This window comes from Carassius auratus, chromosome 42 (genome assembly GCF_003368295.1).
Source record: "Carassius auratus strain Wakin chromosome 42, ASM336829v1, whole genome shotgun sequence".
NCBI classification, from domain to species: Eukaryota; Metazoa; Chordata; class Actinopteri; order Cypriniformes; family Cyprinidae; genus Carassius; species Carassius auratus.
In genome coordinates, this window is record NC_039284.1 from 15,163,088 (window position 1) to 15,224,544 (window position 61,457).

General features: G+C 37.5%; 2 long non-coding RNA genes across 2 annotated transcripts; one reads left to right on the forward strand and one right to left on the reverse strand.

The window, feature by feature from the left end:
• Window positions 1-38,582: 38,582 nt before the first annotated feature.
• LOC113060351 (uncharacterized) lies at window positions 38,583-40,095 on the forward strand. Its single transcript, XR_003278234.1, has 4 exons — window positions 38,583-38,922; window positions 39,105-39,210; window positions 39,534-39,820; window positions 40,005-40,095. It is a non-coding gene; the product is annotated as an uncharacterized LOC113060351 (long non-coding RNA).
• A 3,378-nt stretch (window positions 40,096-43,473) lies between these two features.
• Window positions 43,474-48,610, reverse strand: LOC113060806 (uncharacterized). Its single transcript, XR_003278296.1, has 5 exons — window positions 48,546-48,610; window positions 45,447-45,683; window positions 44,956-45,088; window positions 44,478-44,597; window positions 43,474-43,917 (listed from the first exon to the last, which is right to left on the reverse strand). It is a non-coding gene; the product is annotated as an uncharacterized LOC113060806 (long non-coding RNA).
• Between the last annotated feature and the right edge of the window lie 12,847 nt (window positions 48,611-61,457).

Genomic DNA, 61,457 nt, shown 5'->3' on the forward strand with positions numbered 1-61,457 from the left:
CAATTGTGAGAAAAAAAATCTAAACTAAAGTCACTATTTTTAAAGTCCTATTTTTAACAAAAACAAATTGTGTGATGGAAAATCAGAATTGAGCGAGAAATGGTCAGAATTCTGAAAATTGCATTTCTGACTATTTTTCTCATATATCTATTTTTTTCTTGAAATTAATGGGTTTTATGTGTAATTAATAAAAACGTGTAATTGTGACTTCTTATCTCACATTTCTGACTTTTTCCTTGCAATTCTGAGTTTATATCACAATTCTGAGAAAAAAAAATTGTGATATAAACTTACAGAAATGTGAGGTTAAAAGTTGCACTTATAATGTTTAATTGCATGGTTAAAATAAAATGTGAGAGATGTGAAGTCAGCATTGTGAGAAAAAAGTCAGAATTTAGACTTTTTTCGCATAATTGCAAAAAATGTCTGAATCTGAGATAAACAGTCTCAATTACCTTTTTTTACCCCTTTTTTTAAACCCATGGAAAAAAAGCTTCCATTTAAATCTCAGCAGAGCAGCTCAAAACATATTATTTCGTCTCCTACAGGAGAAACTCCACTGAAGTTGAGTAAATGATGACAGAAGTGTTTTTTCCTTTAATTGGACAATAATATCATTTCAGGAACAAATTCTGATGAAGGATTGCATTACACGTTATTATACATTTATAGTGTTTTCAAAACCAAAATAAAAGGGAAAATCAAGAGTTTTTTCATGCCTCTTTATTCATGATTTTGGATTTGATGTCACATGTGAAGTACATTATCATGATAAGCTTTTATAATGACACATTGTAGAGATCAGCTGAGCTTTGCGAAGTAATCCAGTCCTGAAGCTAAAGATTTTACATTCAAAACTCTCTGATGTTACCCTGAACAAGCAGCTCATTTTCAATAAAAGATCTTTTTTCACTAGAGAAAGTTATGGCACATTAATTGCCCCGATAGCACACAAACATCACAGAGATGTCTATTTTGACATCTGAATTTACATCTGCAAGACATATTTTTTTAGAGTGTTTGCTCATCTGCAAAACATTTATAGGACGTTTCCTATCAGATAGATGTTCAGAAGATGTCTTTAAGATGTTTATGATTTAAAGCTGACGTCTAGATGTTTGTACGCTTCATCTGGAAAGCATCTGCTGTGTACAGACATCTGATAGACATCTTTAAGATGTCAGTTACATCTTAAAAAGTTAAAAAGTATAATTATTTTTTATTACTTTTTTAGAAAATGACAGCTTGTTTTGTTAGATAAGACCCTTATTCCTCGGTTGGGATCGTGTAGAATGCTGTGAAGCTGCACTGAAACTGTATTTTGGACCTTCAGCCCATTGATGCCATTGAAGTCCATTATATGCAGAAAAAACCTTCATTTATTTGACAGCAAGACATGAAGATGACATGGGGATGAGTAAATTGGAAGTGGATTAATTCTTTAATAAGGTTGTTGCACAAAAACATTTACACGCAATTTTTCTCAAATGTTTTAGTTTGAATAGTTTTTTTTTATTTTTATTAGAATTTCGAAATTCAGATTTTAACGGGAACATATTAGCTGGGATATATCTCTGACCTCTGATTTGCAATTTTCAGTTTTTTTAAGTTAGTCCTCAAAAAATGGCCACCACTGGCTAAACGTGTTCTATTAACAGATAATCACAGTAATGGTGATAATTCAGTTCTTCTGTGGACAAACTACAGCTTGACCTGGACTGAAGTCCCCCTTTGGGGGAAGTCGTGGCCTAATGGTTAGAGGGTTGGACTCCCAATCGAAGGGTTGTGAGTTCTAGTCTCGGGCCGGACGGAATTGTGGGTGGGGGTAGTGCATGAACAGCTCTCTCTCCACCTTCAATACCATGACTTAGGTGCCCTTGAGCAAGGCATCGAACCCCCAACTGCTCCCCGGGCGCCGCAGCATAAATGGCTGCCCACTGCTCTGGGTGTGTGCTCACAATGTGTGTGTGTGTGTTCACTGCTCTGTGTGTGTGCATCTCGAATGGGTTAAATGCAGAGCACAAATTCTGAGTATGGGTCACCATACTTGGCTGAATGTCACTTCACTTTTTTTTTTTTTTTTTTTTTGAAGCCGGAAACTTCTGTCTTCAGCAGAAATCCTGAATGAAGGAAAAGTCTCTGTGCTTCAGGGAAAGATTCTCTAGGGTTGTCTTGTCCAATCTTCCTTCTTTCACTCTCTCTCTCTTTCACTTTCTATCTCACTCTCACTCTCTCTCTCTCTTTCACTCTCTATCTCACTCTCTATCTCTCCCTCTCTCTCACGCACTCTCTCTCACTCTCTATCTCTCACTCTCTCTCACTCTCCTTCCCCCCTTCTCACTCTCTCTCTCTCACTCTCTCTCACTTTCTATCTCTCACTCTCTATCTCTCCCTCTCTCTCACTCTCTCTCTCTCACTCTTTCTCTCTCACTCTCTATCTCTCACTCTCTCTCACTCTCTATCTCTCTCTCACTCTCACTCTCACTCTCTCACTCTCTCTCACTCTCTATCTCTCTCTCTCACTCTCACTCTCTCTCACTCTCTCTCTCTCACTCTCTATCTCTCACTCTCTCTCATTTCCGGTGTGACTTGTGACTGCTGAGTGTGAGAGGAGCGTTTGCGTGTGAATTGGAGCTTGTGAGTGAATTCTTTTTCTTTCTTTCTTTCTTTCTTTTCTTTCTTTCTTGTATGGGTTATTGTTAAGAAGTGGTGGTGTATTTATTGGTTGGACATTGTCAGCCTCCAGAATGAACAGTGCCATTGTCATCTTTCTTAGCTCTGTTGAAAAGGCAAATGACTTAGTTGAGAATGGTATAGTGATTGAGAATCTTTTTACTCATGTTCTCCCACTTTCTATGCCATCAAAAAAAGTTTTGTTGTCGAACGTTCCGCCTTTCATTAGCGATGAAACTTTGGTAAGAATTTTATCACAATTTGGAAAATTGGTCTCACCTATTAAATGATGATCTCCTCTTTTGAAACATGTGGTTTCATTTAGGAGATTCGTTTACATGATCCTAAAAGGTGATGAGGATTTAGATCTTTCTCTGCATATAAAAGTGGACGAGTTTGATTATGTCTTTTATGTTACCACGGACAAGATGAAGTGCTTTAAATGCGGATTAGCAGGGCACTTGATCCGTGCATGTCCTGGTAAAAATACAGAAAACAGCGCAGCGGCTGATGACGTTAATGTTAGTGAGCCGGTCATTTGGTGATGGCATTGAAATGGAGACAGAGCAGATTGATTTCAAAGTTCCGTCGAAAAGGAAAACATCTGACGAGTTTCAGACGGTTAGAGCTAAGAAAGCTGACGTGGATGCTTGTTGTGGTGAAAGTGAAGGTGAATCTTCTGATTCTAGCGTCAGTCTCTCTCAGAGTGACTTCTCTAGTCGAGGTTGTGAAGTGGAAGACATTAAACTGTTTTTAAAAGCTACTAAAAACAAGAGAGGGGTCTGTATAGCTGATTATTTTTCTGACACAAAGCAGTTCGTTGATAAAACCAGGTTTTTTGTCGGAGAGTTTGTTTACAAACAAGGAGTTATATCGACTAAAAAAGATTGTGAGAAAACTCACTTCTGACAATGCCAATGATGGTAGTGAGAAAGTATAGCAGCCTGGCTAGTAATGTGGTGTGTGTGTATGGGGTGCTAATTTGTGTCTTAGTCGCTTTCATTTCTCCAAGCATGAGTGAAGTGAATATTGCGACTTTAAACACAAATGGAGTAAGAGAAATTAGAAAAAGAACAGCTATGTTTGAAGTAGTTAAACAAAAAAGAATAGATGTTCTTATGTTGCAAGAAACACAACGTGACTTGAGGAATGCTGCTGATTGGGCTGAGGAGTGGGACGGGGTCTGTGTGTTGAGCCACAACACCTCCGTCAGTGGAGGGGTGGCTATTCTTTTTTCTAAAGCTTTTAAACGCGTAGTATGGAATTTTTGGCCACCAGGGGTCACTCAATCAAAATAATAACATAAGACGTACTTTGATGACGTCGGGAAAGAGCGTAAGGCTCATGGGAGTTGTTGTTCATTGGAACACGCGCCATTTGTCGCTCCCTATCATTCCTCACTCATTCTAACTTAGTATTTTGACAATCATGTCTTTTCGAACGGATATAGACGGTTTCAACGGCAACAACATAAACAAACGTTACTGCGCATGAGCGCTTTTGTGGACCTAACTTAACTTCCACTAGACTCCAAATAAAATCAATAACAACAGCCAAGTCCCTCTAGAGTAGATATTTTTTGATAACAAACAAAATGTTTGCTGCGTGGATCAGGCGGACTTAATGAAAATGCAAATTCATTATTTGCCAACAGGAGATGTTTTAAAGCACAGACATAAAGCGCGAGAAATAGAGGTTTCCCCAGTAACAGCTGTAAACAAAGCAGAGCTGGTACGCTCACACGCTGCTATCAGGCATATAACATGCAAGTCTTCCTTCAGAAATACAGCGATATAAAAACACCTGTGCCTCGTTTTGATATTTAAACATAAATGTAAGGAATTATTATTATTAAACGTGCGGTACGCAACGTTACTCAATGAAGTCTTTTTGAAAAAAGATCAGTTTTAAAATTGTGGCGAGTCTCAAAAAATAAATAAATGTATGGGAAACAAATCCTGCAGCACATCCACCTGAGCACAACTTCAGTCTACTCATCACCTTGCCTTTAACTGCGTTTGTAGAATGCACCGCAGCCAGACCGATATACTTGACCGTGCGCCTGATGAAACCGTCTTTATGAATTATGAGACCCCTATCAAATCAATATTCCATCTAGCTAGTAGTAATATATGTTAAAAAACATGGCCGCCTTTCGTTAATAATTATAATTACGTTATACTATGATATCGAACAAGTTAGAGAACTGCATTTGAAGCTACTTTATTCAGCTAGATATAGAACAAATGTAGATTTACATGAGAGCTAGTGCGTCTGCGTTTTACACAAGACATCATCGTTTCACAAAATATACGGATATATACAGTTAGCTGAATGGATGCATACCTGTTTATCAGAATGCAAGCGAGTTCGACATCTCTCTGTAGTTTCAGCTTGTCACGAAGCTCTCTCTATCTTGTAATGCAACTCCAATATTTACCCGTGTCTTGTTGCTTCTCTTGTCCCAAAACCATCTCGGGTCATTTATTTCACCCGTGCGTTTGCGCTTCACAGAACGTGCAGGCAAAGCATAATCATGATCCATAAGTAAGTTATTGATTGAGGTTTAAATACGAATATAAATATAAAATATAATAGTCTCGATAAAGGCTACTACTTTTTCTTCTTCGTCTCGTCTTTGTTTCTGTCCACCTTTGTATTTGGCGGTTCCGCAGGAAGTTAGATAAACTATAGGGGTCAAAGTTTATATGACGTCATAGACGGGCGACAAAACGGAAATAAAGAAACGTGCCGTGTCTTCGAATTAAACTATAATTTTCTCCGGATTTGAAAGTTCGTGGAAACTGTCGGGATGATGTAAGTACACAACTAAAAAATATATATAACATAGATATAGTGATTTCTGCTATTTTTAAAGCAGAAAAATTACATATTGCGCCTTTAATCCAACTTCTTATCAGGTGGATGAAGTAGTTAAAGTAGTTTTAAAAGTAAGAACTATTTTTGAGAATTTTATTTTTGTTTTTATTTGCGTGTATATTCCAACCGCACCAATAGAAAGAATGCTATTTTTAAATACTTTGTGTTCGGTCTTACAAAAATGCTGTGTAGAAGAATATTTATTCGTGGGTGGTGACTTTAACTGTATACAGTCAAACTTGGACAGAAACCATATTGAACCTCACTTGCCGTCTCGTAATCGTTTGATCCAGTTTGTCAAAACCCATGAGCTATGTGATGTTTGGAGACAATTTAATGGGGCACAAAAACAGTATACTTGGACTCATGTTCGTGACAGTGTGATTTCGCTGGCAAGATTGGATCGGTTTTATGTTTTTAAGCATCACTGTAATATTGTAAAGAAATGTTTAATTACCCCAGTGAGTTTTTCTGATCACTGCTGTGTTCTGTGTTTCTAAACTCCATTAAACCAAGAAGTGCATACTGGCAGCTTAACACTACTTTGTTAAGTGACAGGTACTTTAAGAACATCTTTAATGGGATGAGTTCAGAACCACAAAGGGTTCTTTTAAGTCTCTACGACAGTGGTGGGATTTTGGGAAAGCCCAAATAAAACAATTTTGTTTGCAGTATACTCAAAACGTCACTAGAGAGACAAGTTTGATTATGAACACCTTGGAGACTGACATTTTAAAACTTCTAGAATTAGCTGAGTCAACTGATAGCTGGAGGTATTTAGATTCATTGGCAAAGAAAAGGACACAGTTGGCTGATTTATTGAACATCAAAACACAGGGGGCTCTGGTCAGGTCAAGGTTCCAGAGTGCGGACCAAATGGATGCTCCATCCAAGTCCTTTTTTAACCTGGAGAAAAAGAACGGTCAGAGCAGAGTCATCCATGCTCTGCGCTCTGAGTCTGGAGCAGGGCCATGGAGAGACCTTTGGAGGGGCAGGTGCTCAAAGTATAAAAAGGGCACATGGAACATGGCTTTAAATGGCGCTGTTCAAAATATCAATACAGAAATATATTGTGATGCATTCCTTGCTGATTCGCGTATAGATATGGATGGTTATGTATTGATAGAGCACCAAATGCTTTGATGCAGTTTTGAAAAAGAAACAATAGAGAAGACAATTTTAAGTTTAAAATAATAAAAGCTCTGGGATTAGAAACTGAAATGTCTTAAATTGTCCCTACCTGATGGCTTTTTCTTCTCTGTTCTACAGAATAATTAAGAACAGCTGTTATAGTAAAAACTATAGAAAACACTTGTGCCTCTACATTTTCCTCTTTCTCACTAGCCTCTGTCTTCTGGCTTGCTGTTCCCTGCTCTCTTTCTGTCACTTACATTTTCCTCTTTTCTTCCTCTATCTCCATCTCCTCATCTGATCTATTACTTTCCACTCTCTGTCCATCTAGGAACAAGGCTCAATTTACTATTTCAGCATTAATCTATTATTTTCACCATCACTACTACTCTTGCACCTATCAATAAGTCCACCTTAAATATTGATACAAAACATAAAAAACTGATACACTGGAATACAGTGATTCATATTATTATTACTGTTGTAGGTGTTGTTGCCTAAAATCGAACACCTTTGCAATGTAAACAAATGACAGGCTACATTTGTTATTCATATCCTACACACTGCACTTTGATATCAGGTATATTATGCATTTTTATATTGACATTGATATTTTTACATTTATTTCCAGAGAGATATTGAGTTTACAGGCTAAAGTGGTCTTGCTGTTGTAAACACCGTTGCTATTGTAGAAAAAAAAAAAAATATTTGCGTCACATTTAAAATATAATTATATTTTAATTCATTTCTGAATAGTTTTTATTTTTATAATGATAATTCAGAGAATGAGAAAATCTGAATAAGCCTTACAGTGTTGTGATAATTATTTTAAAGGCACTCTATGTGTTAAAAAATAAATAAGTACTGTAATATAATAATAATTTAGTCAAATAACATAAAAAAGACCAGACTTTTTATATTTATTCCGGATATATATATATATATGTATATAATCAGGAAGAGGGTGGGGGGTCAAATGGGGGGTCAAGGCGTTTTTTGGCAGGGTCTTGAGACCCCCCAGGACCCCCCCTTGCGCCGCCGGTGTTGTCGAATACAACCTTTTTTTTTGTCTCAAACAGTTCCTTGAACAATAATAAACTGACAATGAAGTAAATGTATAATAATTAGCACAGATGATTGATTTAGCGCTGTAAACGCGCGTGTGAGGGGCGGAGACGCGCCGCGGAGCGTCAGACGCGCGTGAGGACCAAACACAGCAGAACGGTAGGAAACTTCACTCCTCTTATTATTTCTCTTTTACTATAGCGATTTATTTTTAGATACGTGATCTGAGTCTTTCATAGAGTTGTTTTATAAACGCAGTAACTTTGAAATCAGCTCTGAAAGTTCCTGTCAAGTGTTTAAAAACTAATTATGATTTAATAACGTGTTGAATGAATTTGGTAAGAACGGTATTCTACATTTTTTTACATAGAGGTTATTAATATAGGCTGAAAAATAGTGTTTTGTTTATAGTATAAAGGTGATCTTATGGTGCATTGCTCGTTAAAAGTTAGGCTGTTAATATAATATAGAGGAAGATCAATTTTAATTATTTTTACTATATTAAAATGCATTTATTTTTTATATTCGTTAGTTAAAGTTTTCAGTTCGGGACTTCGGAGCCTGTTCTCGACTCGGTTGATTCAGATCGGGACTTCGGAGTCTGTTCGCTACTCAGTTGATTCAGATCGGCACTTATGAGTCTGTTCGCGACTCCGTTGATTCAGATCGGGACTTCGGAGCCTTTTCGCGACTCGGTTGATTCAGATCGGCACTTCGGAGCCTGTTCGCGACTCAGTTGATTCCAGGGCCGTGCACAGACATTTTGAGGGGCAGTGGCCTAAACCAAAAAAAGGGGCACCAAGGGGGTGGTTGCTTGTTAACACAAATTATCCAGTTATTACAAAATGTACAATTAAAAAAGAAGACAGTACACGCTCAAATACATTTCAGACTTTATTGTAGAAGTCTTGATAGAACATCACAATTACACATTACTGATACTTTTTTATATTTACTTGTTCCATTTACAGCAACACTTTTTTATTTGGTACTATGTCCTGAAAGATCTTGATAACTAAATTTTTTTATGATTCATAATTACACATTGGTGATAATAAACTATTTACCATCCGTTTTACATTCTGGTATTTACCTTTTCATTTTACAGCAAAACCTTTCTATTTGGTACCATGTCCTGAAAGATCTTAACCTCATCTTTTATGATTGGGATGTCTTTTTCAATGGCCAGAAGCAGAAGATCAGAGAGTCGTTCTTGTCCACACGCATTACGAAGTTTCGTTTTCACCAGCTTCAACTTCGAGAATGAGCGTTCAACAGTGGCTGTTGTAATATAATTACTCTTCCATTCAAATAATTTAATGTCTATCTTTCTTGTTATAAAACTCTAGCATATTCAGAATCCTTTATTGTCAGCCAGTTTAACAACACTTACCTGTAAGTGTCTGATTTGGCTGATGCTGAATGGGCTCTCCCTCACTCTCTGAGCCTGCCTCTGCCTCATCTTCAATGGAGTAATAAGTAATAGACATTTAATTTCATATTCGCATACAGCCTAAATCTATATATACAACTCATTTAGAGCCTATGATGTGTTAGTGTCAACTAAGACAAGTGATTATAATGGGAGATATACTTACAATAATTAAACAGACACACTGTCTGCTAACTGTTCTATATGATGATTTACCTGCTGGCTTGCTGGAGCTTTGAATCCATGTTTGCAATGTTGAACTGCCTTTAGCAGCCTCCCTTCTCTCTTTCTCTCTCTCTGTCTCTGTCTTCTTTTTTGTGAAGGCATCGTTTTTTTGTTGTTTTTTATGGTTGTCTTGTCTACAAAGTGTGCCAACAACAGAAAATGTAGTTATTTGTATTAGATCTGATCTGATCGAGAGTACAATTATAATTTGATTAGACAAGCAGCTTCTTAGAACGTGGATATGTTGTACAAGTTGTTAGCACTAGTAGAAGACCAAGAGCACAAAACATTACCGACATAAATACAAAAAAAAAAAAAGACTAATTTCGCAGATTCAACCACTGTCTTGCATAGCCTACCTGTTAATGTGACAGCTTTCGTGAACTGTGTTCACAAGCGCCGCAGACACATACTGTGAGTGATGCTGCGGAGTGCGGAGCGAGCGGGAAAACCTGGAGCGGATTCGCGGAATCAACGGAATGCTTTGAGCGGAGCGGTGGGGTCCGGGAAAAGGGGCACCTCAGTCGATGAGGGCAGAGGGGCAGTGGCTCTGGCCACCGGGCCACCCCCCTGTGCACGGCCCTGGTTGATTCAGATCGGCACTTCGGAGTCTGTTCGCGACTCGGTTGATTCAGATCGGCACTTCGGAGTCTGTTCGCGACTCGGTTGATTCAGATCGGCACTTCGGAGTCTGTTCGCGACTCGGTTGATTCAGATCGGCACTTCGGAGCCTGTTGGCGACTCCGTTGAATCAGATCGGCACTTCGGAGGCTGTTCGCGACTCCGTTGATTCAGATCGGCACTTCGGAGCCTGTTCGCGACTACGTTGATTCAGATCGGCACTTCGGAGCCTGTTCGCGACTCGGTTGATTCAGATCGGCACTTCGGAGCCTGTTCGCGACTCTGTTGATTCAGATCGAGACTCCGGAGACTGTTTGTAATTTTTTTTTAAAATTAAAATCTGGACATTGAAGCAGGACATTTTTGTCAAACAGTTCATTAGTGATAAATGAATATTTGGACCTGAGGCTTTTTTTAACCTGTCGATTTGATTTTTTTTTATGATTTCAATTACTTTTGGAAGTCAAGGCTTCTTGTACCTCAGTTGCATGTGTTGTGTTTTATGAATTGTGCATGGATTTATCAACTGAGAAATAAAGTAGAACAGAAATTATTATGAACTCTTAAAGATGATGATGAAAAGAAAAGGTAATATTGCATATAAAATTATAAGTAAGTATGAACTAACTTGCGCAATACAGTAAATATTCTTACTCTACCCTAAATAAGTGAAAATGTTTGGCTCAGTTTACAGAAAAGTGTACGTTACACATCCTTTCATTATGATGCAACATTGTTTCCTCCTTAGATGAGTATTTAACATCTTTATTATTATGGGGATTAGTGTGTAAGTGCTACACACACACACACACACACACAATCACACACACACACACACAAACTGGTCAGAGTTTTGGATCAGAATTATTTTCTATGTTTGTTTGTTTTTACATGAGTTTCTTTTACTCATCAAAAATACAAGATTGAAAAAAATATATTATTATGAAGTAAAAAAATATTTTTCTATTTTAAAATACATTAAAATCTATTTTATTTCTGTGATTTTCAGCATCATTACTCCATTACTGATTTATTATCACAGTTGTGCTGCTGAACTGTGATCCTTCTTTCAGGATTATTTGATGAATGAAATGTTAAAAAGAAGAGCATTTATTTAAAATAGAAGTCTTTTCTAACAATAAACACTAGAGTTCAAAAGTTTATAACTCTTTTAGAATGTATTAAATTGATAAGAAGTGAATCAAAGATTAATATTGTAAGAAGAGATTTATATTTTGAATAAACTCTGTTCTTTAAAAAAAAAATTATACATCGAAGAATCCTGAAAAAGGTATCGAAGATTACAAAATAATATTTGGCATCACAACTATTATTAATTCTAATAATAAATCTTCATATTTTAATGATTTCTGAAGATCATGTGACACTGAAGACTGGAGGAATGATGCTGAAAATACCGCTGCACATCACAGAAATAAATGATATTTTAAAGGATATTAAAATAGAAACTATTATTTTATATATTTTATTTTGATAAGTTTGAATTATTACTGATTTTTGACTGTAGCATCACTACCAATAGCCGCGTGTCGACAGCACTTGTATTGTCGAATACAACCTTTTTTTTGTTTCAACGACTCCGTTGATTCAGATCGGGACTTCGGAGCCTTTTCGCGACTCGGTTGATTCAGATCGGCACTTCGGAGCCTGTTCGCGACTCCGTTGATTCAGATCGGCACTTCGGAGTCTGGTCGCGACTCGGTTGATTCAGATCGGCACTTCGGAGCCTGTTCGCGACTCAGTTGATTCAGTTCGGCACTTCGGAGCCTGTTCGCGACTCCGTTGATTCAGTTCGGCACTTCGGAGTCTGTTCGCGACTCGGTTGATTCAGATCGGCACTTCGCAGTCTGTTCGCGACTCGGTTGAATCAGATCGGCACTTCGGAGCCTGTTCGCGACTACGTTGATTCAGATCGGCACTTCGGAGCCTGTTCGCGACTCGGTTGATTCAGATCGGCACTTCGGAGCCTGTTCGCGACTACGTTGATTCAGATCGGCACTTCGGAGCCTGTTCGCGACTCGGTTGATTCAGATCGGCACTTCGGAGCCTGTTCGCGACTCTGTTGATTCAGATCGAGACTCCGGAGACTGTTTGTAATTTTTTTTAAAAATTAAAATCTGGACATTGAAGCAGGACATTTTTGTCAAACAGTTCATTAGTGATAAATGAATATTTGGACCTGAGGCTTTTTTTAACCTGTCGATTTGATTTTTTTTTATGATTTCAATTACTTTTGGAAGTCAAGGCTTCTTGTACCTCAGTTGCATGTGTTGTGTTTTATGAATTGTGCATGGATTTATCAACTGAGAAATAAAGTTGAACAGAAATTATTATGAACTCTTAAAGATGATGATGAAAAGAAAAGGTAATATTGCATATAAAATTATAAGTAAGTATGAACTAACTTGCGCAATACAGTAAATATTCTTACTCTACCCTAAATAAGTGAAAATGTTTGGCTCAGTTTACAGAAAAGTGTACGTTACACATCCTTTCATTATGATGCAACATTGTTTCCTCCTTAGATGAGTATTTAACATCTTTATTATTATGGGGATTAGTGTGTAAGTGCTACACACACACACACACACACAAACACAATCACACACACACACACACACAAACTGGTCAGAGTTTTGGATCAGAATTATTTTCTATGTTTGTTTGTTTTTACATGAGTTTCTTTTACTCATCAAAAATACAAGATTTAAAAAAATATATTATTATGAAGTAAAAAAATATTTTTCTATTTTAAAATACATTAAAATCTATTTTATTTCTGTGATTTTCAGCATCATTACTCCATTACTGATTTATTATCACAGTTGTGCTGCTGAACTGTGATACTTCTTTCAGGATTATTTGATGAATGAAATGTTAAAAAGAAGAGCATTTATTTAAAATAGAAGTCTTTTCTAACAATAAACACTAGAGTTCAAAAGTTTATAACTCTTTTAGAATGTATTAAATTGATAAGAAGTGAATCAAAGATTAATATTGTAAGAAGAGATTTATATTTTGAATAAACTCTGTTCTTTAAAAAAAAAATTATACATCGAAGAATCCTGAAAAAGGTATCGAAGATTACAAAATAATATTTGGCATCACAACTATTATTAATTCTAATAATAAATCTTCATATTTTAATGATTTCTGAAGATCATGTGACACTGAAGACTGGAGGAATGATGCTGAAAATACCGCTGCACATCACAGAAATAAATGATATTTTAAAGGATATTAAAATAGAAACTATTATTTTATATATTTTATTTTGATAAGTTTGAATTATTACTGATTTTTGACTGTAGCATCACTACCAATAGCCGCGTGTCGACAGCACTTGTATTGTCGAATACAACCTTTTTTTTGTTTCAAACAGTTCATTGAACAATAATAAATGAAGTACCTGAAGCTGACAATGAAGTAAATGTATAATAATTAGCACAGATGATTGATTTAGCGCTGTAAACGCGCGTGTGAGGGGCGGAGACGCGCCGCGGAGCGTCAGACGCGCGTGAGGACCAAACACAGCAGAACGGTAGGAAACTTCACTCCTCTTATTATTTCTCTTTTACTATAGCGATTTATTTTTAGATACGTGATTTGAGTCTTTCATAGAGTTGTTTTATAAACGCAGTAACTTTGAAATCAGCTCTGAAAGTTCCTGTCAAGTGTTTAAAAACTAATTATGATTTAATAACGTGTTGAATGAATTTGGTAAGAACAGTATTGTACATTTTTTTACATAGAAGTTATTAATATAGGCTGAAATATAGTGTTTTGTTTATAGTATAAAGGTGATCTTATGGTGCATTGCTCGTTAATTGTTAGGCTGTTAATATAATATAGAGGAAGATCAATCTTAATTATTTTTACTATATTAAAATGCATTTATTTTTTACATTCCTTAGTCAAAGTTTTCAGATCGGGACTTTGGACCCTGTTCGCGACTTGGTTGATTCAGATCGAGACTTCTGAGTCTGTTCGCTACTCAGTTGATTCAGATCGGCACTTATGAGTCTGTTCGCGACTCCGTTGATTCAGATCGAGACTTCGGAGCCTTTTCGCGACTCGGTTGATTCAGATCGGCACTTCGGAGCCTGTTCGCGACTCCGTTGATTCAGATCGGCACTTCGGAGTCTGTTCGCGACTCGGTTGATTCAGATCGGCACTTCGGAGCCTGTTCGCGACTCAGTTGATTCAGTTCGGCACTTCGGAGCCTGTTCGCTACTCCGTTGATTCAGTTCGGCACTTCGGAGTCTGTTCGCGACTCGGTTGATTCAGATCGGCACTTCGGAGCCTGTTCGCGACTCTGTTGATTCAGATCGAGACTCCGGAGACTGTTTGTAATTTTTTTTTTAAATTAAAATCTGGACATTGAAGCAGGACATTTTTGTCAAACAGTTCATTAGTGATAAATGAATATTTGGACCTGAGGCTTTTTTTAACCTGTCGATTTGATTTTTTTTTTATGATTTCAATTACTTTTGGAAGTCAAGGCTTCTTGTACCTCAGTTGCATGTGTTGTGTTTTATGAATTGTGCATGGATTTATCAAGTGAGAAATAAAGTTGAACAGAAATTATTATGAACTCTTAAAGAGGATGATGAAAAGAAAAGGTAATATTGCATATAAAATTATAAGTAAGTATGAACTAACTTGCGCAATACAGTAAATATTCTTACTCTACCCTAAATAAGTGAAAATGTTTGGCTCAGTTTACAGAAAAGTGTACGTTACACATCCTTTCATTATGATGCAACATTGTTTCCTCCTTAGATGAGTATTTAACATCTTTATTATTATGGGGATTAGTGTGTAAGTGCTACACACACACACACACACACAAACACAATCACACACACACACACACAAACTGGTCAGAGTTTTGGATCAGAATTATTTTCTATGTTTGTTTGTTTTTACATGAGTTTCTTTTACTCATCAAAAATACAAGATTTAAAAAAATATATTATTATGAAGTAAAAAAATATTTTTCTATTTTAAAATACATTAAAATCTATTTTATTTCTGTGATTTTCAGCATCATTACTCCATTACTGATTTATTATCACAGTTGTGCTGCTGAACTGTGATACTTCTTTCAGGATTATTTGATGAATGAAATGTTAAAAAGAAGAGCATTTATTTAAAATAGAAGTCTTTTCTAACAATAAACACTAGAGTTCAAAAGTTTATAACTCTTTTAGAATGTATTAAATTGATAAGAAGTGAATCAAAGATTAATATTGTAAGAAGAGATTTATATTTTGAATAAACTCTGTTCTTTAAAAAAAAAATTATACATCGAAGAATCCTGAAAAAGGTATCGAAGATTACAAAATAATATTTGGCATCACAACTATTATTAATTCTAATAATAAATCTTCATATTTTAATGATTTCTGAAGATCATGTGACACTGAAGACTGGAGGAATGATGCTGAAAATACCGCTGCACATCACAGAAATAAATGATATTTTAAAGGATATTAAAATAGAAACTATTATTTTATATATTTTATTTTGATAAGTTTGAATTATTACTGATTTTTGACTGTAGCATCACTACCAATAGCCGCGTGTCGACAGCACTTGTATTGTCGAATACAACCTTTTTTTTGTTTCAACGACTCCGTTGATTCAGATCGGGACTTCGGAGCCTTTTCGCGACTCGGTTGATTCAGATCGGCACTTCGGAGCCTGTTCGCGACTCCGTTGATTCAGATCGGCACTTCGGAGTCTGTTCGCGACTCGGTTGATTCAGATCGGCACTTCGGAGCCTGTTCGCGACTCAGTTGATTCAGTTCGGCACTTCGGAGCCTGTTCGCGACTCCGTTGATTCAGTTCGGCACTTCGGAGTCTGTTCGCGACTCGGTTGATTCAGATCGGCACTTCGCAGTCTGTTCGCGACTACGTTGATTCAGATCGGCACTTCGGAGCCTGTTCGCGACTCGGTTGATTCAGATCGGCACTTCGGAGCCTGTTCGCGACTCTGTTGATTCAGATCGAGACTCCGGAGACTGTTTGTAATTTTTTTTTTTAATTAAAATCTGGACATTGAAGCAGGACATTTTTGTCAAACAGTTCATTAGTGATAAATGAATATTTGGACCTGAGGCTTTTTTTAACCTGTCGATTTGATTTTTTTTTATGATTTCAATTACTTTTGGAAGTCAAGGCTTCTTGTACCTCAGTTGCATGTGTTGTGTTTTATGAATTGTGCATGGATTTATCAACTGAGAAATAAAGTTGAACAGAAATTATTATGAACTCTTAAAGATGATGATGAAAAGAAAAGGTAATATTGCATATAAAATTATAAGTAAGTATGAACTAACTTGCGCAATACAGTAAATATTCTTACTCTACCCTAAATAAGTGAAAATGTTTGGCTCAGTTTACAGAAAAGTGTACGTTACACATCCTTTCATTATGATGCAACATTGTTTCCTCCTTAGATGAGTATTTAACATCTTTATTATTATGGGGATTAGTGTGTAAGTGCTACACACACACACACACACACACACACACACACACAATCACACACACACACACACAAACTGGTCAGAGTTTTGGATCAGAATTATTTTCTATGTTTGTTTGTTTTTACATGAGTTTCTTTTACTCATCAAAAATACAAGATTTAAAAAATATATTATTATGAAGTAAAAAAATATTTTTCTATTTTAAAATACATTAAAATCTATTTTATTTCTGTGATTTTCAGCATCATTACTCCATTACTGATTTATTATCACAGTTGTGCTGCTGAACTGTGATACTTCTTTCAGGATTATTTGATGAATGAAATGTTAAAAAGAAGAGCATTTATTTAAAATAGAAGTCTTTTCTAACAATAAACACTAGAGTTCAAAAGTTTATAACTCTTTTAGAATGTATTAAATTGATAAGAAGTGAATCAAAGATTAATATTGTAAGAAGAGATTTATATTTTGAATAAACTCTGTTCTTTAAAAAAAAAATTATACATCGAAGAATCCTGAAAAAGGTATCGAAGATTACAAAATAATATTTGGCATCACAACTATTATTAATTCTAATAATAAATCTTCATATTTTAATGATTTCTGAAGATCATGTGACAGTGAAGACTGGAGGAATGATGCTGAAAATACCGCTGCACATCACAGAAATAAATGATATTTTAAAGGATATTAAAATAGAAACTATTATTTTATATATTTTATTTTGATAAGTTTGAATTATTACTGATTTTTGACTGTAGCATCACTACCAATAGCCGCGTGTCGACAGCACTTGTATTGTCGAATACAACCTTTTTTTTGTTTCAAACAGTTCATTGAACAATAATAAATGAAGTACCTGAAGCTGACAATGAAGTAAATGTATAATAATTAGCACAGATGATTGATTTAGCGCTGTAAACGCGCGTGTGAGGGGCGGAGACGCGCCGCGGAGCGTCAGACGCGCGTGAGGACCAAACACAGCAGAACGGTAGGAAACTTCACTCCTCTTATTATTTCTCTTTTACTATAGCGATTTATTTTTAGATACGTGATTTGAGTCTTTCATAGAGTTGTTTTATAAACGCAGTAACTTTGAAATCAGCTCTGAAAGTTCCTGTCAAGTGTTTAAAAACTAATTATGATTTAATAACGTGTTGAATGAATTTGGTAAGAACAGTATTGTACATTTTTTTTACATAGAAGTTATTAATATAGGCTGAAATATAGTGTTTTGTTTATAGTATAAAGGTGATCTTATGGTGCATTGCTCGTTAATTGTTAGGCTGTTAATATAATATAGAGGAAGATCAATCTTAATTATTTTTACTATATTAAAATGCATTTATTTTTTACATTCCTTAGTCAAAGTTTTCAGATCGGGACTTTGGACCCTGTTCGCGACTTGGTTGATTCAGATCGAGACTTCTGAGTCTGTTCGCTACTCAGTTGATTCAGATCGGCACTTATGAGTCTGTTCGCGACTCCGTTGATTCAGATCGAGACTTCGGAGCCTTTTCGCGACTCGGTTGATTCAGATCGGCACTTCGGAGCCTGTTCGCGACTCCGTTGATTCAGATCGGCACTTCGGAGTCTGTTCGCGACTCGGTTGATTCAGATCGGCACTTCGGAGCCTGTTCGCGACTCAGTTGATTCAGTTCGGCACTTCGGAGCCTGTTCGCGACTCGGTTGAATCAGATCGGCACTTCGGAGCCTGTTCGTGACTCCGTTGATTCAGATCGGCACTTCGGAGCCTGTTCGCGACTCGGTTGATTCAGATCGGCACTTCGGAGCCTGTTCGCGACTCTGTTGATTCAGATCGAGACACCGGAGACTGTTTGTAATTTTTTTTTTAAATTAAAATCTGGACATTGAAGCAGGAAATGTTTGTCAAACAGTTCATTAGTGATAAATGAATATTTGGACCTGAGGCTTTTTTTAACCTGTCGATTTGATTTTTTTTATTATTTCAATTACTTTTGGAAGTCAAGGCTTCTTGTACCTCAGTTGCATGTGTTGTGTTTTATGAATTGTGCATGGATTTATCAACTGAGAAATAAAGTTGAACAGAAATTATGAACTCTTAAAGAGGATGATGAAAAGAAAAGGTACTATTGCATATAAAATTATAAGTGAGTATGAACTAACTTGCGCAATACAGTAAATATTCTTACTCTACCCTAAATAAGTGAAAATGTTTGGCTCAGTTTACAGAAAAGTGTACGTTACACATCCTTTCATTATGATGCAACATTGTTTCCTCCTTAGATGAGTATTTAACATCTTTATTATTATGGGGATTAGTGTGTAAGTGCTACACACACACACACACACACACACACACACTCACACACACACACACACACACAAACTGGTCAGAGTTTTGGATCAGAATTATTTTTTATGTTTGTTTGTTTTTACAGGAATGTCTTTTACTCATCAAAAATATAAGATTTAAAATATATATATTATTATGAAGCAAAAAAATATTTTTCTATTTAAATTTACATTAAAATCTATTTTATTTCTGTGATTTTCAGCATCATTACTCCATTACTGATTTATTATCAGAGTTGTGCTGCTGAACTGTGATACTTCTTTCAGGATTATTTGATGAATGAAATGTTAAAAAGAAGAGCATTTATTTAAAATAGAAGTCTTTTCTAACAATAAACACTAGAGTTCAAAAGTTTATAACTCTTTTAGAATGTATTAAATTGATAAGAAGTGAATCAAAGATTAATATTGTAAGAAGAGATTTATATTTTGAATAAACTCTGTTCTTTAAAAAAAAAAAATTATACATCGAAGAATCCTGAAAAAGGTATCGAAGATTACAAAATAATATTTGGCATCACAACTATTATTAATTCTAATAATAAATCTTCATATTTTAATGATTTCTGAAGATCATGTGACACTGAAGACTGGAGGAATGATGCTGAAAATACCGCTGCACATCACAGAAATAAATGATATTTTAAAGGATATTAAAATAGAAACTATTATTTTATATATTTTATTTTGATACGTTTGAATTATTACTGATTTTTGACTGTAGCATCACTACCAATAGCCGCGTGTCGACAGCACTTGTATTGTCGAATACAACCTTTTTTTTGTTTCAAACAGTTCATTGAACAATAATAAATGAAGTACCTGAAGCTGACAATGAAGTAAATGTATAATAATTAGCACAGATGATTGATTTAGCGCTGTAAACGCGCGTGTGAGGGGCGGAGACGCGCCGCGCAGCGTCAGACGCTCGTGAGGACCAAACACAGCAGAACGGTAGGAAACTTCACTCCTCTTATTATTTCTCTTTTACTATAGCGATTTATTTTTAGATACGTGATTTGAGTCTTTCATAGAGTTGTTTTATAAACGCAGTAACTTTGAAATCAGCTCTGAAAGTTCCTGTCAAATGTTTAAAAACTAATTATGATTTAATAACGTGTTGAATGAATTTGGTAAGAAAAGTATTGTAAATTTTTTTACATAGAAGTTATTAATATAGGCTGAAATATAGTGTTTTGTTTATAGTATAAAGGTGATCTTATGGTGCATTGCTCCTTAAATGTTAGGCTGTTAATATAATATAGAGGAAGATCAATCTTAATTATTTTTACTATATTAAAATGCATTTATTTTTTACATTCCTTAGTCAAAGTTTTCAGATCGGGACTTTGGACCCTGTTCGCGACTTGGTTGATTCAGATCGAGACTTCTGAGTCTGTTCGCTACTCAGTTGATTCAGATCGGCACTTATGAGTCTGTTCGCGACTCCGTTGATTCAGATCGGGACTTCGGAGCCTTTTCGCGACTCGGTTGATTCAGATCGGCACTTCGGAGCCTGTTCGCGACTCCGTTGATTCAGATCGGCACTTCGGAGTCTGTTCGCGACTCGGTTGATTCAGATCGGCACTTCGGAGCCTGTTCGCGACTCAGTTGATTCAGTTCGGCACTTCGGAGCCTGTTCGCGACTCCGTTGATTCAGTTCGGCACTTCGGAGTCTGTTCGCGACTCGGTTGATTCAGATCGGCACTTCGCAGTCTGTTCGCGACTCGGTTGAATCAGATCGGCACTTCGGAGCCTGTTCGTGACTCCGTTGATTCAGATCGGCACTTCGGAGCCTGTTCGCGACTCGGTTGATTCAGATCGGCACTTCGGAGCCTGTTCGCGACTCTGTTGATTCAGATCGAGACTCCGGAGACTGTTTGTAATTTTTTTTTAAAATTAAAATCTGGACATTGAAGCAGGAAATGTTTGTCAAACAGTTCATTAGTGATAAATGAATATTTGGACCTGAGGCTTTTTTTAACCTGTCGATTTGATTTTTTTTTATTATTTCAATTACTTTTGGAAGTCAAGGCTTCTTGTACCTCAGTTGCATGTGTTGTGTTTTATGAATTGTGCATGGATTTATCAACTGAGAAATAAAGTTGAACAGAAATTATGAACTCTTAAAGAGGATGATGAAAAGAAAAGGTACTATTGCATATAAAATTATAAGTATGAACTAACTTGCGCAATACAGTAAATATTCTTACTCTACCCTAAATAAGTGAAAATGTTTGGCTCAGTTTACAGAAAAGTGTACGTTACACATCCTTTCATTATGATGCAACATTGTTTCCTCCTTAGATGAGTATTTAACATCTTTATTATTATGGGGATTAGTGTGTAAGTGCTACACACACACACACACACACACACACACACACTCACACACACACACACACAAACAGTTCATTGAACAATAATAAATGAAGTACCTGAAGCTGACAATGAAGTAAATGTATAATAATTAGCACAGATGATTGATTTAGCGCTGTAAACGCGCGTGTGAGGGGCGGAGACGCGCCGCGCAGCGTCAGACGCTCGTGAGGACCAAACACAGCAGAACGGTAGGAAACTTCACTCCTCTTATTATTTCTCTTTTACTATAGCGATTTATTTTTAGATACGTGATTTGAGTCTTTCATAGAGTTGTTTTATAAACGCAGTAACTTTGAAATCAGCTCTGAAAGTTCCTGTCAAATGTTTAAAAACTAATTATGATTTAATAACGTGTTGAATGAATTTGGTAAGAAAAGTATTGTAAATTTTTTTAAATAGAAGTTATTAATATAGGCTGAAATATAGTGTTTTGTTTATAGTATAAAGGTGATCTTATGGTGCATTGCTCCTTAAATGTTAGGCTGTTAATATAATATAGAGGAAGATCAATCTTAATTATTTTTACTATATTAAAATGCATTTATTTTTTACATTCCTTAGTCAAAGTTTTCAGATCGGGACTTTGGACCCTGTTCGCGACTTGGTTGATTCAGATCGAGACTTCTGAGTCTGTTCGCTACTCAGTTGATTCAGATCGGCACTTATGAGTCTGTTCGCGACTCCGTTGATTCAGATCGGGACTTCGGAGCCTTTTCGCGACTCGGTTGATTCAGATCGGCACTTCGGAGCCTGTTCGCGACTCCGTTGATTCAGATCGGCACTTCGGAGTCTGTTCGCGACTCGGTTGATTCAGATCGGCACTTCGGAGCCTGTTCGCGACTCAGTTGATTCAGTTCGGCACTTCGGAGCCTGTTCGCGACTCCGTTGATTCAGTTCGGCACTTCGGAGTCTGTTCGCGACTCGGTTGATTCAGATCGGCACTTCGCAGTCTGTTCGCGACTCGGTTGAATCAGATCGGCACTTCGGAGCCTGTTCGTGACTCCGTTGATTCAGATCGGCACTTCGGAGCCTGTTCGCGACTCGGTTGATTCAGATCGGCACTTCGGAGCCTGTTCGCGACTCTGTTGATTCAGATCGAGACTCCGGAGACTGTTTGTAATTTTTTTTTTAAATTAAAATCTGGACATTGAAGCAGGAAATGTTTGTCAAACAGTTCATTAGTGATAAATGAATATTTGGACCTGAGGCTTTTTTTAACCTGTCGATTTGATTTTTTTTTATTATTTCAATTACTTTTGGAAGTCAAGGCTTCTTGTACCTCAGTTGCATGTGTTGTGTTTTATGAATTGTGCATGGATTTATCAACTGAGAAATAAAGTTGAACAGAAATTATGAACTCTTAAAGAGGATGATGAAAAGAAAAGGTACTATTGCATATAAAATTATAAGTATGAACTAACTTGCGCAATACAGTAAATATTCTTACTCTACCCTAAATAAGTGAAAATGTTTGGCTCAGTTTACAGAAAAGTGTACGTTACACATCCTTTCATTATGATGCAACATTGTTTCCTCCTTAGATGAGTATTTAACATCTTTATTATTATGGGGATTAGTGTGTAAGTGCTACACACACACACACACACACACACACACACTCACACACACACACACACAAACTGGTCAGAGTTTTGGATCAGAATTATTTTTTATGTTTGTTTGTTTTTACAGGAATTTCTTTTACTCATCAAAAATATAAGATTTAAAATATATATATTATTATGAAGTAAAAAAATATTTTTCTATTTAAATTTACATTAAAATCTATTTTATTTCTGTGATTTTCAGCATCATTACTCCATTACTGATTTATTATCAGAGTTGTGCTGCTGAACTGTGATACTTCTTTCAGGATTATTTGATGAATGAAATGTTAAAAAGAAGAGCATTTATTTAAAATAGAAGTCTTTTCTAACAATAAACACTAGAGTTCAAAAGTTTATAACTCTTTTAGAATGTATTAAATTGATAAGAAGTGAATCAAAGATTAATATTGTAAGAAGAGATTTATATTTTGAATAAACTCTGTTCTTTAAAAAAAAAATTATACATCGAAGAATCCTGAAAAAGGTATCGAAGATTACAAAATAATATTTGGCATCACAACTATTATTAATTCTAATAATAAATCTTCATATTTTAATGATTTCTGAAGATCATGTGACACTGAAGACTGGAGGAATGATGCTGAAAATACCGCTGCACATCACAGAAATAAATGATATTTTAAAGGATATTAAAATAGAAACTATTATTTTATATATTTTATTTTGATAAGTTTGAATTATTACTGATTTTTGACTGTAGCATCACTACCAATAGCCGCGTGTCGACAGCACTTGTATTGTCGAATACAACCTTTTTTTTGTTTCAACGACTCCGTTGATTCAGATCGGGACTTCGGAGCCTTTTCGCGACTCGGTTGATTCAGATCGGCACTTCGGAGCCTGTTCGCGACTCCGTTGATTCAGATCGGCACTTCGGAGTCTGTTCGCGACTCGGTTGATTCAGATCGGCACTTCGGAGCCTGTTCGCGACTCAGTTGATTCAGTTCGGCACTTCGGAGCCTGTTCGCGACTCCGTTGATTCAGTTCGGCACTTCGGAGTCTGTTCGCGACTCGGTTGATTCAGATCGGCACTTCGCAGTCTGTTCGCGACTCGGTTGAATCAGATCGGCACTTCGGAGCCTGTTCGCGACTCCGTTGATTCAGGTCGGCACTTCGGAGCCTGTTCGCGACTCGGTTGATTCAGATCGGCACTTCGGAGCCTGTTCGCGACTCTGTTGATTCAGATCGAGACTCCGGAGACTGTTTGTAATTTTTTTTTTAAATTAAAATCTGGACATTGAAGCAGGACATTTTTGTCAAACAGTTCATTAGTGATAAATGAATATTTGGACCTGAGGCTTTTTTTAACCTGTCGATTTGATTTTTTTTTATGATTTCAATTACTTTTGGAAGTCAAGGCTTCTTGTACCTCAGTTGCATGTGTTGTGTTTTATGAATTGTGCATGGATTTATCAACTGAGAAATAAAGTTGAACAGAAATTATTATGAACTCTTAAAGATGATGATGAAAAGAAAAGGTAATATTGCATATAAAATTATAAGTAAGTATGAACTAACTTGCGCAATACAGTAAATATTCTTACTCTACCCTAAATAAGTGAAAATGTTTGGCTCAGTTTACAGAAAAGTGTACGTTACACATCCTTTCATTATGATGCAACATTGTTTCCTCCTTAGATGAGTATTTAACATCTTTATTATTATGGGGATTAGTGTGTAAGTGCTACACACACACACACACACACACACTCACACACACACACACACACACACACAAACTGGTCAGAGTTTTGGATCAGAATTATTTTTTATGTTTGTTTGTTTTTACAGGAATTTCTTTTACTCATCAAAAATATAAGATTTAAAATATATATATTATTATGAAGTAAAAAAATATTTTTCTATTTAAATTTACATTAAAATCTATTTTATTTCTGTGATTTTCAGCATCATTACTCCATTACTGATTTATTATCAGAGTTGTGCTGCTGAACTGTGATACTTCTTTCAGGATTATTTGATGAATGAAATGTTAAAAAGAAGAGCATTTATTTAAAATAGAAGTCTTTTCTAACAATAAACACTAGAGTTCAAAAGTTTATAACTCTTTTAGAATGTATTAAATTGATAAGAAGTGAATCAAAGATTAATATTGTAAGAAGAGATTTATATTTTGAATAAACTCTGTTCTTTAAAAAAAAAATTATACATCGAAGAATCCTGAAAAAGGTATCGAAGATTACAAAATAATATTTGGCATCACAACTATTATTAATTCTAATAATAAATCTTCATATTTTAATGATTTCTGAAGATCATGTGACACTGAAGACTGGAGGAATGATGCTGAAAATACCGCTGCACATCACAGAAATAAATGATATTTTAAAGGATATTAAAATAGAAACTATTATTTTATATATTTTATTTTGATACGTTTGAATTATTACTGATTTTTGACTGTAGCATCACTACCAATAGCCGCGTGTCGACAGCACTTGTATTGTCGAATACAACCTTTTTTTTGTTTCAAACAGTTCATTGAACAATAATAAATGAAGTACCTGAAGCTGACAATGAAGTAAATGTATAATAATTAGCACAGATGATTGATTTAGCGCTGTAAACGCGCGTGTGAGGGGCGGAGACGCGCCGCGCAGCGTCAGACGCTCGTGAGGACCAAACACAGCAGAACGGTAGGAAACTTCACTCCTCTTATTATTTCTCTTTTACTATAGCGATTTATTTTTAGATACGTGATTTGAGTCTTTCATAGAGTTGTTTTATAAACGCAGTAACTTTGAAATCAGCTCTGAAAGTTCCTGTCAAATGTTTAAAAACTAATTATGATTTAATAACGTGTTGAATGAATTTGGTAAGAAAAGTATTGTACATTTTTTTACATAGAAGTTATTAATATAGGCTGAAATATAGTGTTTTGTTTATAGTATAAAGGTGATCTTATGGTGCATTGCTCCTTAAATGTTAGGCTGTTAATATAATATAGAGGAAGATCAATCTTAATTATTTTTACTATATTAAAATGCATTTATTTTTTACATTCCTTAGTCAAAGTTTTCAGATCGGGACTTTGGACCCTGTTCGCGACTTGGTTGATTCAGATCGAGACTTCTGAGTCTGTTCGCTACTCAGTTGATTCAGATCGGCACTTATGAGTCTGTTCGCGACTCCGTTGATTCAGATCGGGACTTCGGAGCCTTTTCGCGACTCGGTTGATTCAGATCGGCACTTCGGAGCCTGTTCGCGACTCCGTTGATTCAGATCGGCACTTCGGAGTCTGTTCGCGACTCGGTTGATTCAGATCGGCACTTCGGAGCCTGTTCGCGACTCAGTTGATTCAGTTCGGCACTTCGGAGCCTGTTCGCGACTCCGTTGATTCAGTTCGGCACTTCGGAGTCTGTTCGCGACTCGGTTGATTCAGATCGGCACTTCGCAGTCTGTTCGCGACTCGGTTGAATCAGATCGGCACTTCGGAGCCTGTTCGTGACTCCGTTGATTCAGATCGGCACTTCGGAGCCTGTTCGCGACTCGGTTGATTCAGATCGGCACTTCGGAGCCTGTTCGCGACTCTGTTGATTCAGATCGAGACTCCGGAGACTGTTTGTAATTTTTTTTAAAAATTAAAATCTGGACATTGAAGCAGGAAATGTTTGTCAAACAGTTCATTAGTGATAAATGAATATTTGGACCTGAGGCTTTTTTTAACCTGTCGATTTGATTTTTTTTTATTATTTCAATTACTTTTGGAAGTCAAGGCTTCTTGTACCTCAGTTGCATGTGTTGTGTTTTATGAATTGTGCATGGATTTATCAACTGAGAAATAAAGTTGAACAGAAATTATGAACTCTTAAAGAGGATGATGAAAAGAAAAGGTACTATTGCATATAAAATTATAAGTATGAACTAACTTGCGCAATACAGTAAATATTCTTACTCTACCCTAAATAAGTGAAAATGTTTGGCTCAGTTTACAGAAAAGTGTACGTTACACATCCTTTCATTATGATGCAACATTGTTTCCTCCTTAGATGAGTATTTAACATCTTTATTATTATGGGGATTAGTGTGTAAGTGCTACACACACACACACACACACACACACACACACTCACACACACACACACACAAACTGGTCAGAGTTTTGGATCAGAATTATTTTTTATGTTTGTTTGTTTTTACAGGAATTTCTTTTACTCATCAAAAATATAAGATTTAAAATATATATATTATTATGAAGTAAAAAAATATTTTTCTATTTAAATTTACATTAAAATCTATTTTATTTCTGTGATTTTCAGCATCATTACTCCATTACCACCCGATTCGAACGTTATCACTCGATTGAATGGGGCGTTATCAGCAGTTATCAGCCCATAGCTATGGGCCAGGAGGGGCCTCCTGTGCCTACTAGTAGGCTCAGAAGGCCGTGATCATCCATCCAAATGGTTGATCACCCACAAATATACAAGAGAAGACTCCAGATCCAATCCCAGAATTCCTGCTCACCGGTAATCGGAAGTCTACTGGACGAATGCGGGAACGTTGCGATATTTCCTGCTTAATATTTTCAGGTAAGACTATTAAAATTATAAAAATGAGCATTTAAACTGTAATGGAAAACAATACATACACTCGTATTGCGTGTCATGATTGTTGACATGAGATAACCGTATTGCGATGTATCTGCAAACGTTATCGCTAGACAATATTACGTTATTAGCCTGTCGTTACGTTAACGTTGCATGCTTTATTATGTGAGCATTAATGTTGCTAATATGAGTGTGTATTTACGCCTGAAGCTAATGGGGGAATTAAGTTTCTAGTTAAACTGTCAAAATTACTTTTTACACTCATACCGGCTTATTGCATATTGTGTATGCTCGATAACGCCTCACTGAAGCCGGATCATTGGACTAATGTAACCCATATTGACTTGAGGGAAATATTAAACACAAGACGTATTTTACGGCTGTTTGGAAACCTTGGGATCTTGACTAGAGTGTAAAATAAAGTTCTGTGGGTTTGAACCAAGCTTGGCTGGATTTGATCCTATATCAGGAGGCTTTGGATCTGTCTTTCTATCTATATACCTACTCAAAAAAATAAAGGGAATACTTAACAACACAATATAACCCACAAGTGTTCCCTTTATTTTTTTTTTTTAGCAGTTTATATATATAGCTAGCTAGCTGTGTATCTTTTTATATAATCTATCTAGCTCTATGTGTATTTATCTATCTATCTATCTATCTTGCAATCTATATATCTAGTTATCTAGCTAGCTGTATCTAACTATCGCACCAAATATCCCTCATCTGACTGCATCCCATTTTCACTCATGTGTTTCTGTCTTTTAGGCTGTGATAAGAAGTACGGTACGGGTTGCACTTTGCTTTATGTAATAATTGTCAAATATTTGATTTCAGATATGGGAAAAGCACTTAAGATGACCCCACGTTTCAGGAACGTTAAAATTAAGTTGGTGAGGAGGTCTATCGCTGGCCCTGCAAAGTTTTACATTACATTTACATTTACATTTAATCATTTAGCAGACGCTTTTATCCAAAGCGACTTACAAATGAGAACAATAGAAGCAGTCAGGTCAACAAGAGAACAACAACAGTATACAAGTGCCATGACAAGTCTCACTTAGTCTAGTATAGAACGCATAGCCAGGATTTTTTTTTTTTTTTTTTTTTTTTTTAATTAAATGAACAAAGAAAAGGAAAAGTACTGGTGTTAGTAGGTTAAGTGCAGGCGAAAAAGATGAGTCTTTAGACGTTTCTTGAAAATGAGTAAAGACTCAGCTGTACGAATTGGGATTGGGAGGTCATTCCACCAGCTGGGCACAGTCCAGGAAAAGGTCCGTGAGAGTGATTTTGAATTTCTTTGGGATGGCACCACAAGGCGTTGTTCACTTGCAGAGCGCAAACTTCTGGAGGGCACATAGGATTTAACCAGTGAGTTTAGGTAAGTTGGTGCCGTGCCAGTGGTCGTCTTGTAGGCAAGCATCAGTACCTTGAATTTGATGCGAGCGGCTACTGGTAGCCAGTGTAACCTGATGAGGAGAGGAGTAACATGAGCTTTTTTTGGCTCATTGAAGACAACCCTCGCTGCTGCATTCTGGATCATTTGCAGAGGCTTGACAGTACATGCAGGAAGGCCCGCCAGGAGAGCATTACAATAGTCCAGTCTGGAGAGAACAAGAGCTTGGACAAGAAGTTGGGTTGCTTGCTCTGACAGGAAGGGTCTAATCTTCCTAATGTTGTATAAGGCAAACCTGCAGGACCGGGTCGTTGTAGCAATGTGGTCAGTGAAGCTTAATTGATGATCTATCACAACACCTAGGTTTCTGGCTGTCTTCGAAGGAGTAATGGTTGACGAGCCCAGCTGTATAGAGAAGTTGTGATGAATCAATGGGTTAGCTGGAATCACCAGGAGTTCAGTCTTTGTAAGGTTAAGCTGAAGGTGATGGTCATTCATCCAGCTAGAAATGTCACTCAGACAGGCTGAAATGCGAGCAGCTACCGTCGGGTCATCTGGCTGGAATGAGAAGTAGAGTTGGGTGTCATCAGCATAGCAGTGATAAGAAAAGCCATGCTTCTGAATGACAGATCCTAAAGATGTCATGTAGATGGAGAAGAGAAGTGGTCCAAGTACTGAGCCTTGAGGAACCCCAGTAGCAAGGTGGTGTGACTTTGAAACATCACCCCTCCAAGACACACTGAAGGATCTGTCAGAGAGGTAGGACTTAACCCACAGGAGAGCAGTTCCAGAGATGCCCATCTTTCTGAGGGTGGACAGGAGAATCTGGTGATTAACAGTGTCAAAAGCAGCAGACAGGTCCAGCAAGATGAGTACCGAGGATTTTGAAGCTGCTCTTGCTAGTCGCAGGGCTTCAGTAACCGAGAGCAGAGCAGTCTCAGTTGAGTGGCCACTTTTGAAGCCAGATTGGTTGCTGTCCAGGAGGTTGTTTTGTCCAAGGAACATAGAAAGCTGGTTGAACACAGCTCGCTCAAGTGTCTTTGCAATGAATGGAAGAAGGGATACCGGTCTGTAGTTTTCCAGAAGCGCTGGATTTAGAGATGGTTTCTTGAGCAGTGGGCTTACCCGAGCCTGCTTGAATGCTAAGGGAAATGTTCCAGAGTGAAGAGAGGAGTTGATAATGTGAGTAAGTGAAGGTATGACTGAAGAAGAGATCGCTTGAAGGAGGTGAGTGGGGATTGGATCAAGTGGACAAGTAGTAGGATGATTGGACAGGAGAGTTTTGGAGACGTCCATCTCTGAGAGTGGGGAGAAGGAGGATAAAGAGTGTGCATCGGTCATTGTGAAGTTGTCCTCGGTCAGCGGTGTGGAGAATTGGTCACTGATGGATCTTGTCTTATTTGTGAAGAAAGCTGCAAAGTCGTCTGCTGTAAGAGTCGATGGAGGCGGCGGATTAAGAAGAGAAGAGAAAGTCTTGAAGAGTGTCCGAGCATCACTGCAGCTGTTAATTTTGTTGTGGTAGTAGGATGTTTTAGCTGTGAAGACATTTGCAGAGAAGGAAGAGAGGAGAGATTGATACACACTGAGGTCCGAAGAGTTTTTTGATTTCTGCCATTTCCTCTCTGCAGCCCTTAGTTTAGAGCGATGTTCACGGAGAACCTCGGACAGCCAAGGGGCAGATGGGGCAGTGCGTGCTGGTCTAGACAACAGTGGGCAAAAGTTGTCCAAGCAAGATGTTAAAGTGGAGCAAAGAGTGTCCGTAGCACTGTTCGTGTCCAGAGCAGAAAACTGCGAGAGTGGTGGAAGAGAGGATGAAACCACAGCAGATAGGCGAGATGGAGAGAGTGAGCGTAGGTTCCGTCGGAAGGTGACCTGCGTTGGAGTGTGTGCCACTTCAGGAGTAAGTGCTAGGTTAGCAGTAATGAGGAAGTGATCAGAGGTGTGCAGTGGAGCAACTGAAGAGGTGTCCACAGAGCAACAGCGTGTGTAGATGAGGTCCAGTTGGTTGCCCGATTTGTGAGTTGCTGTAGTAGACACTAGCTTGAGATCAAATGAGGTGAGCAGAGTTTTGAAGTCAGCAGCCTGGGGTTTATCTAGGTGGATGTTGAAGTCACCAAGCAGGACCAGAGGAGTACCATCTTCAGGAAAGTTTGATAGCAGCACATCCAACTCCTCCAAGAAGTTTCCCAGTTGACCTGGGGGACGATAAATGACCACAAAGTGGATTTTAACAGGGTGGGTTACAGTAATGGCATGTGATTCAAATGAACCAGTACCTGTAGGTGATGGCTGAAGATCAAATTTCCATTCTTTGGATATAAGGAGACCCGTACCTCCACCCCTCCCAGTGGTACGAGGAGTGTGGGAACAAGTGAAATTAGTGGAGAGGGCTGCAGGGGTGGCAGTATCTTCAGGTTTGATCCAAGTCTCTGTCAGTGCCATGAGGTTGAGACCGGAATGAGTAGCAATAGAAGAAATGAAGTCTGCTTTGTTAACTGCAGACTGGCAGTTCCAGAGACCAACTGGAATAGAGAGCATAGTAGTAGAGGTCAGAGGGACATGGCGTAAGTTTGTCAGACAGGCCTTCCTGCGACATACATAGCGTGCTCTCCGAGTGTTAGTAGTGATAGTAGAGATCTGAAAGCACATAGTGACTACAAGTGTAAGATATATTTGAGAGGCTATACAAAAAGTAAAAAAAGAGAAAAGCAATACTCAAGTGCCCTGTCGGTGTCCTTGCTCGGTGGAGTCGCGCAGGTAGAGTCGATTGTCTTTACACTCGTCGGTCTTCACGCGAGGAGGGTTCACACGAGGGTTGCCGCGACCGCTGCCGCGGTGAAACCTAGTGCTTTGTATTAGCCTGATTACCTGTAATTGAAGTCAGCTGGACACGCCTCACTATTTAGCAGATCGAAACCAGGCAGTCCCGCGATAGGCAAACGCTAAACCAAGCGCCACTTTCAGCACGTATTTAACCAGGGTAAGACACACACAATTTAAACCAAAAACCTTTCCTAGCAATGATGATCACACACTAGTCTGATGAGAAAACAAGACAAAACACTCACAGGCTGCTGTCCTTCTATGTTGCTCGACTGTTTCTTCTGACAAGTGTTTTACAAACAGCTAATTAAGTGCTTTCACTGGCTTTGGCCACGCCTCACTATTTAGCAGATCGAAACCAGGCAGTCCCGCGATAGGCAAACGCTAAACCAAGCGCCACTTTCAGCACGTATTTAACCAGGGTAAGACACACACAATTTAAACCAAAAACCTTTCCTAGCAATGATGATCACACACTAGTCTGATGAGAAAACAAGACAAAACACTCACAGGCTGCTGTCCTTCTATGTTGCTCGACTGTTTCTTCTGACAAGTGTTTTACAAACAGCTAATTAAGTGCTTTCACTGGCTTTGGCCACGCCTCACTATTTAGCAGATCGAAACCAGGCAGTCCCGCGATAGGCAAACGCTAAACCAAGCGCCACTTTCAGCACGTATTTAACCAGGGTAAGACACACACAATTTAAACCAAAAACCTTTCCTAGCAATGATGATCACACACTAGTCTGATGAGAAAACAAGACAAAACACTCACAGGCTGCTGTCCTTCTATGTTGCTCGACTGTTTCTTCTGACAAGTGTTTTACAAACAGCTAATTAAGTGCTTTCACTGGCTTTGGCCACGCCTCACTATTTAGCAGATCGAAACCAGGCAGTCCCGCGATAGGCAAACGCTAAACCAAGCGCCACTTTCAGCACGTATTTAACCAGGGTAAGACACACACAATTTAAACCAAAAACCTTTCCTAGCAATGATGATCACACACTAGTCTGATGAGAAAACAAGACAAAACACTCACAGGCTGCTGTCCTTCTATGTTGCTCGACTGTTTCTTCTGACAAGTGTTTTACAAACAGCTAATTAAGTGCTTTCACTGGCTTTGGCCACGCCTCACTATTTAGCAGATCGAAACCAGGCAGTCCCGCGATAGGCAAACGCTAAACCAAGCGCCACTTTCAGCACGTATTTAACCAGGGTAAGACACACACAATTTAAACCAAAAACCTTTCCTAGCAATGATGATCACACACTAGTCTGATGAGAAAACAAGACAAAACACTCACAGGCTGCTGTCCTTCTATGTTGCTCGACTGTTTCTTCTGACAAGTGTTTTACAAACAGCTAATTAAGTGCTTTCACTGGCTTTGGCCACGCCTCACTATTTAGCAGATCGAAACCAGGCAGTCCCGCGATAGGCAAACGCTAAACCAAGCGCCACTTTCAGCACGTATTTAACCAGGGTAGACACACACAATTTAAACCAAAAACCTTTCCTAGCAATGATGATCACACACTAGTCTGATGAGAAAACAAGACAAAACACTCACAGGCTGCTGTCCTTCTATGTTGCTCGACTGTTTCTTCTGACAAGTGTTTTACAAACAGCTAATTAAGTGCTTTCACTGGCTTTGGCCACGCCTCACTATTTAGCAGATCGAAACCAGGCAGTCCCCGCGATAGGCAAACGCTAAACCAAGCGCCACTTTCAGCACGTATTTAACCAGGGTAAGACACACACAATTTAAACCAAAAACCTTTCCTAGCAATGATGATCACACACTAGTCTGATGAGAAAACAAGACAAAACACTCACAGGCTGCTGTCCTTCTATGTTGCTCGACTGTTTCTTCTGACAAGTGTTTTACAAACAGCTAATTAAGTGCTTTCACTGGCTTTGGCCACGCCTCACTATTTAGCAGATCGAAACCAGGCAGTCCCGCGATAGGCAAACGCTAAACCAAGCGCCACTTTCAGCACGTATTTAACCAGGGTAAGACACACACAATTTAAACCAAAAACCTTTCCTAGCAATGATGATCACACCACTAGTCTGATGAGAAAACAAGACAAAACACTCACAGGCTGCTGTCCTTCTATGTTGCTCGACTGTTTCTTCTGACAAGTGTTTTACAAACAGCTAATTAAGTGCTTTCAACTGGCTTTGGCCACGCCTCACTATTTAGCAGATCGAAACCAGGCAGTCCCGCGATAGGCAAACGCTAAACCAAGCGCCACTTTCAGCACGTATTTAACCAGGGTAAGACACACACAATTTAAAACCAAAAACCTTTCCTAGCAATGATGATCACACACTAGTCTGATGAGAAAACAAGACAAAACACTCACAGGCTGCTGTCCTTCTATGTTGCTCGACTGTTTCTTCTGACAAGTGTTTTACAAACAGCTAATTAAGTGCTTTCACTGGCTTTGGCCACGCCTCACTATTTAGCAGATCGAAACCAGGCAGTCCCGCGATAGGCAAACGCTAACCAAGCGCCACTTTCAGCACGTATTTAACCAGGGTAAGACACACACAATTTAAACCAAAAACCTTTCCTAGCAATGATGATCACACACTAGTCTGATGAGAAAACAAGACAAAACACTCACAGGCTGCTGTCCTTCTATGTTGCTCGACTGTTTCTTCTGACAAGTGTTTTACAAACAGCTAATTAAGTGCTTTCACTGGCTTTGGGCCACGCCTCACTATTTAGCAGATCGAAACCAGGCAGTCCCGCGATAGGCAAACGCTAAACCAAGCGCCACTTTCAGCACGTATTTAACCAGGGTAAGACACACACAATTTAAACCAAAAACCTTTCCTAGCAATGATGATCACACACTAGTCTGATGAGAAAACAAGACAAAACACTCACAGGCTGCTGTCCTTCTATGTTGCTCGACTGTTTCTTCTGACAAGTGTTTTACAAACAGCTAATTAAGTGCTTTCACTGGCTTTGGCCACGCCTCACTATTTAGCAGATCGAAACCAGGCAGTCCCGCGATAGGCAAACGCTAAACCAAGCGCCACTTTCAGCACGTATTTAACCAGGGTAAGACACACACAATTTAAACCAAAAACCTTTCCTAGCAATGATGATCACACACTAGTCTGATGAGAAAACAAGACAAAACACTCACAGGCTGCTGTCCTTCTATGTTGCTCGACTGTTTCTTCTGACAAGTGTTTTACAAACAGCTAATTAAGTGCTTTCACTGGCTTTGGCCACGCCTCACTATTTAGCAGATCGAAACCAGGCAGTCCCGCGATAGGCAAACGCTAAACCAAGCGCCACTTTCAGCACGTATTTAACCAGGGTAAGACACACACAATTTAAACCAAAAACCTTTCCTAGCAATGATGATCACACACTAGTCTGATGAGAAAACAAGACAAAACACTCACAGGCTGCTGTCCTTCTATGTTGCTCGACTGTTTCTTCTGACAAGTGTTTTACAAACAGCTAATTAAGTGCTTTCACTGGCTTTGGCCACGCCTCACTATTTAGCAGATCGAAACCAGGCAGTCCCGCGATAGGCAAACGCTAAACCAAGCGCCACTTTCAGCACGTATTTAACCAGGGTAAGACACACACAATTTAAACCAAAAACCTTTCCTAGCAATGATGATCACACACTAGTCTGATGAGAAAACAAGACAAAACACTCACAGGCTGCTGTCCTTCTATGTTGCTCGACTGTTTCTTCTGACAAGTGTTTTACAAACAGCTAATTAAGTGCTTTCACTGGCTTTGGCCACGCCTCACTATTTAGCAGATCGAAACCAGGCAGTCCCGCGATAGGCAAACGCTAAACCAAGCGCCACTTTCAGCACGTATTTAACCAGGGTAAGACACACACAATTTAAACCAAAAACCTTTCCTAGCAATGATGATCACACACTAGTCTGATGAGAAAACAAGACAAAACACTCACAGGCTGCTGTCCTTCTATGTTGCTCGACTGTTTCTTCTGACAAGTGTTTTACAAACAGCTAATTAAGTGCTTTCACTGGCTTTGGCCACGCCTCACTATTTAGCAGATCGAAACCAGGCAGTCCCGCGATAGGCAAACCGCTAAACCAAGCGCCACTTTCAGCACGTATTTAACCAGGGTAAGACACACACAATTTAAACCAAAAACCTTTCCTAGCAATGATGATCACACACTAGTCTGATGAGAAAACAAGACAAAACACTCACAGGCTGCTGTCCTTCTATGTTGCTCGACTGTTTCTTCTGACAAGTGTTTTACAAACAGCTAATTAAGTGCTTTCACTGGCTTTGGCCACGCCTCACTATTTAGCAGATCGAAACCAGGCAGTCCCGCGATAGGCAAACGCTAAACCAAGCGCCACTTTCAGCACGTATTTAACCAGGGTAAGACACACACAATTTAAACCAAAACCTTTCCTAGCAATGATGATCACACACTAGTCTGATGAGAAAACAAGACAAAACACTCACAGGCTGCTGTCCTTCTATGTTGCTCGACTGTTTCTTCTGACAAGTGTTTTACAAACAGCTAATTAAGTGCTTTCACTGGCTTTGGCCACGCCTCACTATTTAGCAGATCGAAACCAGGCAGTCCCGCGATAGGCAAACGCTAAACCAAGCGCCACTTTCAGCACGTATTTAACCAGGGTAAGACACACACAATTTAAACCAAAAACCTTTCCTAGCAATGATGATCACACACTAGTCTGATGAGAAAACAAGACAAAACACTCACAGGCTGCTGTCCTTCTATGTTGCTCGACTGTTTCTTCTGACAAGTGTTTTACAAACAGCTAATTAAGTGCTTTCACTGGCTTTGGCCACGCCTCACTATTTAGCAGATCGAAACCAGGCAGTCCCGCGATAGGCAAACGCTAAACCAAGCGCCACTTTCAGCACGTATTTAACCAGGGTAAGACACACACAATTTAAACCAAAAACCTTTCCTAGCAATGATGATCACACACTAGTCTGATGAGAAAACAAGACAAAACACTCACAGGCTGCTGTCCTTCTATGTTGCTCGACTGTTTCTTCTGACAAGTGTTTTACAAACAGCTAATTAAGTGCTTTCACTGGCTTTGGCCACGCCTCACTATTTAGCAGATCGAAACCAGGCAGTCCCGCGATAGGCAAACGCTAAACCAAGCGCCACTTTCAGCACGTATTTAACCAGGGTAAGACACACACAATTTAAACCAAAAACCTTTCCTAGCAATGATGATCACACACTAGTCTGATGAGAAAACAAGACAAAACACTCACAGGCTGCTGTCCTTCTATGTTGCTCGACTGTTTCTTCTGACAAGTGTTTTACAAACAGCTAATTAAGTGCTTTCACTGGCTTTGGCCACGCCTCACTATTTAGCAGATCGAAACCAGGCAGTCCCGCGATAGGCAAACGCTAAACCAAGCGCCACTTTCAGCACGTATTTAACCAGGGTAAGACACACACAATTTAAACCAAAAACCTTTCCTAGCAATGATGATCACACACTAGTCTGATGAGAAAACAAGACAAAACACTCACAGGCTGCTGTCCTTCTATGTTGCTCGACTGTTTCTTCTGACAAGTGTTTTACAAACAGCTAATTAAGTGCTTTCACTGGCTTTGGCCACGCCTCACTATTTAGCAGATCGAAACCAGGCAGTCCCGCGATAGGCAAACGCTAAACCAAGCGCCACTTTCAGCACGTATTTAACCAGGGTAAGACACACACAATTTAAACCAAAACCTTTCCTAGCAATGATGATCACACACTAGTCTGATGAGAAAACAAGACAAAACACTCACAGGCTGCTGTCCTTCTATGTTGCTCGACTGTTTCTTCTGACAAGTGTTTTACAAACAGCTAATTAAGTGCTTTCACTGGCTTTGGCCACGCCTCACTATTTAGCAGATCGAAACCAGGCAGTCCCGCGATAGGCAAACGCTAAACCAAGCGCCACTTTCAGCACGTATTTAACCAGGGTAAGACACACACAATTTAAACCAAAAACCTTTCCTAGCAATGATGATCACACACTAGTCTGATGAGAAAACAAGACAAAACACTCACAGGCTGCTGTCCTTCTATGTTGCTCGACTGTTTCTTCTGACAAGTGTTTTACAAACAGCTAATTAAGTGCTTTCACTGGCTTTGGCCACGCCTCACTATTTAGCAGATCGAAACCAGGCAGTCCCGCGATAGGCAAACGCTAAACCAAGCGCCACTTTCAGCACGTATTTAACCAGGGTAAGACACACACAATTTAAACCAAAAACCTTTCCTAGCAATGATGATCACACACTAGTCTGATGAGAAAACAAGACAAAACACTCACAGGCTGCTGTCCTTCTATGTTGCTCGACTGTTTCTTCTGACAAGTGTTTTACAAACAGCTAATTAAGTGCTTTCACTGGCTTTGGCCACGCCTCACTATTTAGCAGATCGAAACCAGGCAGTCCCGCGATAGGCAAACGCTAAACCAAGCGCCACTTTCAGCACGTATTTAACCAGGGTAAGACACACACAATTTAAACCAAAAACCTTTCCTAGCAATGATGATCACACACTAGTCTGATGAGAAAACAAGACAAAACACTCACAGGCTGCTGTCCTTCTATGTTGCTCGACTGTTTCTTCTGACAAGTGTTTTACAAACAGCTAATTAAGTGCTTTCACTGGCTTTGGCCACGCCTCACTATTTAGCAGATCGAAACCAGGCAGTCCCGCGATAGGCAAACGCTAAACCAAGCGCCACTTTCAGCACGTATTTAACCAGGGTAAGACACACACAATTTAAACCAAAAACCTTTCCTAGCAATGATGATCACACACTAGTCTGATGAGAAAACAAGACAAAACACTCACAGGCTGCTGTCCTTCTATGTTGCTCGTTTTCTTACCTCAGTTAAGGTCTTCCCCAGCCCAGCTACAAACAGACCCACCCTTCAGACCCTTCTATTACATCTCAACCTGCTGAACCTGATGATGCGACACCAAGCTGTTCTGAGAGTGCATACAGTAAGGCAAAGAAGAGAGAGCTTCATGCCTGGGATGCAGTCAAGGATGAGATGCTTAAGGTGACGTTTGAATGTTCAGCACCGATCACTACCCAGTGTGCTGTCTGCCGAGAACATGCTGATTATAGGTGCATTGAGTGCAGCTCCACTGCAGTGTTTTGTGAGGTTTGCCTGAAGAGGATTCACAGAAATTTACTGCATCTTCCTGAAAAGTGGAATGTAAGAACAGTAGCATACAGTCTTACATTGCTATTGCTATACTTGCATACAGACAGCAAACTCACAGTAATGTCAACAGATTCATTAGATACTTCAAATTGTTTTAGCACTATGCAGTATCAACTGTTAGTGTCACAAGTTTGTTGTTTTAAGAACATTAGAGCTATCCATCTTTCTTACAGAATGTTTACTATGAGCCATCCTCCCTGGGGTTATTCTCATATTTACCTGAAGCCCATGGCACCCATGCTGTGTACACAAAGGACATGAAGATCATTGTCAGCACAGGTTTGTCATTTTACCTGATACAAAATCTTAATATATTTAATTTTATTGACAGGTTAAGGAATTCAATCCTATTACATGTGGAGTAATGATTTCCTTTAAGGAATTAATCAAATTTGTGATGCAATAAAAAAAAAAAAAGTCATGATAGTTATAGTTTATATACTATCATGATAGGTAAAAATGTATAGCCTGAATCCACCGTAAGTCGCTTTGGATAAAAGCGTCTGCTAAATTCATACATTTAATTTAATTTATACTGATATGGTAGTCTATAGTAGTACTAGGTTATGTTTTTATGTTATTTTCCTCTTTATATTTGGCAGGACGGCTCTGCACCGTTACAGTCACCATGTGTGCGTGTGAACCAGAAACCTGTACTCTGCTGAGATATGGGCTCTGACCAGCAACAGCCAAAAGCCCCAGACAGACATCCTTCTCCATCCCTCTGCTAGAGCTTTCTGTTTCTCTGTCACTGGAGTGTCAGGTTTCTGTTGAGGGTTTTTAGCAACACCCCATATCCCATTTTAGGCATCACCACTTCCGACAAAGAAGTTTGGTTGATATTTGCACACAATTAAATGATGGAACCATATGCCCAGCATGTCCAAAGGTTGGTTATAATTCTAGCGTGGTTCTTGTTTGATTAAATTAATGGCATAGAAATAAAATCTGAATTAATATCAAACTTAAAAGTTAATTTGTGTATGTAGTATTGTAATAGAATAGTAATAGTATAAATGTATAAACCTGGTGCGGGTACAAAACCAGTGTTACTGTAAGTGTTTGTTTTCCAGGCGGATGGAGATATGATTGTCACATTGGATGCTAACTTTGGCCTTGTGAGGAATCAAAGCTCTGGTACAAGTGCGGTTGATCCATTACACGGAACCAGCATGCTTAGAGGAATACCTGCTATCACATCTTGACAGCTCAAAGCCTCGAGGTTAATCATTGTTGCAGAATTTCATTCGAGTCCATGAAATATTAATTAAACTTGTGAAAAAAGATCCCTATTCCTCTCATAAATCTATGTTTTCCTTAAATCTTTAGGACTGCAGTAAGCTGCTCTCATTCAAGGTATTATAATATAATATAATATAATTACTTTACTGCATTACTTGTGCAGACATGTTGTTTTACCAGGTCTGATCTATTTTAAAGGCACTGTATTTAAGCATACATATCCCCACTAGTCTGTCTGTATGAGTACAAAATTAAAAAATAAACTCTCTATAAGTGTAACTGTACAAGCAGAGTAAAATATTTATATAAAAAATATTGCACTACTGTTATTTTGCATAGAATACATTGTTCAACAATATTTTTGCACACTCATCCAACTGTATTTATTACCACTGTTCTCACGTTCCTGCTGTTCATAACATATATATAATCCTTCATTGCTCTGTTCATAATGTACATACAATCCCTACATTGCATTCATATTTATATTCTGTATATACTCTGATCAATATTGTATATAGCAACTCCACTGTACATTCTGTATATCATAGCTTTACTTAATCTGCACTTTTATGTATATAAAACACTGTATTCTTGCACTTCTGGTTAGATGCTAACTGCATTTCATTAGCTCTGTACTGTACTCTGCATAATGACAATAAAGTTGAATCTAATCTAATCTAAAAAAAAAATGTGTTTACCATAATGTAATGTGTTATTTACTGTGATGTACAAATGTGGTCAATGTGTGGGAGGTGTTTTGTTTTTTGTGAGCTCACCATCAAAATCCCCTTTGACTGAGTTGAAATGAAAATAAATTATTGGATCTTGAATCCTCTGAAGCAACTTTAAGTTGTAAAAACATAAAATAAAAGGGAGAGGTGTATTGAATCTACGAGTTACAGCCATGTTTTAGCCATGGTGCTCTGCACTTATTCACAGCACATTTAAAGTCAATGAAAAGTAATTTACTTAATAAATAACATACAATGAATTTACAGTCATAATCCGTATGTGACAGTGTGCCACATTCAGTATGTTCCTACATAACTGTTATTGGCTTGAAATTCTCCAGATCCAAGCCTATGTAATTTAACACATTTTTTCTCTTTTTTCCCATTGGCTGTTTTCGTTTTATTTTCACTTTCTTCTTTCATTGAATGTATATTACATTTAGTTTGTTCGTTGCCATGGTGGTTACGCTGCTATCGCTGAAACCACGTGGCTTGTATAACGTACTTCCGCCCAAAAGTATTTTATTCACAAGACACTTTTTTTAAAATGATGAATTCAACATTTGTCCACGAAAAAACAACAACAAACAGATAACTCAACAATAAGATATGTTAATATAACTTTTGCACATTTCTCCTTCGATTCAGAGAAATACATTTTTGGTAGCAGAAGGTTACAAGTGCATTGTGTTGTGGGCGGGGTTTGCGCGTTCTACATTTCGGCTAAAAAGTCTTAAATAAACAAATATATTTAGATTTTCTTAACGTAAATCATCTAGATGCAGTGTAATTAATAGATTGGTTGTACTAGATATTTGATATATTCAGTAGATATATCTTTTTACAACCCTATTTCCAACCCTAATTTGCAAACCAGATACTACAACTGCAGTGCTTGATTTGTATCAAGCTGCACTGAGTAGCTATAGGGAATTGTAGTTTTAAAAAAATTCGTGTATTTCTTAGAATTGGATATTGCAAATAGTGAGTTGAGAGTACAGTGTGGAGTTTAGGCGGATTGTAAACATATCTATGTAATCAGATTTTAAATGTCTACATTTTAAATGGGTTCAAATTACTTTTAACCAGATTTGACAATATCCCAAGCTGTTGACTATATTCACATCTTAAATGAGGACAAGAGCTCTCTATAACAGTTAGTCCCATGTGTGTAGCCCTTTTTATTGCTTTATTATAAGCCTTCAAATATGCACCAAGGTGATGTTTCAAAGGTCAGTATTTCAAAACAGGAGCCATGTAGAATCTTCATACTTACATATGTTACTCTCCAGGTCAAGACCTTTCTAACAATGTATGTGGTTTAGCTCTACGACAAAGTTTTAATTTTCTCATTTCACATGCACAAGCCATCTCGGGTGTAGTTTCAGAGAGCTATTTGAAGGCTCAATAGCCATAGCCTATATAAAAAGAAGCTATTTGCTTGTTTGTTTGTTTCTGACTTTGTAAACAGATTTATGAACCCACGACATGACAAATACCCTGTCCGCACACACACACACACACAGACACAGAGAGACTCATTTTGCATTTCTGTTTGGTTCACATGTGGCAAATCTAATTATGGGATGGTTCCCCCAAAAATGAAAATTCTGTCATCATTTACTAACCCTCATGTCATTCCAAACGTGTATGAGTTGCTTTCTTATGTTGAACATAAAAAAAGATAATTTGAAGATTGCTGGTAAAAGTTAAAGTTTTTACAAGGTTTCTGAGCAGAAGATCATTAAATGTTTTCTCTGTCCATGTTACCAAAACTCATGTGTCATTTAAAAAGCATGTTTGAAAGCTTGTCAATTAATTTCTTTGCATTCATCTAGATGCAATGTAATTAATAGTTTGGCTATACTAGATATTTTATATGTTCAGTAAATATATAATTTTACAACCCTAATTTGCAAACCAGATAAACTAATCAGATTTAAAATGTATAATTAATTATATATATATATATAAATATAATTGACCGACAGCACTTTGAATGAAATGTAGTCTACCCACGGCAGACAACTGCAAACAAAAGTGGAACACACCAGTCCTCCCTCACATAAACTGACAATAAACTTTATTTATCTGAATCCAAAGAGAAACAATTGATATCCTTAACACAGATAAAATGATACCCTTCACATTTTCTCTTAAATGTTTATCATTAAAATAAAAGCGTAACAGTAATTGTGAAGAAAATACTTCAGAGTGGAAGTAAGCAATGCCATAGAAACCATTTAAATTTAAAATAAATAAATTGTAGTGTTCAGCTGTATACCAAAGTTTCTACAAGTACCACTAACCATCTTTTCAATATATTTTTTGCCAAGCATCTCCTACTGACAGCAAAACTGTGAAAAATATAAAGTTATGTGAAGCATCTAATCATAACATGAAATCATACTCTGACCCACTGTTGTGAATATTATGGTGAGGTCCTTGCTAAAACCCAGCCCTACTGAACCAATGATGAAACAGGTGTATATATATATATATATATATATATATATATATATATATATATATATATATATATATATATATAAACATGTAGACTCAATTCAGTACAATATAACTTTATTGGTCCCCACATAAGTCCTGTATAAAGGAGAACACATTGATGGTGCCAACAAACAACAATCATAAATAAAAATGGGGTGAATGAAAATAACAAAAAGATCACAATTTTCTTCTTACGTGTGAAGTGTGGTCATTACAATGAATTTGCAGCATATGTATGTATTGTGTGTGTGTGTTTGTATGGATGGGTTGGGGGCCGTCAACACAGTAAAAACAACTCAAACAAGGAACAAGATACATCTTCAGGGTGTTAGCATGGTGTCTTCACATTGGCAGTGAACGCACATGTTCTTTTTAAAGCCACGTCCTGTGTGTGACCATGATTGGCACACTGTGCACTGAGACCATGAGCGCCACTTCTTTCTTGCATTCTTCTTCTTATCATCAAAATGGACGCGGCAGACACAGCACAAATTGCCTCCATCTACCAAAGAAAAAACACAAATATTTTGAAAGTCAAGCCAGTTAGTTTAAATCATACTCATCACTATATTTAAAGCAACATCTCAAAGGCAGCTTGTTCATTTTTAACTGTTGCCAAAGGAATATGTGGGTATTGTACATCAATTCATCTCAGATCTTTAGGAAAACTCTGGGTTTTTCGTTTCAGAAATGGATGTAAATCAAACCTGAAACAGAGGGGTAACTACATTTTAATTTAACAAACCTCATGACCACTTTTTTCTTCAGCTGCTTCAAGTTTGATATGGTGGTATGAGTCTTTGACAATTTCTTCAATGTGAGAATATTTGATGTTGATAGCCTTGTAAACAAAAATCAGCTGGAATATTTTTTTGTAACAAACTCATTTGAAATTATAATAAAAGAGATAAACAATCCGGTTGTCTAACACAATTTCTTGCTCACACCACAATTGCTGTTGATCATCCTTCCATCTAATACTTTAAGAATACCACTAATGCTTAGCAAATGAACCCCTAACTTCAGCTTCTTTAAGTGCATTTTAATTCGGGCATCCCTCACCTCAGGGTTTAGTGTCCTGTGACTGCCCATGTGCCCTCAGTGCTGCTGCCGCTTGAATGTATTTCTGCTTTGCATCTTCCCCCAATGTGGCGCACCTGCCCTTAATATCATTCATTGTGCCTGAGGAAAAACTTAACGCATTAGAGTCAGCATCTCCTTTTTAAAGTAAATTCATACAACGACAATCAGTACTTGGGTTGTGAAAACCATTTATCTGTAACAACTCTGTAAAAACAAGATAACATGTAAAGTAGATGACCTGATGATTCTTTTCAATACACTCAGCATTCTTAAACTGATGAATGCAATTTGTGTGAGTGAATTACTTCCCAAATACTATCATGAAAAATCTGTTTCATGACGCTTCATGACCCTCATAAACCTTATGTCAACAAGGCCACCATGTATGAAAAGAAACAATTTAGTATAAAAAAATAAAACTTTTAAACTTTTTAAGTCTTTAAATTTTGTTTCTCACCTTTGTTTTTGAATATGTCCCTATAAAAAAGATTGTAATCCGACAGCTCTCTAATGTGAACTTTGGCCTTTGATGGCCGGGGCTCAGACGAAGCATTAGTCATTTGTGATCTTTTGTAATTACCTATCCAGTTCTGAAAAACAAAAAAATAGCAAAAGGGTATTACACCAATTAAACCGAATGTTAACAAAACACTTCATTTATACAAGCAGTGCAGCAGAATGATTTATTTATTTGACATGATGTTTGTTAGTGTGGCACAAAAGTAAACCTTATTTCTACGACACTGGTGTCCAAACCAGTAGAGCTGATGCAGCTCTTGGTATTAATTCTGAAACAACTCATGTCATTCCAGCCTTAAAAAATGATTTCAGGGTTTCCTTTTGATTCCCATTAATGGGAGTTCTCTCTTGTTGAATAACAACAAAGAAAGAAATAGATAGTCAGTAATAAATCAGTAATAAAAAAAAAGACAGTGTTGCAGATCATACCATCGTTCTCAGACACTCTTGCCTAATGCTTCTAGATCAGCAACTGTAAGGCTAACCTCTCTGGGCCATCTTCAACCTAAAACATAAACAGAGAGAAACTTGCACAAGACAGATTTGTGAACAATAAATTCTAAACAGCCCAAAACCAAATTTTGGATAGTTCAACAAAGACATAGAGCATGGAAGTAATAAAACAAACTTGCCACAGAAGTCCTTGCAACCAGCTGGAGATGTATGCTGTAAAGGGAGACAAAAAAGTTAGTTAAAGAGACATTAATGTAACACAGGCAGGCAGACAGACAGACCTTTGGGTTTTATTTTTCAAGTTCAAGTTCAAGTTCAAGATAGATAGATAGATATATACATACACAGCTAGCAAGCTTTAGAGAGAGTGAGAGAGAAAGAGAGAGACAGACAGATAGACACAGACAGACAGCTAAATATATTTTATATATATATATGGGTCAGTGACATATGTACCATAAAAAAGTGTTTTTTTCAAAAATTTCAAATAACAGGCATAAAAATGGTTGACTTTTGTTCTACTAACTCTCATCTTTATAGAAACATATGTTGTTTCAAAATTTTCAATTGGAATCAGAATTTATGTGACAATTTGTTGTATTAGTGCTTACAATAATCATATGGTGTGACATGAAAATAATTGTATATAAACTGAAAATGGATTATACCTTTCTTAAGTTACTCACTTTATCAAAGTCATTTATCATAACTAAACTGTGATCCATTATAGTTTTGTGAAAATTAATTAAATTTGTGTATTATTTTCTAAAACATTGCTCAATGTGAGACCTATGCCGTCGGTCTTTCAACATATTTTTTATTTATTGTGACAAACCTTGCTAGAAAATTATAAAAATATTTGTGACTCTTGCTGATACTATTTTCTATGTATTCCATGAACATTTTCAGGTTTTATCATTAATAAAGGTATGTTATTTTCACAATTTGGAATGTCACACCAAATGATATAGTGTCACACCATATGATAATGTCGCCATGTGTCAATGCAAACCATGTATTATCCTACTTATTGGTGAGTACTGATCACTCATATGGCAGGAAATATTTAACCACTCTTAAATGCTGCAAGGCAATATTCAAATTTTATTTATTTATTTGATATTTAACAATAAAACAAACATTGTTTTAATATTGTATGAACCATATGAACATATGTTTGTGTATCAAATTTCATTTCAATTCAAAACTGGTCTGCAATATGTATTAAAATAAGTAAAACAACCAATTTTTTTATATCATATGAACAGTGAACATACAACGTAGCTGAGTGGATCCACAAATAAATCAGTTCATCTAGACTCCATTGTACATAAGCCAGTCATAAGCCAGTCAAATTTGGAGAGAGTAGCAAACCTCTCCCTGTATCTCTTTGTCCTCTCTGCACTTGTCATCATTATCTGCCTCAAGTTGACAAAAGAAAAGGAAATGTATGGTTTGAGATGAAGACAACATTGTTTAGACTTAAACAGCATTCTAAGGTTTCTTTGAAGGGATCTGCTATGTCTGTCTGATGAACTAGAAATCTGTATCACCAAATAAAACTAAACTAAACACAATCGATGGTGGATAATTAAAGCTTTTATGTGATGATTGACCCAAATAAATGTTTAAAAGGACAAAACATACATTGTACTTTGTTATTTATTGTTATATATGCAGGGAATTACAATTCAGATCATATGGTGTGACAATCAAATCATATGGCGTGACAGGCAGACATGTCACACCATATGATGTTTTCTGCACTTAGCACAACCTTGAGTCTTGTAGCTACACATTAGCATACTAACAACATGCTAGCTATAACAAAGCAGCATAGATTTACATATAATTATGACAAAATAATAACATTTCTTTTGCATTTTTATAAAAAAATGTGTCACACCAAAAGACATCTGGAAGTGGGACTTTTGTCAGAGTGCCAACAAGATCTGATTTATTGTAAAAATAAAAATGATGACTCACCTCAGGTTGAACAGTAGAAATACACTGCTAGTTCTGTACAACATTGCTGAAGAAGGTCCTCTCCTTCCCAAGGGTGTCAAAACAGTTGCCCGTTCAAATATCCCAAAATAGTGTCACACCATATGAATTTGATTTGTGTGACAAAATCTTTTTGATTAGAACTGACTCAAAACATTATGCTTGGACTTTGAAAAGAGTAGGCTCACAAATAGACATCTGTATTATTTTTCTGTATTTTTTTGAGAATTTTTGCATTTTTTTGTTTTTGTTTTATTCAAGTTCTCACTTTGAGAAACAAGTGCCGGACAGTCACAGCATATGAGTTTTGTTATGTTTGGTTGAAAATTCTGAAAAAATTAGTTATGAACTGTTTTAATGTTGAATATGTTCACATAAAGCATAATGTTCTGCAAAATATTGAGAAGGTTTTTGGCAAATATATTTTGCATTCATACATGTTTGACACTGAAGACAGCAAAACTGCCATGTCACGTCACCCACCCATATATATATATATATATATATATATATATATATATATATATATATATATATATATATTAGATAAATTATATAAATATATACACAGCTAGCTAGCTAGTATAGAGAGAAAGAGACAGACAGACAGACAGACAGACAGATAGATAGATCCAAACCCACAGAACTTTATTTTACACTCTAGTCAAGATCCCAAGGTTTCCAAACAGCCGTAAAATACATCTTGTGTTTAATATTTCCCTCAAGTCAATATGGGTTACATTAGTCCAATGATCCGGCTTCAGTGAGGCCTTATCGAGCATACACAATAGAGTGTAAAAAGTAATTTTGACAGTTTAACTAGAAACTTAATTCCCCCATTAGCTTCAGGCGTAAATACACACTCATATTAGCAACATTAATGCTCACATAATAAAGCATGCAACGTTAACGTAACGACAGGCTAATAACGTAATATTGTCTAGCGATAACGTTTGCAGATACATCGCAATACGGTTATCTCATGTCAACAATCATGACACGCAATACGAGTGTATGTATTGTTTTCCATTACAGTTTAAATGCTCATTTTTATAATTTTAATAGTCTTACCTGAAAATATTAAGCAGGAAATATCGCAACGTTCCCGCATTCGTCCAGTAGACTTCCGATTACCGGTGAGCAGGAATTCTGGGATTGGATCTGGAGTCTTCTCTTGTATATTTGTGGGTGATCAACCATTTGGATGGATGATCACGGCCTTCTGAGCCTACTAGTAGGCACAGGAGGCCCCTCCTGGCCCATAGCTATGGGCTGATAACTGCTGATAACGCCCCATTCAATCGAGTGATAACGTTCGAATCGGGTGCCATTACTGATTTATTATCAGAGTTGTGCTGCTGAACTGTGATACTTCTTTCAGGATTATTTGATGAATGAAATGTTAAAAAGAAGAGCATTTATTTAAAATAGAAGTCTTTTCTAACAATAAACACTAGAGTTCAAAAGTTTATAACTCTTTTAGAATGTATTAAATTGATAAGAAGTGAATCAAAGATTAATATTGTAAGAAGAGATTTATATTTTGAATAAACGCTGTTCTTTAAAAAAAAAATTATACATCGAAGAATCCTGAAAAAGGTATCGCAGATTCCAAAATAATATTTGGCATCACAACTATTATTAATTCTAATAATAAATCATCATATTTTAATGATTTCTGAAGATCGTGAGGACCAAACACAGCAGAACGGTAGGAAACTTCACTCCTCTTATTATTTCTCTTTTACTATAGCGATTTATTTTTAGATACGTGATTTGAGTCTTTCATAGAGTTGTTTTATAAACGCAGTAACTTTGAAATCAGCTCTGAAAGTTCCTGTCAAATGTTTAAAAACTAATTATGATTTAATAACGTGTTGAATGAATTTGGTAAGAAAAGTATTGTACATTTTTTTACATAGAAGTTATTAATATAGGCTGAAATATAGTGTTTTGTTTATAGTATAAAGGTGATCTTATGGTGCATTGCTCCTTAAATGTTAGGCTGTTAATATAATATAGAGGAAGATCAATCTTAACTAGAATTAAAAGTTAGTGAACTAACTTTGATGTTGGCTTGGCCATCTTGGCCATGGAGCAAAAGAGCCAAAGTACTTGTGTGCCCAACATTGAGTTGCCCCGCTGCAAAATTAATACACATAATAATGCCATAAAAAAATATACCTGCAACAGTCTTTTTCCATGCTCCCTTGCTGTTTTCTTTTTTTAATAAAAAGCCTGGGCTATGATAACAGCTATGACAGGGTTGTCTAGCTGGATGTGAAATAAGGCATGCCTATTTTTCTCGTGTATGTATTTCACAGTCCTGCCACCGTCGCGTTGTGGGCAACGACACACAAGATTACTGAAACAATGCATTTTAAATCAAGGAGATCATAAGGGGTCCAAGCACAATGGTTTGTATAGATGATGCAGTTACACACTGTTTAAAATTGTTTAATTTGTACTGTATGTTCATTCTATTTATTTGTTTGTGCTATTTACATAATGTTTACTTTTTTTAAGTTTGTTTTTGTTAATGTAAAATAGCACTGCATAGTCTTCACTGTAAGATAAAATACACAATCAAACCAAAATGTATTCAGACACCTTCAACATTTCTCACATAATCACAGTTTATTTGCTGTATTTTAGACACTGGTAATAATATACGACAATAACTCAGAACAAATTCATCTTGATAATTTCGGATAACTTTGATAAAAAGATATGTAATGGAATCAACCAAAACTTCAGACTGTCAGTATGACAATATTTACACAACTATCAATACTTTGTTGAACAGTTACCAAGCAAGAAATGCTTAATTTGGTTCAGTCTGTGGTGTGAAAAGGTTGCATTAACAATTAAAGAAAGAAACACTTAAGCAAAACATGGGCAGGTCCTTAATTATTATTTTTTTAAATCAATTTCACTGGTAGCCTACAGTATGAAGAATTAGTGGGTATAATATTTCACAGATCACTATTTTGCCATACTCACTTACATAAATGAACTAGTGGCCTGCACCCACTAGTAAAACAATTCTATCTGATTTTTGGATTGACTTTGGATAAATTCTTGTACTACAAGGTAAATCAGTCAAGAGCAGTGAGTGATTTACTTTCATTTTCATACATTAAAGACTCTGACAGCAGAGCTAGTAAATTAGGCGCGGTCCCTTTAAGAAACAAACGCATCCATTATGATGATACACATCCGATTTTTTTTTGCAAATCTTTACTTTCACTTAAGACATAACCACATACTTATTCGAACACACTTTCCAACACGGGTATTTCGACATATTTTGTATGTATTTGTTGTCGGTACAAAAGCAAGAAGACTTTGAGACGCGTCTCTGCTTGCTCCCTGAACACCAGAACACCGCACTGCTGAATTGAGCTCTTTCGCTTTTCGCTCTTTTTTCTGTTTATTTAAACTGCGATTTGAATTTGTTCGTTCAGGTCCAGGAGGAAGTGAACGTCCTGAACTACAGCTCGGTTCATTGTTGCTGTCCCTGTCCGCGATACGCGCGGCTCTCTCTCGTGCACATGCAAGTCACCAGCTCTGCTCAGTTCAGTTTCCCGCAGCGCGGGGCTGAAGCCAACTTGATGTGTTGAATGCTCGGAGCACGTTATAAAACGTATTCTTAAAATACACATTTCTGTTTTAAGAAATGGTCATATTAAATCATAGCATAACACATAAGTAGGTACAAAAATAATCAGTGATGCATGCGACCCTTTTGGTCTCAGTGTAAATCCCTGCTTTACCATGTTATGCAACGCTGAGAAATCGCTGCGACGTTCAGAGAAATCTCACAAGCACATATAAACACTAATTTTCATGTGTAGGCTATAATATATTCTTCTAATTGTTTTGTACCGTTTCGCTGCAGTGTTTTAATGTGAAAGGCTGTAAATTCTCTGTGGACTTCAAGTGTTCAGAGAAATACATCGCCAGCTCGCGAGCAGTTGGCTGCCGCGAATATATCATGTTATTACTTTAAACAGTTCAGAAACATCTCAATTTAGCTCTTGGTCTGTTCTAACGTGTGGATTGCGTGCAATCGCGTTTTTAAAAGGTCTTAAATAAGAATGAATTCGCTTGTTGTCGGCTCCGTGTAGACAGCCTGAGCTGAGCAGCAGCGATTCTTCTCTCGTCTGACTGCTCTCCTCCCCCTAAATCTCATTGCAACTGTAGGGGCGCAATTTTTCTTTTCTTTTTTTACATTTAAAAATTAATTTAAAAAAAACTCTAAGTCTGATCACTCTGAAAAGATATAGCACACACCACCCCTCTATCCCGCAGGTGTCTGCCGAGTTTGGGGCTTGTGGCTTTAAAGCCCTAGGAGGAGTAGCGTTCAGAATTTTTTTCTCAGAAGAATAATAATAAAAAAAATAAAAATAAAAATAAAAACTAGAATTAAAAGTTAGTGAACTAACTTTGATGTTGGCTTGGCCATCTTGGCCATGGAGCAAAAGAGCCAAAGTACTTGTGTGCCCAACATTGAGTTGCCCCGCTGCAAAATTAATACACATAATAATTCCATAAAAAAATACACCTGCAACAGTCTTTTTCCATGCTCCCTTGCTGTTTTCTTTTTTTAATAAAAAGCCTGGGCTATGATAACAGCTATGACAGGGTTGTCTAGCTGGATGTGAAATAAGTCATGCCTATTTTTCTCATGTATGTATTTCACAGTCCTGCCACCGTCGCATTGTGGGCAACGACACACAAGATAACTGAAACAATGCATTTTAAATCAAGGAGATCATAAGGGGTCCAAGCACAATGGTTTGTATAGATGATGCAGTTACACACTGTTTAAAATTGTTTAATTTGTACTGTATGTTCATTCTATTTATTTATTTGTGCTATTTACATAATGTTTACTTTTTTTAAGTTTGTTTTTGTTAATGTAAAATAGCACTGCATAGTCTTCACTGTAAGATAAAATACACAATCAAACCAAAATGTATTCAGACACCTTCAACATTTCTCACATTATCACAGTTTATTTGCTGTAGTTTAGAAAGTGGTAATAATATATGACAATAACTCAGAACAAATTCATCTTGATAATTTCGGGTAACTTTGATAAAAAGATATGTAATGGAATCAACCAAAACTTCAGACTGTCAGTATGACAATATTTACACAACTATCAATACTTTGTTGAACAGTTACCAAGCAAGAAATGCTTAATTTGGTTCAGTCTGTGGTGTGAAAAGGTTGCATTAACAATTAAAGAAAGAAACACTTAAGCAAAACATGGGCAGGTCCTTAATTATTATTTTTTTAAAATCAATTTCACTGGTAGCCTACAGTATGAAGAATTAGTGGGTATAATATTTCACAGATCACTATTTTGCCATACTCACTTACATAAATGAACTAGTGGCCTGCACCCACTAGTAAAACAATTCTATCTGATTTTTGGATTGACTTTGGATAAATTATTGTACTACAAGGTAATTCAGTCAAGAGCAGTGAGTGATTTACTTTCATTTTCATACATTAAAGACTCTGACAGCAGAGCTAGTAAATTAGGCGCGGTCCCTTTAAGAGACAAACGCATCCATTATGATGATACACATCCGATTTTTTTTTTGCAAATCTTTACTTTCACTTAAGACATAACCACATACTTATTCGAACACACTTTCCAACACGGGTATTTCGACATATTTTGTATGTATTTGTTGTCGGTACAAAAGCAAGAAGACTTTGAGACGCGTCTCTGCTTGCTCCCTGAACACCAGAACACCGCGCTGCTGAATTGAGCTCTTTTGCTTTTCGCTCTTTTTTCTGTTTATTTAAACTGCGATTTGAATTTGTTCGTTCAGGAGGAAGTGAACGTCCTGAACGACAGCTCTGTTCAGTGTTGCTGTCCCTGTCCGCGATACGCGCGGCTCTCTCTCGTGCACACGCGCCATCAGCTGCTCTGCTCAGTTCAGTTTCCCGCAGCGCGGGGCTGAAGCGCGAGCTCACTGTGACGTTCCGCCTGATGATTCAGTTAGAAACCAGCTAAGACCAGCGTGACAGTGGCCAAAACTACTTTAAAACCATTTAATATATTATTCAAATTGTTTTGTGCCGTTTCGCTGCAGTGTTTTTAATGTGAAAGGCTGTAAATGTGTACTTCAAGTGTTCAGAGAAATACATCGCCAGCTCGCTGTGATGTTCAGCCTGATGATTCAGTTAGAAACCAGCTAAGACCAGCGTGACAGTGGCCAAAACTACTTTAAAACCATTTAATATATTATTCTAATTGTTTTGTGCCGTTTCGCTGCAGTGTTTTAATGTGAAAGGCTGTAAATTCTCTGTGGACTTCAAGTGTTCAGAGAAATACATTGCCAGCTCGCGAGCAGTTGGCTGCCGCGAATATATAATGTTATTACTTTAAACAGTTCAGAAACATCTGAATTTAGCTCTTGGTGTGTTCTAAGGTGTGGATTGCGTGCAATCGCGTTTTTAAAAGGTCATAAATAAGAATGAATTCGCTCGTTGTGAGCTCCTTACGCGCGGCTCTCTCTCGTGCACACGCGCCATCAGCTGCTCTGCTCAGTTCAGTTTCCCGCAGCGCGGGGCTGAAGCGCGAGCTCACTGTGACGTTCCGCCTGATGATTCAGTTAGAAACCAGCTAAGACCAGCGTGACAGTGGCCAAAACTACTTTAAAACCATTTAATATATTATTCAAATTGTTTTGTGCCGTTTCGCTGCAGTGTTTTAATGTGAAAGGCTGTAAATGTGTACTTCAAGTGTTCAGAGAAATACATCGCCAGCTCGCTGTGATGTTCAGCCTGATGATTCAGTTAGAAACCAGCTAAGACCAGCGTGACAGTGGCCAAAACTACTTTAAAACCATTTAATATATATTATTCTAATTGTTTTGTGCCGTTTCGCTGCAGTGTTTTAATGTGAAAGGCTGTAAATTCTCTGTGGACTTCAAGTGTTCAGAGAAATACATTGCCAGCTCGCGAGCAGTTGGCTGCCGCGAATATATAATGTTATTACTTTAAACAGTTCAGAAACATCTGAATTTAGCTCTTGGTGTGTTCTAAGGTGTGGATTGCGTGCAATAGCGTTTTTAAAATGTCTTAAATAGGAATGAATTCGCTTGTTGTCGGCTCCGTGTAGACAGCCTGAGCTGAGCAGCAGCGATTCTTCTCTCGTCTGACTGCTCCCCTCCCCTAAATCTCATTGCAACTGTAGGGGCGCAATTTTTCTCAGACAATTTTTACATTTAAAAATTAATAAAAAAAAAACTTTAAGTCTGATCACTCTGAAAAGATATAGCACACACCACCCCTCTATCCCGCAGGTGTCTGCCGAGTTTGGGGCTTGTGGCTTTAAAGCCCTAGGAGGAGTAGCGTTCAGAATTTTTTTTTCTCAGAAGAATAATAATAAAAATAAAAATAAGTTTAAATAGCATAACAGTATGTTGGCTTGTTGCCAAGCCAACATAACTAGAATTAAAAGTTAGTGAACTAACTTTGATGTTGGCTTGGCCATCTTGGCCATGGAGCAAAAGAGCCAAAGTACTTGTGTGCCCAACATTGAGTTGCCCCGCTGCAAAATTAATACAAATAATAATGCCATAAAAAAATACACCTGCAACAGTCTTTTTCCATGCTCCCTTGCTTTTTTATTTTTTTAATAAAAAGCCTGGGCTATGATAACAGCTATGACAGGGTTGTCTAGCTGGATGTGAAATAAGTCATGCCTATTTTTCTCGTGTATGTATTTCACAGTCCTGCCACCGTCGCGTTGTGGGCAACGACACACAAGATTACTGAAACAATGCATTTTAAATCAAGGAGATCATAAGGGGTCCAAGCACAATGGTTTGTATAGATGATGCAGTTACACACTGTTTAAAATTGTTTAATTTGTACTGTATGTTCATTCTATTTATTTATTTGTGCTATTTACATAATGTTTACTTTTTTTAAGTTTGTTTTTGTTAATGTAAAATAGCACTGCATAGTCTTCACTGTAAGATAAAATACACAATCAAACCAAAATGTATTCAGACACCTTCAACATTTCTCACATAATCACAGTTTATTTGCTGTAGTTTAGAAAGTGGTAATAATATATGACAATAACTCAGAACAAATTCATCTTGATAATTTCGGATAACTTTGATAAAAAGATATGTAATGGAATCAACCAAAACTTCAGACTGTCAGTATGACAATATTTACACAACTATCAATACTTTGTTGAACAGTTACCAAGCAAGAAATGCTTCATTTGGTTCAGTCTGTGGTGTGAAAAGGTTGCATTAACAATTAAAGAAAGAAACACTTAAGCAAAACATGGGCAGGTCCTTAATTATTATTTTTTTAAATAAATTTCACTGGTAGCCTATTGTATGAAGAATTAGTGGGTATAATATTTCACAGATCACTATTTTGCCATACTCACTTACATAAATGAACTAGTGGCCTGCACCCACTAGTAAAACAATTCTATCTGATTTTTGGATTGACTTTGGATAAATTCTTGTACTACAAGGTAATTCAGTCAAGAGCAGTGAGTGATTTACTTTCATTTTCATACATTAAAGACTCTGACAGCAGAGCTAGTAAATTAGGCGCGGTCCCTTTAAGAGACAAACGCATCCATTATGATGATACACATCCGATTTTTTTTTTGCAAATCTTTACTTTCACTTAAGACATAACCACATATTTATTCGAACACACTTTCCAACACGGGTATTTCGACATATTTTGTATGTATTTGTTGTCGGTACAAAAGCAAGAAGACTTTGAGACGTGTCTCTGCTTGCTCCCTGAACACCAGAACACCGCGCTGCTGAATTGAGCTCTTTTGCTTTTCGCTCTTTTTTCTGTTTATTTAAACTGCGATTTGAATTTGTTCGTTCAGGTCCAGGAGGAAGTGAACGTCCTGAACGGCAGCTCTGTTCAGTGTTGCTGTCCCTGTCCGCGATACGCGCGGCTCTCTCTCGTGCACACGCGCCATCAGCTGCTCAGTTGTTTCCCGCAGCGCGGGGCTGAAGCGCGAGCTCACTGTGACGTTCCGCCTGATGATTCAGTTAGAAACCAGCTAAGACCAGCGTGACAGTGGCCAAACCTACTTTAAAACCATTTAATATATTATTCAAATTGTTTTGTGCCGTTTCGCTGCAGTGTTTTAATGTGAAAGGCTGTAAATGTGTACTTCAAGTGTTCAGAGAAATACATGGCGAGCTCGCTGTGATGTTCAGCCTGATGATTCAGTTAGAAACCAGCTAAGACCAGCGTGACAGTGGCCAAAACTACTTTAAAACCATTTAATATATTATTCTAATTGTTTTGTGCCGTTTCGCTGCAGTGTTTTAATGTGAAAGGCTGTAAATTCTCTGTGGACTTCAAGTGTTCAGAGAAATACATCGCCAGCTCGCGAGCAGTTGGCTGCCGCGAATATATAATGTTATTACTTTAAACAGTTCAGAAACATCTGAATTTAGCTCTTGGTGTGTTCTAAGGTGTGGATTGCGTGCAATCGCGTTTTTAAAAGGTCATAAATAAGAATGAATTCGCTCCTTGTGAGCTCCGTGTAGACAGCCTGGGCTGAGCAGCAGTATTTTTAACCAGTTTAAAAGTGAAACGAAACCCGACTCCGCCCCTAAATGTCATTGCAACTGTAGGGGCGCAATTTTTCTTTTTTTTTTTTTACATTTAAAAATTAATAACAAAAAAACTTTAAGTCTGATCACTCTGAAAAGATATAGCACACACCACCCCTCTATCCCGCAGGTGTCTGCCGAGTTTGGGGCTTGTGGCTTTAAAGCCCTAGGAGGAGTAGCGTTCAGAATTTTTTTTCTCAGAAGAATAATAATAAAAACTAGAATTAAAAGTTAGTGAACTAACTTTGATGTTGGCTTGGCCATCTTGGCCATGGAGCAAAAGAGCCAAAGTACTTGTGTGCCCAACATTGAGTTGCCCCGCTGCAAAATTAATACACATAATAATTCCATAAAAAAATACACCTGCAACAGTCTTTTTCCATGCTCCCTTGCTGTTTTCTTTTTTTAATAAAAAGCCTGGGCTATGATAACAGCTATGACAGGGTTGTCTAGCTGGATGTGAAATAAGTCATGCCTATTTTTCTCATGTATGTATTTCACAGTCCTGCCACCGTCGCATTGTGGGCAACGACACACAAGATAACTGAAACAATGCATTTTAAATCAAGGAGATCATAAGGGGTCCAAGCACAATGGTTTGTATAGATGATGCAGTTACACACTGTTTAAAATTGTTTAATTTGTACTGTATGTTCATTCTATTTATTTATTTGTGCTATTTACATAATGTTTACTTTTTTTAAGTTTGTTTTTGTTAATGTAAAATAGCACTGCATAGTCTTCACTGTAAGATAAAATACACAATCAAACCAAAATGTATTCAGACACCTTCAACATTTCTCACATTATCACAGTTTATTTGCTGTAGTTTAGAAAGTGGTAATAATATATGACAATAACTCAGAACAAATTCATCTTGATAATTTCGGGTAACTTTGATAAAAAGATATGTAATGGAATCAACCAAAACTTCAGACTGTCAGTATGACAATATTTACACAACTATCAATACTTTGTTGAACAGTTACCAAGCAAGAAATGCTTAATTTGGTTCAGTCTGTGGTGTGAAAAGGTTGCATTAACAATTAAAGAAAGAAACACTTAAGCAAAACATGGGCAGGTCCTTAATTATTATTTTTTTTAAATCAATTTCACTGGTAGCCTACAGTATGAAGAATTAGTGGGTATAATATTTCACAGATCACTATTTTGCCATACTCACTTACATAAATGAACTAGTGGCCTGCACCCACTAGTAAAACAATTCTATCTGATTTTTGGATTGACTTTGGATAAATTATTGTACTACAAGGTAATTCAGTCAAGAGCAGTGAGTGATTTACTTTCATTTTCATACATTAAAGACTCTGACAGCAGAGCTAGTAAATTAGGCGCGGTCCCTTTAAGAGACAAACGCATCCATTATGATGATACACATCCGATTTTTTTTTTGCAAATCTTTACTTTCACTTAAGACATAACCACATACTTATTCGAACACACTTTCCAACACGGGTATTTCGACATATTTTGTATGTATTTGTTGTCGGTACAAAAGCAAGAAGACTTTGAGACGCGTCTCTGCTTGCTCCCTGAACACCAGAACACCGCGCTGCTGAATTGAGCTCTTTTGCTTTTCGCTCTTTTTTCTGTTTATTTAAACTGCGATTTGAATTTGTTCGTTCAGGAGGAAGTGAACGTCCTGAACGACAGCTCTGTTCAGTGTTGCTGTCCCTGTCCGCGATACGCGCGGCTCTCTCTCGTGCACACGCGCCATCAGCTGCTCTGCTCAGTTCAGTTTCCCGCAGCGCGGGGCTGAAGCGCGAGCTCACTGTGACGTTCCGCCTGATGATTCAGTTAGAAACCAGCTAAGACCAGCGTGACAGTGGCCAAAACTACTTTAAAACCATTTAATATATTATTCAAATTGTTTTGTGCCGTTTCGCTGCAGTGTTTTAATGTGAAAGGCTGTAAATGTGTACTTCAAGTGTTCAGAGAAATACATCGCCAGCTCGCTGTGATGTTCAGCCTGATGATTCAGTTAGAAACCAGCTAAGACCAGCGTGACAGTGGCCAAAACTACTTTAAAACCATTTAATATATTATTCTAATTGTTTTGTGCCGTTTCGCTGCAGTGTTTTAATGTGAAAGGCTGTAAATTCTCTGTGGACTTCAAGTGTTCAGAGAAATACATTGCCAGCTCGCGAGCAGTTGGCTGCCGCGAATATATAATGTTATTACTTTAAACAGTTCAGAAACATCTGAATTTAGCTCTTGGTGTGTTCTAAGGTGTGGATTGCGTGCAATCGCGTTTTTAAAAAGGTCATAAATAAGAATGAATTCGCTCGTTGTGAGCTCCTTACGCGCGGCTCTCTCTCGTGCACACGCGCCATCAGCTGCTCTGCTCAGTTCAGTTTCCCGCAGCGCGGGGCTGAAGCGCGAGCTCACTGTGACGTTCCGCCTGATGATTCAGTTAGAAACCAGCTAAGACCAGCGTGACAGTGGCCAAAACTACTTTAAAACCATTTAATATATTATTCAAATTGTTTTTGTGCCGTTTCGCTGCAGTGTTTTAATGTGAAAGGCTGTAAATGTGTACTTCAAGTGTTCAGAGAAATACATCGCCAGCTCGCTGTGATGTTCAGCCTGATGATTCAGTTAGAAACCAGCTAAGACCAGCGTGACAGTGGCCAAAACTACTTTAAAACCATTTAATATATATTATTCTAATTGTTTTGTGCCGTTTCGCTGCAGTGTTTTAATGTGAAAGGCTGTAAATTCTCTGTGGACTTCAAGTGTTCAGAGAAATACATTGCCAGCTCGCGAGCAGTTGGCTGCCGCGAATATATAATGTTATTACTTTAAACAGTTCAGAAACATCTGAATTTAGCTCTTGGTGTGTTCTAAGGTGTGGATTGCGTGCAATAGCGTTTTTAAAATGTCTTAAATAGGAATGAATTCGCTTGTTGTCGGCTCCGTGTAGACAGCCTGAGCTGAGCAGCAGCGATTCTTCTCTCGTCTGACTGCTCCCCTCCCCTAAATCTCATTGCAACTGTAGGGGCGCAATTTTTCTCAGACAATTTTTACATTTAAAAATTAATAAAAAAAAAACTTTAAGTCTGATCACTCTGAAAAGATATAGCACACACCACCCCTCTATCCCGCAGGTGTCTGCCGAGTTTGGGGCTTGTGGCTTTAAAGCCCTAGGAGGAGTAGCGTTCAGAATTTTTTTTCTCAGAAGAATAATAATAAAATAAAAACTAGAATTAAAAGTTAGTGAACTAACTTTGATGTTGGCTTGGCCATCTTGGCCATGGAGCAAAAGAGCCAAAGTACTTGTGTGCCCAACATTGAGTTGCCCCGCTGCAAAATTAATACAAATAATAATGCCATAAAAAAATACACCTGCAACAGTCTTTTTCCATGCTCCCTTGCTGTTTTCTTTTTTAATAAAAAGCCTGGGCTATGATAACAGCTATGACAGGGTTGTCTAGCTGGATGTGAAATAAGTCATGCCTATTTTTCTCGTGTATGTATTTCACAGTCCTGCCACCGTCGCGTTGTGGGCAACGACACACAAGATTACTGAAACAATGCATTTTAAATCAAGGAGATCATAAGGGGTCCAAGCACAATGGTTTGTATAGATGATGCAGTTACACACTGTTTAAAATTGTTTAATTTGTACTGTATGTTCATTCTATTTATTTATTTGTGCTATTTACATAATGTTTACTTTTTTTAAGTTTGTTTTTGTTAATGTAAAATAGCACTGCATAGTCTTCACTGTAAGATAAAATACACAATCAAACCAAAATGTATTCAGACACCTTCAACATTTCTCACATAATCACAGTTTATTTGCTGTAGTTTAGAAACTGGTAATAATATATGACAATAACTCAGAACAAATTCATCTTGATAATTTCGGGATAACTTTGATAAAAAGATATGTAATGGAATCAACCAAAACTTCAGACTGTCAGTATGACAATATTTACACAACTATCAATACTTTGTTGAACAGTTACCAAGCAAGAAATGCTTCATTTGGTTCAGTCTGTGGTGTGAAAAGGTTGCATTAACAATTAAAGAAAGAAACACTTAAGCAAAACATGGGCAGGTCCTTAATTATTATTTTTTAAATAAATTTCACTGGTAGCCTACTGTATGAAGAATTAGTGGGTATAATATTTCACAGATCACTATTTTGCCATACTCACTTACATAAATGAACTAGTGGCCTGCACCCACTAGTAAAACAATTCTATCTGATTTTGGATTGACTTTGGATAAATTCTTGTACTACAAGGTAATTCAGTCAAGAGCAGTGAGTGATTTACTTTCATTTTCATACATTAAAGACTCTGACACA